Source organism: Phascolarctos cinereus, unplaced genomic scaffold (assembly GCF_003287225.1).
Source record: "Phascolarctos cinereus isolate Bilbo 61053 unplaced genomic scaffold, phaCin_HiC Scaffold_9;HRSCAF=440, whole genome shotgun sequence".
Classification (NCBI taxonomy): Eukaryota; Metazoa; Chordata; class Mammalia; order Diprotodontia; family Phascolarctidae; genus Phascolarctos; species Phascolarctos cinereus.
Window position 1 is genome coordinate 46,949,536 of NW_027556402.1, and position 72,089 is coordinate 47,021,624.

The following is a 72,089-nucleotide window of genomic DNA, read 5'->3' on the forward strand; positions in this document are numbered from 1 at the left end:
CAAGGTGGGACCTCAAAGCAAGACCTCAGAACGTAACAGTAAAAAGGAACTGAGACTTGGGGTATCACTCCCCATACCTAGGAATACAACTGAGGACACTAATAGCTGCCAAAACCAAAATAAAACATGAAATAAATAAATAAAAATGAATAAGCAAAGGAGAAAACATACAGCCACAGATGGTTACTATGGGGATAGAGAAGATCTGAATTCATAGTCAGAAGAAGATAATGAAGCTTAAAACGCCATTCCTTTTTCAATAAGAAACATCAAATGGTCCCAAGCACAAAAAGAGTTCTCAGAAGAACTTGAAAAGGACTTTAAAAATCAAAAAGGAGGGGCAGCTAGGTGGCGCAGTGGATAGAGCACCAGCCCTGAAGTCAGGAGTACCTGAGTTCAAATCCCGCCTCAGATCAAACACTTGACACTTACTAGCTGTGTGACCCTGGGCAAGTCACTTAACCCCAACTGCCTAAAAAAAAATCAAATAAGAGAGATTGAGGAAAAAATAGAAAAAAAAATAAGAGCAATACAAGAAAATCAAGAAGATTATGAAAAGAAAGTTAACCAACTTGAAATAGAGAATCCATTGGGCCTAATGACATAAAGACACCCAGAAATGATCAAACAAATCAAAAGAACGAAAAAATAGAAGAGAAAGAGAAATATCAGAAAAACAATCAATCTATAGAACAGATCAAGGAGAAACAACGTAAGTACAGCGGGGCTATCTAAACAATAGAATGCTCTTGAATGGAACTGGAAGAAATGCCTACTGGATCCAGTGAGATTACTGGTCTAACCTCAACTGAACTCTGGCTGAAATAAAATAATCTTTCTACTGCTACTTAATTTATCTCCTATATCACTTCCAACAGAGGCCTTTCCAAAGAGGTTCTTCCCTCTTTAAGTTTCCACACCTTCCTCCACTCTCTCCCCACTCTTTTTTTTTTCTTTCTTTTCAATTTTTTTTAATTTATGGAGTAAAACAAGTATGTCCATAACAGTATAATTTTTAAAAAAGATGATTGCCCATGAAATTGCAAATCTATTGTGTACAACTTGCTATTCCTTTTAAATATGTAATAACACTTTCATATAAATCCCCACACACTCCAGAGATGGCTATAATTAGATACAATTATGTGTATATACACATACAAATATATGTGTGTATATATATGTAAAATCTTTCTATATTTTTATTTATCAGATCTTTCTCTGGATGCAGATAGCATATTCATATGTTCTTTTGTAGTTAATTTAGGTATTTATAACAGTCAAAATTAGTTATTTTCTCAAAGCTGTTTTTTTAAAATGTTGCTTCTTTATGCAAAATTCTCTTAATTCTGCTTCTTTTGCTCTTATTATTTCATGCAAGTCTATCCACGTTTTTCCAAGATCATTGAGCTCATTGTTTCTTATAGTATAATAATATTCCATCACAATCATATACCACAACTTGTTAAGCCAGTCCCCAATTGTTGGGCATCTCAACAATTTCTAGTTTTTTGCCACCACAAAGAGAGCTGCTATAAATATTTTATAACATATAGGTTCTTTTCCTTTTTCTCTAACAATCTTTGGAAATAAACCTAGTAGTGGTATTGCTGGTCTAAGGGTATATGGGCAGTTTAATAACTCTTTGGGCATAATTCCATACTGCTCTCCAAAATGATTAGGTCAGTTCACAATTTCACCAACAATTTGCCACTCTTTCAATTGAGTTCCTCAACTTTTATTTTACTGAGATGATTTAGGCTATTCATTATGAGCTCCCTCATAATGAAAGAGAACCCTTTCTCTTCAAGTCAAAATCCCCAACATCATCCTTCTGCTTTCTTCACCTTTCATCTGTCTTCTGATAATGAAATGGAACCTCCCATTCACCTTGCTGAAGCCAACCCCATTATATGTGGCCTTAATGCCATCTCCTCCCATCACTAGATTGCCCCTACTATTACCCACTTTTTTCTTTAATCTTCAATCTCTTCCTATTTATTGGCTCCTTCCCTTTGTTCCTTTAAACATGTCCAAGTCTCCCCATCCTTAAAAATAAAATCACTAAAGCCTATATTACCTCAAGCTATCACCTTATATCTCTACTCTCATCTCACCCAGTTTTCAATTAAAGCAGCCTATATTAATTGTCTTCACTACCTTTCTTCTCACTGTTTTCTAAGTCCTTTCCAATCTGGCTTCTGGTGTCATCACTCAACTTTCTCTGAAACTGCTCTTTCTAAAATCTCCAGTGATCTCTTAATTGCCCAGTATAATGGTATTTGGGGGGAAGGAAGCTAGGTGGCACAGTGAATAAAACACTAGGCCTAAAGTCAGGAAAATCTGAGTTCAAATCTAGCTGCAGACACTTACTAACTGTGTATCCCTTGACAAGTCATTTAACTCTTATTTGTCCCAGGTCCTCATCTGCAAAATGGGGACACACTGGAGAAAGAAATGGCAGATTATTCCATTATCTTTGTCAAGAAAGGCCATGGGATTACACAGGAAAGCTGAGCACCACAGAATTAACACTTCTGAATTATGGGGCTAGACAAGACTTTTGAGAGATCAAATCAGTCAATACACAATGAATTAATTCAGACTATTCCTTGGAAAGACAAATACTGAAGGAGAAGTTTAAGTACTTTGTCCACATAATGAGAAGACAGGACTAATTGGAAAAGACCCTGATGTTGGGAAAAATTGAAGGCAAAAGGAGAAAGGGATGACAGAGGATGAGATGGATGAATAGTGTCATGGAAGCAACAAACACGAGCTTGCATAGGCTCTGGGAGATAGCAGAGGTCAGAAGAGCTTGGCATGCTACATGAGGTCTATGACGGAATGACCGAACAACACAAAAATGGTCTTATCTTAGCTCTCATTATTTGACGCTGTTGAGCACCCTGTGCTTCTAAATCCCTCTCTTCCTTGGGTTTCATAATATTACTCTCTCCTGTTTGTCCTCCTACATGTCTGATCACTGCTTCTCAGTCTTCTTTGTTGGCTCATCTTCTATATCACATCCCCCTAAACTATGGGTATAAGCAGTGATGGGATGGCAAATGGTCAACAACCAGCTTTCTGTGGAGAGAGGGGCAGTACACAGGGCACATTTTTCAATGTAATCTGCATTATTAACTTTCTCCATCACTTTAATAAGTCTAGACAATCAACAAAACAATCCAGCCATGGTTTGTAGCATTTAATGATTTGAGGTATAAATACTCACAGTGAAAAATTGATCTTTTCAGTGCATCAGTTTAACAATCATCTTTATGCATATGATTCACAGGTCTATATATCCAGCACTAATTCCCTCTCCTAAGTTCCAGTTTCAAACTGGACAATCTATAGACCTTTCAAATACAGCATGTGCAAAGCAGAACTCATTAACTTCCTATCCCCTCCCCAAGCCACTATTCTACCAAAATTCCTCATTTCTGTCAAAGTCAGTACTATTCTTCCAATCTCTCAAGGTCATAACCATGACATTATTCTGATCTGATGTTGTTTGCCCTTCATACACACAGCACCAATGTTGGCATCAAGGTACAGTGTGTTTGACTGTGGCTGATCAGTCCAATATGAGCCTGGATGGCTCTACTACGAATCAAGCACAGATAGTCCATATGAACATTTTGAGTGGCGATGTCTAAATTTGCACATATCACGTTTGTTTTGTGCTACTGTGCTTCTGTTTTACTCATAGCACACAGTGCTTTCTTAGATGTGGGCATGCTATGCTGGATGGTCCTGTACCAGTGTCTTCCATACCTCGCAATCAATTCCAAAGCTCTTCAGAGAGACCTTGAGAGTGTCCTTGTGTTGCTTCTTCTAATCTCCAAGTGAACTTTTGTGTGAATTCTCCATATAAAAGTCTTTTAGGTATGTTTGGAATTCAAACAGCATGGCCAGTCCATTTGGAGTTGTACACTCTGCAATAGAGTTTGAATGCCTAGCAACTCAGCTTGAGAGAGGACCTCGGTGTCTGATAACTTATCTTGCCAGGCGATCTTCAGACTCTTCCCAGCATACAAGATACCTCAGACGATGGTTGTCCAGACCTGTGATTTCATTCATCTTGGGTACTCCTAGTGTGGAAACTGCTTCTATCAACACAGATCAACAACTCATGTTCAACTTACAGTCTTACAGAGTTGTCTGGGTCCGTTGAAGGGTTAAGTGATTTTCCCAAAGTCACACAGCCAATATGTTAGAGTCAAAATTTGAACTAATATATCCTTTCTTAACTTGTTTGGATGGTAGATATTTCTATTCTTTTTCAATGATCAATTTTGCTAGTTTATGCCTATGCACAGACAGTTTTGATAAAAATGGTTTTGTAATACTTTGTTAAATGTTTGAGTGTGCAAATCCACCTTCATTACCAAGTATTAAATAATATATTATTTGGCTTTAAAGGTCTTGGCACATTTTTTCATAGAATGTCTCTATTTCATTTTCAGCAAGAGATGCTGGTACAGCTAGAATTCTCATCATGGCAATGCATTAGCCTGTTTCTATCATGAACACTGCAAAACGAAACTACCAAACAAGGTCCATGAGTATGAGTTTCCTTGACCACGTGCTCCCTTTATGCAAGCTTTAGTGCCATAGTACTTTATTTGGTCCCATTCTCTCCTCAAACTCTCCACAAATTTATAGGAGAATCTACCTCTATTTTTTGGGGAGAGGGGAATGTTTTATAGCTACTGTTCTTACCATTTAAAATTAGTTAATACCATTGCTTTGAGCTAACTGTGTCTAGCGAATGACTGTTAAGGGGAAGAACACCAGTGGAGCTTGTGACCCAGTAGGGGCATTAGGAGTAGACAGCCACAGGGTTCTCCTTGACCTGCAGAGTAGCCAAGAGGAGATGACACACTTACAAATCACAGTCTCTAAAGTGATGGCAAATAGTACACAAATACTAAGTCAGAGTGGCTTGTTTGCTATTCCCACCTAAATTTCAAAGTTATAAAAAAGGTCAATTTTCTAAACAGGAATAGTGGAAAGCATGGAGAAGAGTAAAGTGAAGGGAAAGAGAGAGGGGAAACAGAAAGATAGAGAAAGGAGAGAAAGGAGAGAAAGGGAAGAAAGCATAAAGTATGGAATGACTAGAGAAGAAGGAAGGCAGCAATAAAATAAATGAGTAAAATTGATTGAACATGAACAATGATATAGATGAACAGCACAGAGGGAGCAGACTCAGGAAGTGAGAAATGGGAGAGAATGTCTTTCTGGAGAAAGATTAATTGATGAACATGTTTTCACTTGGGCTGTTTCTTTATGGAATGGCTCAGAACTTTTACCAGGCTGTGCTGACCACAGATTTTGGTTGTATCGATCATCAAGGACTGTCTACACTGGGGACTACATGGGAATTGTGCAAAAAATGTAGCAGCCAGGCTACATCATGTCACAATATTCATCAAATGATGTAACTAAAAATTGCAGTCAGGATAATACTTGAACCATCATGACAAAGAACCTACAAAGACAACATTTCTTTTTGCTTCTTTCAAAGCCATGATGAGGCATTAAGACATAATGAAACTAGCACTGTACTTGTCAGAAGTCCTAGGTTGAAGTCCTAAATAGTTCTGATACTTTCTAGCCCAATGACCCTGAAAAACCACCTAAACTCTAAACTCCGAATGAGGAATGAAGGTAAGAAATGAAATGTATACAGGACATAGAAAGTAATCCACTTTTCCTAGAACCTAACACAGTGTCTGGTATATAGCAAGTGCTTCATAAACTGCTTGTTGATTGATTGATTAATTTGTTTAAAGCCAGATTTTGAAGGCTTTTAGGTGTCAAAGAAGCATTTATATTTTATCCTAGCGGCAATAGGAAGACTGAAACTACTATAGGAGGGGAAGGTGATGATCATACTCATAATCAGACACTCTCTGCATGTCTGTGGTCAGACTTATGCTTTAGGAAGATTGTTTTAGCAGCTGTGTGAAGGATGTATTGAAGAGGGAGGGCAGGAAGACATAATAGAAATAGAATATTTCTTATCACATAATCAAGAAGTAGGGTGGTAGCTGGGTGAGTAGAGAGAAAGAAGATTCTGTGGAAGTGTAATGTACCAGACTTGGTAATGAATCAGATATCTGGAGACAGGGTGAAGACAAGTGAAGAGTCACGGAAGTTGTGAACTTGAATGACTGGAATGGTGGTACTACCAACTGAAATCAGAAAATGTGGAAGAGGGAAGGTTGTGGGAGAAAAAGATTTGGGTAGAATAATGAGTTGGGTTTCCAGCATGTTGAATTTGAGATGGTTCATCCAGGTGGCTCTATTGACCTAGCAGTGGGTAAGATGGGAATGGAGATCAAAAAAGAGATAGGTTTGGGAGCCATTAGGATACAGCTGACCATGGGTTCATGGAAGCTGATATACTCTCTAAGAGAGAGAAGGTGTAGAGAGAAAAGAAAAGAGTAAGATGAAACTTGGTGACAGTGACACTTACGATTGGGACATGGATAATGGCTGAGCAAAGGAGACAGTCATCAGATAGTTAATGAGATAGAACCAGGAGAGAGTAGAGCCCTGAAAGCCAAGAAATGAGAGGATCTGGGAAAAGGAGATAGAAAACAGTGTCAGAAGCTGTAGAGAGGTCAAGAAAGATGAAGGCTGAGGAAAAAAAAGCATTAGCAATTAAGAGATCGTTGGTAATCTGAGATTGACCTGATGCCCAGTATGTTCACTACAAGCCTCAACAAAAAAAATTTTTAGGAAATTGATTTGTAGCCAAATTTAATATTGATTTGTAATTTATATAGCTATTTAAACTATATGTAACTATATAAAGTGCTTTATAAACTTTTATTTTTAAAATTAATTCATTGAATATACCCCTCCTCTCAGAATTTTCTAAAATGTGAAAATTGAAGAATGAAACTGAGTTAGAGGACATAGTGCTAGGAGAAAATAGCTAGCAAGCTAGCTAGCTACATATATGTGTATATGTGTGTGTGTGTGTGTGTATGTGTGTATATATATATATTTGTGTGTATGTATGTATGTATATATATGTGTGTGTGTGTGTGTGTATGTGTGTATATGTGTGTATAAAATGAAGACCACATTAGCCACCTCATTGTTCTCAATTCTTTTCTCTGCACTCTCCAAATGAGTCAACTTTGTACTCCTTTTTTTTTTCGTGTTCAGCTATTTTTCAGTCATGTCTGACTGTGATTCTATTTGGGATTTTCTTGAAAGAGATACTGGAATGGTTTGCCATTTCCTTCTCCAGCTCATTTTACAGATGAGGAAACTGAGGCAAATGGGTTAAGTGATTTGTCCAGGGTCACACATCTAGTCAGTGTCTGAAGCCAGTTTTGAACTCAGGAAGATGAGTATGGCACTCTATCCACTGTATCCTAGCTGCCATGCTAGGTGTCCTGCAGACATGCTACTCTATCCAGTTGGTAAGTGAAAGAGTGATTGAGAAGGAAAAGATACCAGGAAAAAATCTTTGTGTATGGACAAGATACATAGTTTGGTTTCTATGAGTGAATGAGTGTTAACAGGAATAGAAGGGGGGAAAAATCCAGGAAGATACGGCATTAGGGAAATATCATCTTTGTATTTTTTCCCTCCAAAGAATGAGACATGGGTCTGTTCCTGGTACCTAGTTATCCTGTTTCATCTACCTTCTGTGTCTTTGCGTGGATTGTTTCCCGTGTCTGCAATGGATTCTTTCCTTGCCTCCTTCTTCTGAAATCCCTGCCTTCCTTCAAAGCTCAGGTCGAGCACTAGCTCCTGTGGGAAGCTTCTCTAGATCTCTCCATTTCCTAGTGCACCTCTCCAGCAATTCTTTGTATATTAGTTTTCTGTGCATGGTGTTCCCTTCCTTTTGCTTCTTTCTCATAGAATGCAAGCTTCTTGAGGCTAAGGACTCTTGGTCTTTGCCTAGCCCCAGAGCTAAGCACAGAATAGCCCCTAAGAGTTTGTAAAATGAATGACTTCATAATAGTCACTTTTCATATTTTTCTTCTACATTCTGGCATCTACTCTTTGTGCTTTTTATGGGTTGTTTGCATTTAAAAAAAACACAAGAGTTGTTTATTCTGAAAAGAGACAGAAGAAAAAGCCCAAACTGGGAGAAACCGCTACTGTGTAAGAAATCCCAGGCTTGAGACATTCTCATCTTGTTAGCCTTATTCCGATAGAGTTTTCCTTACCACAGGTCCTAAGCTACTTTTCAAGCTCCAAGCAGGGATGTAATCAAGTCAGCCCTGAGGTGAGACTTTGCAGCTGTTAAAACAGCACGCCCCCTCCAATCACACAGCAACTTAGGGAGGGAAGCAGAAAAGATTCTATTTCCAAAAGGTCTTCCAGGAGGAATTGAAAGAGGCGGTATTTAATTACTCAAGTTGAAAATATTCTGGAATGTAGATCAAATGCCTACCAGGTTTTCAACAGGACTTGCTTCCACCTCCAATATCCTGCACTACTTAATGCCATCTCCACTCCAAATCCCAAAATCTCTGAATTTAAGAACTAGATGAACTCTCCACAGCCATCTAGTCTAATGCATATCCTTCTCTCTAACCTCTAGGCAGCTAACTCCTCTTTTGAACAGATCTCATTACTAGGAAGTTTTTCCTAACATTGGTGTAAAGTCACCTTTTTGCAACCTCCAAGGGCTCCTGGCTTTGCCCTCTGGAGCCTAACTCACTAAGTCTAATCTTACCTCTTCTCCATAACAGTCCTTTAAATACTTCATGACAGCTATCATGTCCCACCTTGAATCTTCTCAAGATCCACCCGCTATTCAATTTCATATGCTATCATCTCAAGCTACTTGCCATACTGATCATTTACCTCTGGGCACTCTGCAGCTTATTATGTCCTTCTTAATCTGGTGCCCAGAACTGAACACAACCATTCTTATGTTTGCTTACATGAATTAGAGATAATTTGGTCCAGCCACCTCATTTTGCCTGCTATGGTAGCCAAGATGTTAACTAACCTGTGAGAGAAATAACTGAATCCAGAGATAGGGAAAATATGGTGGATAATGCATGGAGGGAGAGCTGGTCATGTATCGAATGATGGCCTTTATAGTATTAAAACTTTAACTTGGTGGTTTTAACGTCTCTTTATGGCTGGCTAATCTTACTTTTTTTCCCAGAAAATATAGGTGCAGATTAAAAGAATCCTTGTAGTTAAATGCAGACAGGATGGAGTGTGCATTGGCAAATGGGGGGGGTGAGGCATGCCCCAAAAGGCCACAGGAATTCCAAATATAAAGGCTGATTGACTCAGATTAACTCCTCTGTGAAATGAGAAATTCCATACTCAAGCACAGTGAGACCATTGCCAGGGCAACAGTCAGGACTCTGTTGCTCCAAGCTTCACCAACTGGCTTAGGACTATGCCGATATATGTCAATTATATTTTAGTGTGGTAAGTAACAATATAAGTGGGGCATCCTGGGCCCTTGTTTGAATGGCCTCTTTGAGGAGGAGTGATGGAGAAGAGAGGCCAAAGTATTATGAATACGAAAGGAATGAGGAATCCACCACAGTTAGTGTGAAACCTCAGGTTTTTAGGAGAAGTTGGAATTTTTGCTATTCCAGTGAAGCTTGTTTCCCACGATGACGCAGCATAATAAAACATTTAAATAAATCCAGGTTTTCTCTTCATTGCCTTTGACTCAGCAATGGGGAGAAGGAGCAGCAACAGCAGCAATGAAACAGGGGGATTTAATTTTTCATGATTGAATCAGTTTCATGATTGAATCAGCATAAGGCTAGGGATTAGACCTGTGAGTATACTGGTGGTGGAAACTCCTATCAATGCAGGTCAGCACCCTTTTTACAATTTACAATCTTAAAGACATGCCCAGAGCACTGAGAAGTGGTGACTTGCACAGGATAGCATAGTCAGTATAGATAGAAGGTGGAACTTGAACTCAAGTCTTGCTGTTTTCAAGAGCAGCTCTATCCACTATCCATATTAATCATTATTGTATAAGCATGGAAAGGAGAAAGAAAAGGAAGGGAGGAAGGAAGGAAGGAAGGAAGGAAGGAGGAAGGAAGGAGGAAGGAAGGAAGGAAGGAAGGAAGGAAGGAAGAAGGAGAAGGAAGGAAGGAGGGAGGAAGGAGGGAGGGAGGGAAGAAGAAAAAGAAAGTTAGAAATAAAGGAAAGTGAGGGATGGAAAGAAAGAGAGAAGGAAGGAGGAAAGGAAGGAAGAAAAAGAAAGTTAGAAATGAGAGAGAAGGCAGGAAGGAAGGAAGGAAGGAAGGAAGGAAGGAAGAAAGGAAGGAAGGAAGGAAGGAAGGAAGAAAAAGAAAGAAAGAGGGAGGGAAGGAAGAAAGAAAGAGAAAAGAAGAAAGAAAGAGGGACGGAGGGAGGGAATGAAGGAAAGGAAGGAAGGGAGGAAGCTATTAAGTACTTAATATGTATATGTCAGGCACTGCAATGGGCATGCCTTAACTGCCTTAAAAGAAGTTTACATTCTGATGTGATAATTACACTTTCAGTCTTACACCTAGAATTGTCTGTTAACTATTGCACACTTTTTCTAATTTTATTCTCACCCCTACTATCCTTTTTATCTCACTGACCAGTAAAGACAAATAAAAGAGAAACTTCGACAGTAATACCCCATTCAAAGTTATAACTTCCATGCAGTTCAATTCAGCTCCACACTGTTCCCTCAAGTGTCCTCTCTCTGCAAAGTACTGCACTGGTCACTGAAGAGACAAAGATAAAATAAGACAGAGATCCTCCATGCATCTAATAAGTTGGGTGTAAAGGTTCAGAAAGATACCAAGTAGGTCAAAGAGCAAAAGAGCTGGGGTTGTGTCCAAGAATAAATTACCCAACAAAGTTGAGTATAATCCTGAAAAAAAAAAAGGATATTTGATGACCTGAAAGACTTTCAGGTATTTGTAACAAAAAACCCAAAACCAAATGGAAAATTCAGAAGAAATATAAGGAAAACATTAAAGATGAATTATAAGGCACTCATTAAGGTCAAACTGTTTTATATATATATATATATATATATTATATATATATATATATATGTATATATGTATGTATGTATGTATGTGTATAAATATGTATACACACACATACATATATGCCTGTATACATGCATAAAAATGTTATCAATATTCTTAAAACTGCCATCATTACCAAGGTAGTTTGAAAGAAAGGTTGGGCTGAGTTGTATATGATGTGATTCTAGAAAACAAAATTGGGTAGGAAAAGGTAAAGAGGAGCAATTACATTATAGAAACATGGTGTGAAAGGAAGAACTAATACAGAGGAAGCAGGTAATGTTGAAACTTTACTTTCATTTGGGTTGAAAAGGAAATAATGTGTACATCTGGAAAGGTGTAGAAGTCTTCTGAACATGTAGAGAGATGAGAAAACTGGGGGACGAGGTTGGGGAGAGACTTTTAGAAAGGTGTACAGATTAAGATTTAGGAGGGTGGGGGAGAAAATAAAGGAGGGACTCTTGGAGAGGTGGGTGAAGTGTGGAGTGGGAGGGTGAGGATAGAAGATAAGGTAACAGGCATAGGGTAAAAAGAGAGTCTGAGAAATAAAAGTGAGTGAAAATAAGATGGAAAGAATTCACAAATAGTATTTATAACTTTGAATGCCAATGGGATGTTTATAGCAGCTTTATAGTAAAGAAGTGGAAATCGTAGGGTTCCCCATCAATCAGAGAACAGCTGAACAAGTTGTAGTACATGGTTGTGATGGAATACTACTGTGATATAAGAAATGATGAGCTCAGTGATCTTAGAAAGGCATGAAAAGATTTGTACAAAATGATGAAAAGTGAAGTGGATGAAACAAAGAGAACACTGTATACAATATTGTTTTAAGAATGACTTTGAGAGGGGCACCTAGGTGGTGCAGTGGATAGAGCACCGACCCTGAAGTCAGGAGGACCTGCGTTCAAATCTGGTCTCAGACCTAACACTTGACATTTACTAGCTGTGTGACTTAATGCTTAACTCCAAATGCCTAAAGAAAAAAAAAAAGAATGACTTTGAGAGATTAAGTAATTTTGACTATTATAAATATACAAATTAAAAATAAAAGACATATGAAGAAAGATGCTATCTGCATCCAGAGAAAGAGCTGATAAATATAAGTATGGGTAGAATAATTTTACATCTATATATCTGTGTCCAACAGCAGCCGTCTCTAGGGCTGGGGGGGAGGGAGAGAAGAAAAAAAATTTACAAAATAACTTTGTTGTGTATTTGGAGGGAACAGCAAGTTGTACATGGTAGATTTGCAGTTTCATGTGCAATCATCTTTTTTTATTGTACTGTGTTATGGAAATGCTCATTTTGTTCCATGAATTAAAAATAAAATAATTTTAAAAAAGAAGGAAGATTTCAAGCAGAATGTGATAGGGGAAGCAGAGAAGTGCAAAGTAATGTAAGAAATTTGAGGAGAGAAGATCTCTTTCAGGTTGGGGATCAGGGAAGGCTTAATGAAGTGGATGGCATCAAAAGAAGGGAGGGAACAAAGTTTGTGGGGATGGATCATGGAATCAGAAGATCATAGATCTGGAGCCAAAGAGATCTCGGAAGTCACCCAATCCAACCACCTCCTTTTTCAGCTCAGGAAAGCAAATCCCAAGGCGCATAAGCGATTTGCCCAAGGTTGTATATGAGAAATGTTTCTAAAAGAACTGTTTAAAAATCATTATCAACAGAAAAGATCATCGATTTCAAGCTGAAAGGGACCTTAGAGTTTAGTAAGCCCCACCTACTCATTGAAAGCTTGAGAGATTAAATGATTTGCCTCTAGTCACAGAGGTAGTAAGAGGAAGAGCTAGACTATATATTCCGCACCATGTCCGAAGGTACAAAGATAGAGAATACATATGCCTTAGGAAACAGGAAACTGGTGAGTAAGTTCACAGAATGGGAAGCTGCTTGAGAGTTGGGATTGTTTCATTGTTTTTACTTATATCCCCAGTACCTGGCACTTAGCAAGTGCTTAACAAATTCATATAGATGGATGGATGGAGGGATGGATGGATGGATGGATGGATATTCAGCAAAATTTGTCACCCAACCAGAAATAAAGCACATGTTGAATGAAGCAGCCAGTATTTGCCTTGGTGATCATTTTGTCAATTTGTGTTGCAAGTGTCCAGCATAGTGGCCAGTATGTGGTGGTTACTTAATAATTAAGTATTGATCTATTTTCCCAGAATATTAACTGCCGTTTCAATTATTCACATGCAGCTTTCTTTAAACTGATCACCTATATGGTATTTGATTTGGCTTTATCTTTAAAAAAAATCACTAATACATTTCTAAATCCTTATTAAAGTTCCACAGGGTCATCAGAAAGATGTATTGGGCTATGGCTAGAAACAGATGATCTAACATTCTCCACTGATGCCACTGGCATCTCTGTGAAGAATCTCAGCATGAAAGAGGAGTAGAAACTGAATTCCATCCCTCTCTCCTGCTGAGAACAGAGATTCCATCACCCCATTACCTCCTCTCTTTTCATCTTTCCTGAATTTGAAAAATCCATTTCAATTGCACATCCCCGAGAGCTAGGAAAAATATATTAATAAATTCTTAACGTGGCATTTTGGGGGAAAGAAGGCAATAAGGGACATATAGGCTTGTTTCTCATAAACTCAAATGGGATGACCACCCCAAGAGAAGAAAAAGAGGTTGTTGAATTCACAGTACTGACTAGCCATAGCCAGTTGTGCTGGCAACATTTAAAACCAAAGCACTTTACCTTGTTAATAATTGCAGGTATTGACACTTTGTAAAAATAGAGCTTAAAGCTTTCGCTTCAGTGTAATTATGGAGCAATAGGTTATCAGTGTAGATGTATACAGTAAAGGTGGTAAAATGAAAGAGAAAAAAATACTAAAGGAAATTCAAGCAATGTAATAAAATACTTAAATATACATTATTTTTCTTTTGTTCCAATTTGTGATTTCATTGGTATGAGGAAACTCCAAGTGAGAAAATTGTCTCTGTTAACTGACCTATAACTTAACAATTGTAAAATGTTACCTGGGGCCAAAGAGAGTCTAAGTAACTTCCCTAGGTTACACAACCAGGATGCACCATAGGCAGGATTTGAACTCAGGTCTGCCTGACAATAAGGCTGGCTATCTATCATACTTCAGATGCATTTACTAATTTCCAATCTATCATCTTCTAAGTAATTCTCTGTCCATAAATTGGGTGTTTCAGTATACACATGAGTCAAATGACCTTTTGTCAAGGCTCTAAGGCATTGCCCTCACAACTCTTCCTTCAGTTTTCTCATTTTCCTTACCAATTTTTGTCCACAGGGCTGGTATAGTTCATTGATATTGAGAACACACATGTATGTGTGCACACACATGATTGGGAAGGGATATGTGAATGATGAGAACAGTGGCTGGTGGGATGGTGGACAGGGATAAACACTTTGTAATGTTTCCTAGTATGTACAAGAAAATATGCCTCAAGAATGAAAAAAAGGCTGTGTTAACAAACAACAGCTAAATTGCGCATTGATTAATCAAACTGAACAATAATGTAGTGTGTCCACTCCAAAAAAGTTAATTCTCCAATGGGTCTATGATCTCATCTGTGTAGGTACCCCCTCCAGTGTTGTAGACTGCAACCCATCCATATCTACTCACTCTGTGAAACTCCTACCCATATTTTCCAGGGAGAGTAGAAGAGGGCTCCACTCTGAATATTGTGAGCCCTCCTCACAGCAAAAAACAAAACTGTTGCACATTGCAACAAAATTAGAATAGCTTTTGATTTTCTGATAACTATCCACTTGTACAGAAGAACTTATGTTGATAGGTTAGTCATACAACCTTCCTGGGCTTCAGTTCATTCATCTTAAAAAGACGTTTGGCACACATCAGGTGCTTAAAACATACTTATTGACTTGATTAAATGGCCTCTAAGTTCCTTTCCAGTTCTAAATCTTGGATCTCACAATTGAGTAACTGATATTTAGACAACTTGTCAAGTCAACAAACACTTATTAAAGGTATTTACTGTGTTCCAAGCACTGTGCTAAGTGATGAAGAATCAAAGAAAAGCAAAGGATAGTCCCTGCCCTCAAGGAGCTCACAGTCTAAACGGGGAGACAACATGCAAACCTCCATAAACAAACAAGATTCTTAGAGGATGCATTGGAGATAACCATAGAGGGGAGGCACATAAAGAGATACAGGAACATATGGACTATAAAGGAACAAAGGTCCCATTTTCATTAGAATACTTTAAATAACAAGGAAGGAAGTAAAACATACAAGAGAATCTTTCTTGTGTGTTTTCTGTCACCATTCACTAAGAGGTATTTTTCTACAGTGGGAGGGAGGATAACTACTTGAAGAAGCAATTACTGGTTATTGAGAAGATAATTAGTAAGCTAATGTTGGTCACCCATTCCCTGTCCACCTAAAATCATTATCTCTGAATTTCATGTGTACGTGTGGTGGTCAAAGTGAAAAACTGCAATCTTATTTGACACAAACCTCAGCTTGTTTTCCAGGACAAGGGCAAAAAAAAAAAAATGACTGAAGCAGGCGAAGAAACTTTTTTCTGAGCCTAGCTGTGAGGATAGGTTGTAAGGAAAAATGCATGTCATTTGACAAATTTAAGAAAGTTCAAATCAAGGGAATTTATGCTTGTAAAAAAAATTGCTCTCAGATTTTTAAGTTTGCTTCTTTGCAAAAAAATATGTGTTTTTAAGGTGGTTAAACAAACTGATTAAGCAAAGCTAATTTTAGAAATTAATTATGTGATGGGAAGAAACAATAATAAATGCATTGACTTCATTTTTACTGCCTGCTAAAAATCCTATTGCACTAATCATGCAGATCATTTTTTTTTCAATTTTTTTTTCTTTTTTAATTCATTCAGCCTAAATCCACTAAAACATTCATGTCTTTGAAGTGGAGCACACTAACAGATGCACTGATTGAGGGGTCTAGTATGTGTGTGAGTTTTAACAAAGTCCTGATAGCAGGAGGAATCTTGCTATTCAGCCTCTGAATGTATGAATTGCAATGCAAGCATTTGAATTGTACCTTGAACTGACTTTGGAACACACATACAAAAAGCAAACAGACCAACAAATACAACTGGGTGTCTTGAGTGCCTGTTAAATTCTTCATGAGACGTACCACGTGCATTAAACTTATTTTTAATGTGTTGATTATTTATATTCAAATGTATTTATTTGAATAGCATGAAAGAGGAATAGTAAAAGCTTCTTAGAGAAGCAGAGACTTTAGCTGAAGCTTGAAGGAAGCTGGGGAAACCAGGAGGTGGTGATGAGGAGGAAGAGAAGCCTGAAAGAGTGAATTCTCTTTCCTATGTACCCAACTTACTACCAGGTTGTAATTGACAGAGTGGAAGGATTGGGTTCAATAAACAAGAGAGATAGAACTTAAACAATACTTAAAAAGAAAGAGGAAAGTAAACTCTTAAAGTTAAAGGTGGCATCAGGTTTATGGGTCCTCAGATGCCTGATCAGTAAAAGAAAAAGAAAAATACTCTGGAACTCTAATTTGTCTTGAGAGCCACAGGTGAACAGCTAAATACAAAAAAAAAAAAAAAGCCCAGCATCCCTGAAAAGTATTTCTTCAGTCCCTTGAGAAGCTGTATTTTCTGAGCAAGAAGTTTATAGTTTGACAAGAATTCTTAAAGATGGTTTCTATAGAGTTGGGCAAATGGCCAAGAGAACAAGCCCATCTTCTTCACTCACCAAATAAGAAAGAGAACTAATAAAAGGGCAAACTGCTGGATCACTTGGCAGCTTTCAGATGGGTGAGACATTTTTTTTTCCACAGAGCTATACTGAGTGAATGACCGGGTCATAACCAGCTGGTGTGCCTGTATGATGGGGAGAAAATATGTTGCCTCGAAAACATATTTCAACATTAAGGTTCCCTCAGGATTTATTACAAATTGAGAAAGTGGGAAACAAAAAAGGAAAACACTGTGGAGTGATTTTTTATTTTTCTTTAGGAATGAAAAACATTTTGGAAATACCCTCAAACTTCTGGCATACTTGAAAGTAAAGCTGCTCTCAGCGGACTTCAATCTATCCAGTGAACCATAGCCCCCACAGTTAGCCAATTATGTGCATGCCGCATGAAGATTTAAAGAGAGCTTAGAGTCCAAAGGTATACGTGTAGCAGTCCAACAGTTCAACCTAACAAATACAGTTCGTCTTGAACCCAGAAGCACTTTTTTAAAGGAATCGTCACATTCTTAAAATTCAGAAAAGCTAGAAGATAAGTTAGATTATTGGTCTACACAGTACAACTTCATGAGAGAATCATGGTATCTTAAAGTTAGCAAAGTTCTTGGAATATATCAAGTACAACTTCCCTCTCAGTACATCTAGCCCAAGGATTCTTAAGTTTTTTGGTATCATGAACCTCCTTGGTAATCCTATAGACCACTCCTCAAATCAAAAAGTCAACAAGCATATGTTAAGTGCTTACAACATGCCAAGCACTTTGCTAAACACTATAAATACTAATAAAAACAAAAAAAGAAATACAGTCTCTGCCCTCATTATAAAGCACTTAGCACAGTGCCTGACACATAGTAGGTACTATGTAAATATCAGCTATTATTGCTTATTCTTATTATTTTTGTTATTACTGAGGCAATACATGAAAGGTAGCTTGAGTTGGGGGAGAAAAGAAGGAGAAAGTACCAGAGCAGAATGGAGTGAAATGACCTTCCTGTATGAGAGGCATGGGAAAGAAAAAAGCTTGGAGAGTAATGAAGAAGTGAACAATGCTGGTTTGGGCATCTTTCTTAAAAGGAAGATTCCTCTGGCCACTTAGAGGATGAGGGGTGGCATGATCATTTTCAGGATGATGTTATTAAATGCATTAAATAAAATACATAGGATTATAAATTAAACCAATTATATGGAAATGCAGTATTCAAGTATTAAAATACTTGAGAAAAAAATTCAGGGACCTCACATTAAGAAGCTGATCTATCCTAAGCTTGAATACCTCCATATGTATTAAAAGAAAACCATTATCTGATAGATGTATTTGCATTTCTGGTGTAGGTCTGAAATCTGACTTCTCATCATTTGTACTTATTGGTCTTCATTCTGCCTTTGGGAGAAACAGAAAACAAGCTTACTCCTTTTCCATGACATCCATCAAATATCTGAACACAGTTATCATATTTCCTTTTTGTTATTCCTTTCCAGGCTAAACATTTCCAATTCCTTTGAACATTTTTTTGTGTGTTATGGTCAACAGAAATACAACTGGGATTAGAGTCAGAAGGCTAAGGCTTGGCTTCATCACTAAGTAGCTCTGTGACTTTGGGCAAGTCACTTAACCTCTCTTAGTCTCTTTTTCATGTGTAGCAAAGTGATCAACTTCATGGGCTACCTCAGAAGGTGAATGTTAGTGTTAAATGGTATAATGTATATAAACCTTATATAATTATTTTTCAAATATTTAAAATTTAAATAAAATAACAATATTAAATAATATGCAATTTAACAATAATAAATAAAATTTAAAATACCTAAAATTTAAATAAAATGAAATCTCTGGAACAGTGATTTCATGGTGCAAGAGTTCTCAATGAACAACTCTGCCTCATAGATTCATTTACAGCAATCACTTTAATTAGTATCCAAGGTTGGTGTCTGATTATTTGAAGCAAAGCAGTGGGAAATAATTGGTTCTTGAGTATTTGGGCAGCTAGACAGTACAGTGGATAGAGTACTGAGCCTACAGTCAGGAAGACTAATCATTCTGAGCTCAAATGTGACCTCAGAAGCTTACTAGCTGTATCATCCTGGGCAAATCATTTTTACCCTGTTTGTCTCAGTTTCCTCGTCTGTAAAATAAGCTGGAGGAGGAAATGGCAAACCGTTCTAGTATCTGTGCCAAGAAAACCCCAAAAGGGGTCACAAAGAGTTGGACACAACTGAAAAATGACTTAACAACAACAAGAGTGTTTGTAAACATTCTCTGAATAATCTCATCCAAGCCCTTAGAATGTTAAACAAAGACACTTTCTCTCTCCTGCCCCACCAAGGATCATGCAGAGGTATACTTTAGCCAGATACTTTTCAAAATGGTCATAAATTCTCAGAAAGTCCCCCTATTCATGAGATTTTGCTGTGAGTACCTCTTCTGAAATTACATATGAGGATTGTACCTGTGATCATATCCATATAGGAAACCCCAGGTGAAGAAGCACTCTCTACCAGCTCTGGTCAGCACCTTCTCTGCAACTTATAGCCTGGGAGAGTTGTCTACAGCACTAAGAAGCTTGCCCGGGATAAAACAGTCAATACATTTGAACCCCAGGAGTCCTGGCTAAAAGGCCAGGTCTCTATCTACTACATCACACTTGCCTTTCTGCTCTGAGGTTGCTATACAATACCATTACATTTTTGGAAAAACTCGAGGAAACTGCATTATCTTGTGTCTCTGAAATTGCAATAAGAGAAAGCAGCTTCCTAGGGAATTACAGGATAATAGCTAGTTTTAATAATAACAATCAATAGCAGCATCAGCACCATAACTAGTATTTATCTAGTGCCTCAAGGTTTGCAAAGCATTTTACAAATATCTCATTTGATCCTCACAACTCAAATTCCACTGAGTCTCATTTTCCTCATGTATAAAATTAAAGGGTTGGACTGGATATCAAAGCCCCAGACTTAGAGCTGGAAGAGCTGCTAAAGGTTATCACATCCAAAGCTATCATTTAATTTTACTTTTCTAGGTATTTGATGCTATATTTATCCATTGATGTTATATGACATGACATGATATCCATTGATACTATATTTATCCATTGATAAATATTTATCCATTTTATTTAAATTGTTGGTTTCACTTGTATGTATTTGGATAAAATAGTTTTTAATAATTTCCTTTATTTCTTTTTCATTTGCTGTGAATTCTTTTTTTTTCATTTTATAGTCACAATTAAATTAATAAATATAATGTTATTGCACTGTGGCCAGCAAAGGATGTTTAATATTTCTGCATTCTTTTCCAACTGTTTGTGAAATTTTTTATGCCCAAATATATGATCTATATTTGTAAAGCTGATCAAATTTTGTACAGCTGAAATATATGTATACTTCTTCTATTCCCATTCAATAATAAGCAGAAAACTATCACACCTAACTTTTCTAAATTTCTTCCTTGTTTATTTTTTGCTAGGTTTGTAAAGTTACATTGGGTACTATTGTGGTATAATGAATATTATTATAGTTTACTACCTGCTTCTCCTTGTAAGGTTGTTAGCTTTTTCTTTAAGTATTGGCAAATTATACCATTCAGTGTGAATAGGCAAGTATTTAAATTATATCATTGTCTATAGTACCTTTCCATGTTTATTTCTTTTAATTAAATTTAATTTTGCTGTTGTCTTGTCTGAGATTGTGACTGCTAGTTCTACTTTCCTTAGTTTAGCTAAAGTAAGATAGATTTTGCTTCAGCATCTTATTTTAACTTGGTATGAGTCTATGTTTCAACTGCGTTTCTTGTAAGCAGCATCTATATTGGCTTCTGCTTTCTAACACATTCTACTATCCTCTTACATTTTATGGGTGAATTCATCTCATTTACATACACAGTTACAATAATTAATTTTACTTTTCCAACCATCCTGTTCTCTCATACTTTTCTATCTTTGTTCCACATCTCCTCTTTACAAAGAAGTAGATTGTTGGACAGGACTGTACTCAGCCCTGATGCTTTATGCTTGGTGCTATCAGGTTTTACCTTCCTGCCCTTCTCTTCCCCTACCCAGACTTTGATCACATTACTGTTTCTTTCTTTGCTTTTAAGCCCTTCTTCATCAACGTCTCTTGTGAGTTTAGGATTCATTTTGATTATGATTAGTCCCTCCCTGTTTCCTCCTGTTTATCTATTAAGTTGAATGTGTTTCAAATTCAGCGTATATGTTCCACCCTCCTTTGACCAGTTCAAATGAAGGTGAGATTCAAGTTATGCCCACTCTCCTGACCCTTTCTTCACACAGATTTCTACTTATGTACCCCAATTATGTGAGACAATCTCCTTTTATTATATAGTATACCAATTTCTCTGTCCCTTTCCTTTTCTTTTCTTTTAAGATTAAAAAAGAAAAACATGAATCCACTCTCAAGCCCTCTATGTGACTCCTATGTCCCTTGACAACATTACCATTCTGAGGGCATATTTGTTATCATCCCCTTTCCATTAGATTGTGTTATCAAGTGCATGCTCTCATCATTGCCCTCCTAGATTTTTCAGGTTCCAGACTCTGGTTTAGATTGAGGCAACAAGTCTATAGCCTCGCCCCAGGGTAGAACTCTAATGGAAATTTCTGGCCACAACTATGACCAACAAAGAAAGCTCTGCAGGCTCAGAGAGACAGTGTTGCCCAATTATTCTTGTTCTGAGCTCAGGAAATGTGACTTTAGCCTTGCTTTGGGATCAGATAAACAGTGTAGCTACTTCTGGCCAAGCCAGGTGAGTCTGGGATCCTCTCTCTGGAGCAAACGCAAACAGCCCCATCATTTTACATTGAGAAAAGTGAAACCCAAAAGTGACTTACCCCAGGTCACACAGGCAGTCAGCCATTGACATTGGATTTGAACTTAGTCCTCTGACTCCAAATCCTCCAAATTTCAGCATACCAGATAACACCCAATTTTTTTTTCAGCACTAAATCTTATGGTGTTTGATCCTGTAACTTCCTAGCTATTAAAAATGATGTCACAAGGGAGAATGTTCAGTTTCATTTAACAAATATTTGTGAAGCATCTATTATGCTAGATGTTGAATATACCAAGGTTAAAAATAAAACTAGTCATCCTCCAGGAGTTTATAATCTGCTTTATAACCTACATATATACATACACACACACCTACATATGTACATATATGTGTGTGTGTGTGTGTGTGTGTGTGTGTGTGTGTGTGTGTGTGTATATGCATGTATATGTATCAAACCTGTGACTTCATGATGTAGGAAGCTCCCAGTGAGGAACCTGTTTTGCACCTGTTTTGCAACGTATAGTATGATAGCTTTGTCTAGAGAAGTGAGAGGTGACCAGACTCTCCCAGGAATACATAACCAGTATGGGTTAGAGCTGAAACTTGAACTTCCTCACTCCAAGACTGGCTTTCTATCCACTCTGCCATGCTATAATTTTTTTTTTACTCTCATCACCATCATTATTGTTACTGTAGTCATTATCTCAACTTTCAGGAGAAATAGTGTGATGATTGAAGGAGGGTTCCTTGGAAGTGGGAGAGGGAGACATAACAATTGTCCACAGGTAAGTTAAATACAAGGTAAAAGATGACATGGGAAAAGGAGAAATCAAACAAAATTGAAAACAATATAGCCCTAAAACACACTTCTGATCATGCTACCCTCTGCCCTATTATTTTAAGGATAAAATATAATTTCTTCAGCTTAACATTTAGAATTTGTCACTATTTGGAATCAACCTACCTTTCAAGACTTATTTAGCTTTACTCTTCTTTATATACTCTATATTCCAGCCATCGGACCTGCTTGTTATTCAGCAAATATTACATGGAATAGATTGACTGTGTCCTATTTCCTACACTCTTCTGACCTCTACATTTTGGAATCCTTAACCCCACTCACTTCTTTCCAGAATCTTTGTCTCCCTTCAGGAACCTGAAGAGAATCTGGAACTACAAGTCTTCTCTCTCAAAGCTAGTAGCCAGAAGACCAGGATCCCTCTTTTTCTAAGTTTCACCAACTCCCCCCCCCCCTATGCAAGTGTGGCACATTGAGTAATCAGTCCCCACCACAGAGTGCACAAGACATATACAAATGAATACAGGGTAATTAGTGTGTATAAATGTTTATTAATATTATTACAATTACTAATAGTAAAAGCTTAGAAGAGTAAGTGATTATCATCTAATGACACTTTCAGGCCATATTGTGAATGAACAAGAAGGCTAATACAGACACTGACAAAATATTTTAACTTACAGATAGTCATAGACACTACAACGAACATCTTAAAGTAGGGAAAAGGTAAAATGGGGGGAAATTAAACAGGAAAGAGTCATTTTCTTTTTTAAAATTAACAATAGCCAATAGGTCAGGCAGGCAGTAAAGCCTCTGGGAATTTGCATAAACATTCCATGCAAAGGATCACAATAGAACATTATTTCCACAAGTTTACCGTGTTAACTCAAAGCATAAAAAGAGGCCATTTGAAATAGTTAAAAACTTGACAATCAATATTAGTCTGAATCATGCCCAAAAGAAAGATTCTCCTATTTAGATTCTATTTACAGTCCTCCTGATCTATATTTTTCCACTAGACTCAGATGGCTCCAGATGAGAAAGTGAGGCTAGTGACTTTGCACAGTTCTCCCTGACTTAAACCCGATTCACTTGCATGTCATGGCATCACCTCCCTGATGTCATGGTCCTCTTTGAGAATGAAGGACAAACAACAATAATACTTTTTAAAAATATTCTGCAGCGGGAATGGGTGTTTGGGAGCTTCCTCTATGTCCTACGATGGATTCAACCACTTGAGACTAGTTATTGCCTTTGTCTATTATTCTAAATTTACCAAAGTGACCATTTGACAATTTCCTCTCTGGGTTTCAATTTCCTCATGTATAAAATGAAGGTCTTGAACTGGTTGATCTCCAGCTCCAAAAATTCCATGTCTGAGAGCTTCGTTTCCTGAGGAAAACTATCTACCAATGAGATGATGTATGTGAAAATGTTTTGAAAGGTCAAAGCACTGTATAAATAAAATAACAATAGTATTAAGTGCATTCTCTGGGCTTGAAGAGCCCAGCAGACTTTGGGGAGTTAACTAAGTTTCTCTCTAATGATCCCACGATGACTCAAGTGACATTTCCATAAAGGTGACTTCCAGATCTCCCTATCTACCTCATCCCTCTCCTGAACTCTAGTCTTATACTGTCAAACTGCTAAAGGTGCATTCATTTTGGGTATGGGATGGGTACAAGGTCCCAAAGGGGAGAGACTTTTGGACAGTGTGAAAGAGCTACGGTGGGAAGTCAAGATAGGGAGGAGCTTATAAGGAATGGGGATGCTGGCTAAGGGAAACTCAGTATCCAGTTAACTTTTTAAGAGCCTTGCTTCTTGTTCAGTCATGTTTAACTTGTTGTGACCCCATTTGGGGTTTTCTTGGCAAAGATGCTGGGGTTGTTTGCCATTTCCTTATTCAGCTCATTTTACAGATGAGGAAACTGAGGCAAACAGGGTTATAAGTGACTTGCACAGGGTCGCCCAGCTAGTATCTGAGGCCAGATTTGAGCTTAGGAAGGTAAGTCTTCTTGACTCCAGACCTGGTAGTCTATCTGCTGTGCCACCTAATTTCCCTGTTCTTAAGAGCTAATGAGAGGTTGAAATAAGACTATGCATGTAAGGCATGTTGTAAGTAATTATAGAAATGCCAATTATTACTGTCATCATCATTATCATTGGAATTTTGTGATATTGAACACTGTGTAGGAATTATAGGCTATTGAATATGGCCTTGGAAAATCTTGTTAAACAGAGATTTTCATTGCCCTCATTTTTGTTGTTAATCTTGCAACATGTCGTATACCAAAAGAAACTTGCTTAGGAAAAACTTTGACAGAGCATCTAAAACTATTACGTCAGGGTCTCCAGTGATCGATTATTTTAAAAATCAACACTTCGGTCAAATACATGAGATTTCACTACTTTTCAGAAAAGAATGAGACCCTCATTGACATCTTGCAAACATATCTCATTCATGTCATTTGGTTCATTGTTTTCTTCCCCAGTGAATGGGCGAGCAATCTCTCCTGGCTAAATTTATCGGTATGATAATCTCCCTGCTGCATGTGCGCCTATAAAGCAGCTGAGAAAAGAGAATCTGGAGATGATAACTTCAGTATTTCACACCTACATTTTATCTCCCAGAAAAAGCTGAACTGAAACTTCCTGTCTTGGAGAACAAAGTGTCTCAGTGGAAAATCTTGTAGGAAAAGATAGGGTGGATTATTAAAGAAAAATATGGTTTTAATTTGGTAAAATAAAGTCTTCTCCTTTATTTTCTTCACATAATACTCTCACACCCAGTGTCTTTGTATTGTCTCATATATATAAAGGGTACAAAAACTTAATAGGGCAATGCCCAACTTATCTCTTTCTAAATGATTCAATCTTTTTCAGTCATGTCTGACTCTTCGTGACCCTGTTTGGGGTTTTCTTGGCAACGATACTGGAGTGATTTACCATTTCCTTCTCTGGATCATTTTATAGATGAAGAAACTGAGGCAAACAGGGTCTCGCAGCTAGTAAGTGTCTGAGGCCAGATTTGCACTCAGGAAGATGAGTCTTCCTTAAGCTCAGCACTCTATCCACTGTGCAACATAACTACCCCTCTCTTTCTAAATATCTTAACCTTAGGTCTGTGAAATGTGTGTGTGTGTGTGTGTGTGTGTATATACACACACATATACATATACACATATATGTGTATGTATGTATTTATATATTTTTGTAATGATAATAGATTTTCTTTGTAATCCTATATATTTTATTTCATGCAGTCAAAAACATTATTTTGAGAAGAAGTCCATAGGCATCACCAGACTGCCAAAAGGGTTTATGACAAAACAAAATGGTTAAGAACCCCAATTTTAAATATCCGTAGTGTTTTGGTCATCATACAGACCATACAAAGGAATAGACCTTCTTATCACAGAGCATATGGTGACCATATGCTAGTTTTGTACATGACAATGGTTTACTATGAAGATTCAATATATACTTTAATCTAATAGACTTTAAGTAATATCTAATAATTATGAAATAGGGTACTGAGATGTTGATACCTATTATCTCTACCAACGACCAAATTGTCATGTGTCAATAGTTAAGTATCAATAAAAATGTGGACAAAAATCTTGCCACCAAAATTTATTCTTCCCCTTTGTTTTGTCAAACTAAAATAATAACTATTTTCAGAATTCTTCCTTCCATACATACATACCAAAAATCTTTCAGACGTAAATGTAATTCAGAGGGGGAAAGTGTCCAACAGTTGGAAAACTGTTATTATCATTATGCTATGATCATTAGAATATTTAATTACTTACTTACAGTGCTTAAAAATTCTATTCTTTAAGTGAACTCCATTTTATTTAAGCTCTCAGCTTCCTTTAAGATTTGCAGAAAAGCCAGATTTGATAGATCACTCCTGCAGTACCTGCACTGGGCAGGCAGAAGCTGGCGAAATGTTTTGTTTAGGGAATTCTGAGCTGCAATAGGACTAAAGCTCATGGAGTGTCTGTGCTAAGTGAAGAGCCAATATGACCAACCCCTGTGGACTCAGGAAAGAGTCACAAGGCTATGTGAAGAAGGGCTAACTAGTCTAGGTCAGGTATAGTACAAGTCAAAGCTTTCTTGCACATCAGTGGAGGGATTGGGCCCATAAGTGGCCACTGCACTTCCCGCCTGTGTGAGATAGGGAGAGTCACAGCAAAAAGAAAAGATGTATACCCATGTGTGTGTGTGTGTGTGTGTGTGTGTGTGTATAATATACATATATATGTATATATATATAAACATTTATACATGCATATCTATATCTATCTGTGTATCATCTATCTATCTACCTATCTACGCATATAGTCAAACAAAACAAATTCCCGCATTGGCCATAACTACATTGTCCACAACTGAGTCCCAAATTGCTTGAGTAGAGGTGGTATAGTGGATAGGAGAAATAAAGAAATACAGAGTTTTTTTTTAATTGCACAAATATTGGAAAGCTATTTTTGTTTAAAAATCACCCTTGAATTGCCTCCCTCCCTTGAACTCTGATGTTTAAAGTTCAAAAGAAATAGGAAGTTTTGTTAGTTTTGGATTCTTTCTTTTAAAAAATTAGAGGAGATTTTGGCTTGAGATTAATTTACAAAAAAATGGTGGGTATTTAAAAAGGTTAAAAATTGAGAAAATTGAGAAAAGAAATGACTGTACAAGAGAGGCATTTTGAAAGAGTTCAACAATTTCAATGAATAATAATTTCACTGTAGGGTCATAAGGACTTTACATCCTCACACAAGGCAGGTAACAGAAATAAATTGAGGCTGCTAGAGGTGATGTGACTTGTCCAAAGTTATCTATGATTAGTAAGTGGCAGATATGGGACTTAACCCAGGTCTTCAGTTTAAACATCAAGTGTTCTTTTCACATTACACCATTCAGACTCTCAAATAAATTAGATTAGTTTGAAAATCAGATCTTTTCCCCAAATCTCAGCAGAAGCTAATAAGAAGAGCACTTGGAGCCCTTGGGGAACCACACCAATTCAGTAACTGTGGCAGCAGCAGCAAATGTCCCAAGGCTATATGTGAGCACATTATAGTGTGGTATATAAAAATATCCGTCAAAGAGAAATTATCATCCTTGGAAGGAAAACTTGTTAAAAGGAATCCAGAATGAGCAATGCTTCAATGTCATCGTGAAATTAGACTCTTTATCATCTCAAATGCTTGAGGAAAGCCCAGGAGGACCAATTATTTGCAAATAACTTGTAGGGTTTGGTTGGATTGAATGTAATCAGGAAAATCTTTCCTTGTGACTGATAAAAAAAAAAACAACAAAGTTCTTCTGTCACTGGTTAAATAGCACCAGCTCTGTATACAGAAGGCAGTACATTTTAATGTTTAGTTTCATTAGCATCTAGAAGATTCAGAACATAGAAAAAAACTTAAAGCCCCCTCAAAGTGTTGGGGTATGTGAGGGGAGGGGAAAGCAATGTGAAAACACGATTTAAGGGGGGGGGGAATCTAGACAATTCATTTAGAACTTAATCATTGAAAAGGACCACTGAAATCAGGAGGGTGATTTTATTTATTTACTTTTATTTATTTATTTTTAGTGACGCAATTGGGGTTAAGTGACTTGCCCAGGGTCACACAGCTAGTAAGTGTCAAGTGTTTGGTCTGAGATCAGATTTGAACTCAGGCCCATCCTGACTTCAGGGCTGGTGCTCTATTCACTGCACCACCTAGCTGCCCCGTAAGGAGGGTGATATCTTGACTTGCAAGTGAATTGGATTTAAGCGGGGCAGAGCTGCGCAAAGCCATCAGCCTCACTGGCTCTTCCAGAGTCATCAGCGTCCAGCGGCAAGACACAGGTCAGGATGACTGCAGATGGCCCAGCAGCCTGGGTTCAAATCATACCTCTTCCACCTACTCTCTGCGTAACCCTGGGCAGATCACGTAGACCTCCATGCCTCACCTCTAAGACCATAAACACCACCAACACGGCTACATGATCATTAGTGTTTCTGCTTCTAGGATTTCCATTGTGATATTTTCTTGTCTAAGATTTACGTTCCAGACACTCCTGTATCCTGTCTCTTAAAAGGGGGAATAGGCTGCAGTTGTCTTACACTACCACCACCACCACCACCATCCCGCCCCCACCTCCCTACCTCCCCCTGCCGCCCGGGGATCGAGATCGTGGACCATCCTGGAACCGAGAAGCAGTTGAGGATCTAAATGAGACTACAGATGTCTTTGATTCACAAACCTCAGAGAAACCACGGCAGAAATCATTGTGCCCAGAAAAGGCTCCCTGATTTCTATGAATTGTTAATTTGTTCTTCTTATTGATTCCTCCTCTCTGGGATCCTCATTCCTACCTAGAGTACTGCACACACAAAGGATATGTTTAGCAGCTATATTTTCTCCACTTCTTTACTAACATCATCTAATTGTAGAAAATTAGAGCCAGAAGATTCCCCAACTAGAGTTCATTTTATCCAAGCCCTTAATTTTACAGCTGAGGAAACTGAGGTCCCAAGAGGGATCTGTGACTTCCCCACTGTTATACAGGCACTACTGAGGGGGAGTCCAATACTAGAGCACAAGCCTTCTCATCCCAAGTTCAGTGTTCTCACTCTCCTCATTATGAAATTCAGGTACATAGCATGTTTAAAATTACTTCATTCTACCTGCTTCTTCCTCTTTCACTGTTGTTCAGCTGTTTTTCAGTCATATCCAACTCTTTATGACCCCATTTGGGGTTTTCTTGGCAAAGATGGCTTGCCATTTCCTTCTCCAGATCATTTTACAGATTAGGAAACTGAGGCAAACAAGGTAAGTGACTTACCCAGGGTCACACAGCTAGTAAGTGTCTGAGGCTGGCTTCAAACTCAGGAAGATGAGTCTTTCTAACTCCAGGCCTGGCGCTCCATCTACTGCACCACCTACCTGCTTTCTCCTTTCATACCGTGCTTCTTATTTAATATTTTCATTTTATAAAGAGAACTAGTGAAATCAACTATTACTTATACTTTAAATTCTTTTATACATTGCAGCTTCCACTAATAAAAATCCCGTCAGATTTTGAACAGCGAAGACTTTACATCTCATTATATTTGGAAGCCTTATTCTATTTTTTTAAAGTTCCTGGAGCAAAGCCCTCCAAGATTTTGAGAGCAAATACACCTCCTTTTGAGAAAGTAAGAAGTGATGAAACATCCAGAAATATATATGCAATGGGAGAAAGAATTAAGACCTTAAAAAGTCGATTTAAGGTATTTTGGCAATTGACAGTCCAAGTTTTCAATCCTCTTGTAATTTTCCCTTGTGTTTTGGAAACTTAGTAACAATTTTCAGTCAAGGAGATGCCTTACCTAAGTGGTCAGGAAATTAGGTATTTATTTTTTCTTCTAATTTCCTTTCTGTTACTGACTAAATCACTACTTCTTATTAGAGCTTATCACAGCCGTCTAGAGCTGCCATGCCAGCTGAGACTTGCTTTTCCTAGTTCTGGAGAGATTTCTCCCTGTGCTCATAGAAAAGGTAAAAAAAAAAAAGAAAGAAAGAAAAAAAGAAAAAAGAAACAAAGAAAGGGGAAAAGAAGAAATCCAGGGAAATTGAAGATTTTGTGATCTGCTGGTACTTTAAGCCCTGGCATCCTTCACCTCATGCTGCATGTCCCCCAAAGCTAAGCCATAACATAATTAAGGTTCTCCACAGTACAGTGGTAGCTAAAAGAAAAATCTAGAACTCTTCTGTAAGTGGGTAAGAAAGATGTTAGTAAGAAAGAGGTTATCAAAACAATCCTGTTGTGATAGTGATTTTCCAAGCTCTCTGGGCAAGTATGAAAAGGCCAGATGACTGTCTGTGCATGAAAGGGAGAAGGAATTTATTTGGAAATAAAGATCATATTAAAACAAAGGAGATCAATAATTTTTTAAGAGTAAGGATTGTTTCAGTTTTATCTTTCTATCCCTGCCCTAAAACAGTGCCTGGTATATATTAAGTGCTTAATACATTTTTAAATGTATTCATTCGTCTTCCAACATATCAAAGACAATTAGAATTTATTTACCAGCTCTTAATAAGAAAATATGGGAAATGGTTTGAATTGCTTTGGGACAATTTAAGAATTTCCATATGTGGAAATCTCTAAATGTAGTTTAGATAATGAATTTGAAGTTAACACGGGCAGCTAGGTTGCACCACAGTGCAAAGAGCACAGAATCTGGAGTCAGGAAGACCCGACTTCAAATTTCATCTCAGACACTTACCAGCTGTATGACCCTGGGCAAGTCACTCACCTCTTCCTGCCTCAGTTTTTCTTATCTGTAAAATGAAGATATTAATAACACCTACCTATCATGGTTGATGTAAGGATAAAATAAGATAATAAAAAATGAAGCAAAAACCTCTGACTATGTAACAATCAAAGTCAACAGGAAAGAATAAATACCTGAGTTGGAGAGATGAGACAATATGAATGATGATTGCTTAATTGACATTTATTTCAATAGGGACTATGAATGCAGAAGAGAGCATATACTGTTAGACAGGGAATGTGATGATTAATTTTGCTAAATTAATCAATTCTCTCTCTCTGTCTCTCCATCCCTGTCTCCTCCTCCTCCTCCTCCTTCTTCTCTGTCTCTCTGTCTCTCTGTCTCTCTGTCTCTCTCTCTCTCTCTCTCTCTCTCTCTCTCTCTCTCTCTCTCTCTCTGTCTCTGTCTTTCTCTTTGTCTCTATCGGTCTGTGTCTCACTCTTTTGTTGTTAAAAGGAGTGGTTCTCTGGTCATGGGATGGAGGAGGATTTTTTGGAAATGAAGGTGATATAAAAAAGGTATCAATGATTTTTTTAATAGTAAAAAATTTACATTTTTTGGCTCCGTAACACTTTTGCTGTGCAAAGTGCTTAGCACACAGTAGCAGGGAAGTGTAGGAAAGACAGAACAATAACTAGGTGGGATGGTCAGAGGGAGCCAAGGCTTTTATGAGGATGGGAGAGACATGGGCATGTCTGTAGACAGCAGGGAAGTAACCAGGAGATAAGGAGATATTAAAGATAACAAAAAGAGAGTGTGGCTGATAATTGGGTGGGGGGGACCAATTTGCTTGAGAAATTGGGAGGGAATTAACTCTGAACAGGAACTCACTCTCCCTAGAAGCTAGTGAGGAAAAAAGATAAGAATGGTAGTGGTAAAGTGTGAAGGGGATGATGCAGATAGAGGAGAGAAAGCCAAGCGTCATTATCTCCCTTAATTTAGCTGAGGGGTGGGCGTGGGTGGAGGGATAATGACATAGTTTAGTCCCTAATCATGATAGCAGCAGCACCCTGAGCAGCAGTGATTAACTGCTGCATTTCAAGAGGTCCTTATTGAAGTTGTGTGCCTGCCTGTCCTTCCAATCTTGTTTCCAGGTATACACATGCCTCTTCTAAAGGCTCTGTCTCTTTCAGGAAAAGAAGTGATACTGTGCCTTTAAGACCCCCCCACAAACACACAGCCCCTGCCCCCCACACACTTTAATCCATACATCACAGCAAGGCCAGAGATTTCTGCCATCAGAATTTCAGTCTCCAGTATGCATTTCTTTTGTTGTTGTAATATGAATGCTATTTTTTTCTTTTTTATTCTTTTTAATTTAATTTTCAATTTATGGAATAAAGCAAGCATTTCCATAACATAGTACAATAAAAAAGATGATTGTACATGAAACTACAAATTTGCTATACACAACTTACTATTCCTTCCAAATATACAATAAAATTATCATGTAATCTTTTTCCTTCCCTCCCCCCATGGCTACCATTAGACACAAATAGGTACATATATGCAAAATTGTTCTATACATATTTCTGTTTATCCGTTCTTTCTCTGGATGCAGATAGTGTCTTTCTTCATATGTCCTTCATAGTTAATTTGGGTATTTATAATAGACAAAATAACTTATTTCCTCAAAGTCACTCTTGTGTGCATTTCTCAGTGCCAGAGACATACCAAGGTTTGCTTTCACAACAAAGGAGGAAAGTAGGACAATATTATTTTTGTCCATATTGTACAAATGAGAAAAACACTACTCACAGAAGTTAAATGAATTTCCCAAATCACATAACCAGTAAGCTGCAGAGTCAGGTCATAGATCTAGTTTTTTCTACTTTTGAAGCCCATCAGTTAGTAGTGATGTTGGAATTATACTTTTTACCATTTTGCTCCCTTTTCTTCATCCCAAGCAGTTGGTAAGAATGGTGGTAGTGACTGAAGGTCAGTACCCTCAGCAGAAGCAGGTGGATGGCTCAAGGAAGGGAAGAATAGCCAAGTATAGAGGAGACAGCAGTCACCAACCATGCCAACTCTTTGTCCTTCACCCACCCCCAACCTTTACCCCCCACCCAGCTACTGCTACTGGAAAGCAACAAATCTAGAAGAGGCTGAAGGAAATGAAGCCCCTTTCTTCCCTGCCCTGGGCTTTTGGTGATTCCTTGTTCATTTCCATCTCCTTTTATTCTGGGTTTTCCTCTATTAAAACATTTTCACTTTGCAATAGCATTCCACAAAATCAACAGCCGATTACCATCCCTGTTGCGTCTGGCACTATGCTTGGAGTTGATTATACAATTCATTCCCAGCCCTCATGGAGCTTATGTTTTCTGGAACTGTTTTAAAGCAAAACACTTCAAATTACTTAGTACTCAAATGCAAAATGTAGGCTCCTGATACAGTAAGACATATTATCACTATATTTCATTTTCACCTCCAACATCTAAAAAGCCCTATTATTATTATTATAATACCTTCCTGACTACTCTTCCTGCTTCCAGTCTCTTCCAATATACATCTTGGCCAGATTAATCTTCCTAAAACAACACCTTCAGCAGGTTACTCCCCCATTAAAAACAACAATGTAATGTAATGTAATGATTCCCCATTGCCTAAAGGAAAAAGTCCATCCTAGAATTATTCCTTCACAATCTGGCCCCAAACTACCCATCATTTTCCAACATGAATCATTGGTTCCCACAAAGGTGGTTTACTTACTATCCCTCCAATATGCTGTGAATATCCTTGCCTCTGCATTTGCTCACTCTGGCCTCTTAAGGTTACTGCTTTCCGTCATGGCTCAGAGTACATAAGACCTTTCCTGATCCCCTCAGAACCAGCTACTGCCTCCCCACCAAAATCACTCCATATTTACTTTGTAAATATGTATACATAAACATTATCTCTGAGATAGAATGTAAGCTCAGGGAAGGCAGACAATATTTGCTTTTTGTCATTGTATTCCCGCCACCTGACCTGGTACATTGTAAGCTCTTAATAAAATTTTGTTGATTGATGGTGAGGAGAGCACTTACCCTCCATCTGAATTCTTTCTTACATGTCCACAAATCCTATCTTAACTACCTATGCCAAAATGTTTTCATCCGCCTTTGAGTATATGTTAGAGTTATTGTTTAGACCGCTTATCTGGTTCCTCGCCATAATTCTACCTTGTGTTGCTACTTAAATTTCCATGTATATAGAGATTATATATAATACATATCAATTTCCATGAATATAGAGAGTATAGCCTGCGAATTTCTCGAGGAAGGGACTGTGCATAACACCTCTCTGGATTCCTTCTGATGCCTAGGACATATGTTGCATATTGTAGATAGCCCATAAATATTTGGTAAATACAGATGAAAATAAGCTTTTGGAGGAAATGGCTGCCATAAATTTACTACCTTCTGTCTTAAAGTAGTGCTTTCATTTGTTTTTCAACCTCCTTCCAACTTCAAGGGGAACTCTCAAGATCTCGTATTCTGGTATTTGATGATCACGCCCACATTCAACCTACCCTCTATGATATTTTAGACTTTGATCATATTCTCTCTCAGCCTTCGTCTTCCCGACCGAAGAGTTCTAATTCCCTTAGTCTCCCCTTATATAGAGACCCCTTGATCATTTTTGTTGCCTTTCCCTGGGTCTTTTCCAGTTTTATTATGTCTGTCTTGAGGTGTGGTGAGCAGAACTGCACAAAGCATTCCAGGTTTTACACAACGGTAAAATGAGGTTTTCTGTTTTGTTTCTAGTACAATTATTGATGAGGCCTGGCCCCTTGGTCTACAGGTTCACATAGGGCTAGCTGCATCCTTAGGAAACAATCTTCAATATCTCCTTGTTCATTTTCCCAAGTCATAACGGGTCAGTCAGAGCCCATCAACATATAAGTTTTGTTTCATTCATTTTTCTTTAAGTGTACTGCTTTCATTTGTTCTTTTATGCTCTTCATTCAACACTTTTCTTCTCATTCACAAGTCATGTGAGATTTTCCTGTGACTTATTTCCAATGGCTTCTAATTTTATTGCCCAAAAGAGCTTGCTGTCCTCCAGAAAGCTGGTTATTTCTCTAGTCTTACCATCTCACCCTCTTCTAAATCACGAAAATGCTGATTAACACTAGCCCCAAAGAACCTTACTATAATATTTCTCTGTTTTTTTTCCCTTCCTATGTTTTGTCACCTGTTTTTGGAATAATTCCTAACTTATAAAAAGTTCCCTCCTTGCCAATCCCGTTAACTCACTTTCTTAATTTATATTTCCCCTTACTTTTTCTCAAGGAAGTTATTTTTACTCTGTGCCCTTTATTGGAAATTCTAACAGTTTAATTTGATGGAGGTAAATGGAGCTTTGGAAGTTCTTCTTGGATAATGTGTATCTTATACAGACATCAAAATCACATAATTCCACGACATATAAACAGAGATAATTGTTTCACCATCTAATGCATTGAAGAAGGGAAAATATAGACTAGGGTTTAAGCTTCGAGGGATGTTGAAAACTACCTAATCCTACCTTCTCACTTAACAGATGAGGAAACTGAGGTTGAGAAAGGTTAAATGAGTTTTCCCAAAATATGTTTTCCAAAGGCATGTGCCAGTATTACGGAAGTTGTCTTGTTTAGGGCTAATGTGAAATGATATGAAAATATTAAATAAAACAAGCCCCAGAAAATTCCCTGTAATATTTCTCCATTTAAAGAAGTAATAGTTTTTTTCTCCCTTCTCCCCTTTCTTACCTGTCTTTAGAATAATTCCCGATACATGACAAAACAAGATCATTGAATAATTTTTTACTGGAAATATTTTTTTTGGTTGACAACAATGTTCTTTGCATGCTTCTATGTCCCGGTATCTTACTCATTATATTGCTCCCTAGGATATTTCAAAAGCTTAGAAAAAAACATACAATGAAATAAGATGAGCATATGAAAGAGATGTCTAATGAATGTCTAAAGAGATGTCTAATGTGAAATAGATGTCTAATCATCTATTCGAAAATTCAAAAACCAAGTACATGAAAAGTATCTGTTGAAAAAATTACCTGTTTATGTGTCATATTCATCCACTAAATATAAGTTCCTTGAGGGCAAGGACTATTTGGGCTTTTGCTTTTATAATGTTTTTATTTTTTCATTTTGTTTTTTATCTCTAATGACCACATCATGACTTGCTTATGGTTGGCACTTTTTAGATACTTGCTGTATTTATTAGAAAAATGAACATTGAAGAGATTATAGCCTGCCTCTAGAAAGGGAGGCTATTATATTGTGTACTTCGGGTAAGCACTGCAAATGGATAATGAGATAGAGTCACATTTTAACATAGTAGGAGAATGGGCTGGATTACTTTTGGGAAATGGTTAATTTCTTTTACTAATCTTAATCTGACCACCGGAAAAGACCCAATTCTTTAACAACAAACTTCCCTGGGGAGGATATATTAATCAGCCAATCAGTTAATTAGCAATCATTTGTTAAAGGCCTACTTTGCGCCAGCCACTGTTCTAAGATGCTAGGGATATGAAAAACAAAATGAATTAGCCCCTGACCTCAAGGAACTTATATTCTATCGGCTATGAAATGGGTTCATATCCTATCTCTATGATTTATTACCTGAGCAACCTTGAGCAAGTCACTTCAAATCACTGAGTCTCAGTTTCCTCATCTGTAAAATGAGCGTGTTGAACTAGATGTTCTCTGAGCTCCCAGCCAGCTCTGCAGACATGATTCTAAAGCAGACTAAGTAAGTAGCACATTGGTGCTCTCCTGATACTAAAGGGAAGGAAGGATTTATTAGGTTCCAACTATGTGCCAGGAGTATCTCATTTAGTTTTCACAACAACTCTGGGAGGTAGGTGCTATTATTATCCTAATTTTTCAGATAAGGAAACTGTGGGAAGCAGAGATTAAGTGATCTGCCCAGGGTCACACAGCTAGCAATGGTTTGTGTAGGATTTGAACTCAGTTCTTCCTGACTCCAGGCCTGGTGCTCTATCCAATGTTGCACTTAGATATCTCAAAAACACAAAGTCCAGGGGGCAGCTAGGTGGCACAGTGGATAGAGCACTGGCCCTGGAATCAGAAGGACCTGAGTTCAAATCTAGCCTCAGACCGACTGCTTGACACTTATTAGCTGTGTGACCCTGGGCAAGTCACTTAACCCCAATCGCCTAAAAATTAAAAAAAAAATTAAAAAAAGGAAAGATCTGTATTAAAAAAAAAAAGTCCGGCAACCACTTGAACAGATCCTTTATGAGAGAGTTGCATGAAAACATTGATAGACTTGCAAAAAATAACGAAGAGTAAAATGAGCAGAACCAAGAGAATGTTGTCTACAATAACAGCAGTATTGTTTTAAGAACAACTTTGAGCGAAGAAGTCATTTTGACTATTATAAATACCCAAACTAACCATAAGGGACATATGAAGAAAGATACTATCTGCATCCAGAGAAAGAACTAATAAATGGAAGTAGGTATGGAATAATTTTATATGTATGTGTGTTTATGTGTGTGTGGGTGTCGGTGTGTGTGTTTGTACGAATACATATACACATACATGCATATACATACACACACACACACACACATATATATTATACATGTCTATTTGTGTCTAATGGTAGCCATCTCTAGGGCACATGGGGGGAAGGGAAGAAAAAAAAAGAAATCTACATGATAATTTTGTTGTATATTTGAAAGAAATAGCAAGTCGTACATAGCAGAGTTGCAGTTTCATGTACAATCATCTTTTTTTTTATCATACTGTGTTATGGAAATGTTTATTTTATTCCATAAATTAGAAATAAAATAATTTTTTAAAAATGGGGAAAAAATTAAAATATATAAATGAATATCCCTGGAAATGAGGGCACATATAATTCAAATGTACAACAGTGAAAGAAGCTCCCACACTAATGAAATTGTGTATCCATCCAGATATCAGTGCGCCAAGGTGATGTACAGAGGAGTGACACACCCCTGCTTACAGTCTCCAAGACTTCTTAAACAACACATGAAAGAATCACAGCATCACAGAACTTGAGAGTTTAAGGGATATTAGCTGTCAGTGAGTCCAATCCATGCATGAAAGCAATCCCCACATAAACATACCAGAAAAGTATGTGTCAACCCTCTGCTTAAAGCTCTCCACATGGGGACTTCCCCTCCCCCAGGAGGCAGCTGCCCGCTCTGCTTTGGAACAGCTCTAATTGGAGGAGGGTTTTCCTGACATGAAGTCTAAATTGTCCTCTTTGTGACTTCCAGATGGAATTTCTTTAGGACCAGATGGCATATATTCATGTGCATACACATGCACATACATATACACATATGTCTATGTATACATAAAGAGAGATTGATGATATATAGATACATACTATACAATACACATATCTGTGTATACACATATACACACATACATCTATGGATATGTGCATATATGCTTGAAAATTTAGATGTGTATATATACATGAACAGGTATGCTTACAAGCATATATGCACATATACATAGTGCATGGTGCCATGAATATATGTATATATGCTTATATAATTTGTAACTTTAAAATAAATATAAAATAAATAAGATTCACACATATGCTATTGTTGCATTATATCCGACTCTTTGTGACCCCATTTGGGGTTTTTTTGGCAGTGGTTTGGCATTTCCTTCTCCAGCTCATTTTATAGATGACGATAACAGGGTTAAGTGACTTACCCAAGGTAACACAACTAAAGCTGAGTTTGAATTCAGGAAGATGAATCTGTCTGAACTCCAGATCTGGTGCTCTATCCACCGTGTCACCTAGTTGCACCTAGTAAAGCAAGAGGCATACTACCTATGTGTTACTGGGCAGATCTTGGTACTATTAAGGAAGCCATTGTAAAACAACCTACTGCCTGTTGTACTAAGTGAGAGTATAAATTATCAGTACAAAGCGGTCCATGGGGAAATATGTATAGCTGATATAGTATTGAGACTACTGCTCATGCATGCATTGTAAGGTGGATGTTTTCACACTCAGATTGATGAGCTCTCTCTCCATGTCTCTGTTTCTCTTTGTCTCTGTCTGTCTGTCTGCTTCTGTATTTCCCTCTTTCTGTCTCTTTCTGTGTGTCTCTCTCTCTCTGACAGGCCTTAGCTAAATAGTTTATGTCTAGACATACGTATTGAGATGCAGTCATAGGTTGGGATTCAAGGTCAGGCATCTCTCAGACCAAGGAGCTGGGTATTATAACCCTCCTAGAAATTGTCTCACTACTCATTTGATTCATTTGATCTGTTTGGTCCTTTCAGACTTTTTGGTTTACCCAAATTTAGGGGATAGTTCATCCTGGTGGAAGAGCCTCACTGAGTCCTCCTACTGTCATATATGTTGGCCAATCAATTATAAGCAAAGCAGAGCACACACCTATCTGGAATTTCTCCACTGGCCAAATTGAGTATGTGATACTACAAACAGGGCAACAATGGAAAGTCCTAGTCAGTTTACCTACACAACTCAAAAGGGTAGCCAGTGAGCAAAGTCATAAAGGAAGCAAAGTCTCTTTCTGGTTCCTTTAAGTAATACTGTAGCATAAAAATGAAAACTCTGAACTTTCCCCCAAAGACCGCCACTCTATCCCTTCTTTGACCATATACCGACTAAATAACTTAGTACATATTATTAACTATTCTGAGGACTTGTTCTCTCATATGCAAAATGAAGGGATTGCACTAGAAACCTTCAGCGCTTTTTCCAACTCTGTTTCTAGGTGCCTAGGAGGTTTCTCTTCCTTATCTGAGAAGGGAGCTAAGAATGCCTATACTACCTATCTTGTTTGTTTTCATGTTTTTATCATAGATCTACCTAACCATATTAAAAAGCTCAGATCTGAATGACAGATTTTATTTCAATTTTAAACTCTTTGACTGGGTACATTTTTTTTCCCCCCATCAGATTGAAGCTTTGGGAATCACTCACTTTTACAAGTAGTAAACACTGACACCTAGTGGTAAATTAGGATTATCACAGCCATATACTTCCACAGATCCCCCCCGGGAAGCACTCCACGCCAGGATCTTTCTGTCTAAGTCAAGGAGCTTTTACATCTAATTTCAATTTCAATGCTAAGCCTACAACCTAACCACCCTCAGTGTCAAATGGGACGATGCACATCTTTTTCACCAAGTGCATACTCTGGTGATGAAGTATGCCTCCCACCTCTTATTGGAGAAACTATGCAAGAGAGACCTTTGGAGGTCCAGCTCTAAAGGAGAATCTGACGGAAACGATTTGATTGAACTCCAATGGAAACTCTTTGCTATAGATAATAAAGATGAAATTGACCTATCTAGGCTGGAAAACTTCATGTTGGAATCCAGATGATAAGCAATGAGCATGTCCCTAAACTACAAAACAAAATAATCACATGTCTTTTTTCTTTCTTTCTCCCTCCACCCCCACTTTGCTTTCCAGACCTTCAGCGAATTTCATGAACCTGTTTCCACCCAACCTATTGCTCGTGAATAGATTCTTAGCCAAGTGTCACAGGGCACTTGATGATACCTCGATTGTCTTACTGATTCTAAGGGCACATGCCCCGGGAGTGTGATGCACCAGAAAGTGTTGCCAGGCTTTGAATCAGGAGAAACTTCAGTTCAAATATTACCCCTGATGCTCACTAGCTGGATGTATCTGTGTTGGCACAGAGATGGGACCTATTGTAACAGAGAGGATAGTTTAGCTAGATCACAGAAAGAAGTAGGACTCTCTAGAGCCTCAGTTTCCTCATCCGTAAAATAGGGATTATAATACACACAGGATAGTTATAAGAATCAAAGGGTCTTAAACCTAGATCCTTCTGTCCTCTCAGAAGTTAACAATGAAGTCTTAATTGCCACTAAAAGAAATTAGTTTTTACACAGAAATATTTATTTCAAAAGGCTTAATCACAAATATACAAAACTTCCCCCGCAATATGTGGGAAACATAATCCCTCTTCCACCTTTGCACCAACCCAGTCTCTAAGGAAGGGAAGGGGATTAGGTTCATAACTTAATTCCTATGGAGCTCAGTTCCTATGCAGTTCCAGTTCCAAGTCCAAAAACCTCCTTAGGCTTGAGTCCCAGATACCCTGACTTCTCAGGGTTTCTGTGCTGGGCTGGCTTTCTGCACCATCTCACCTGCAATCCTGGCTCCAACGTCACCATGACTTGAACTCCTGGGTCCTGTGAGAATCACCCCTGGCACCAGAAACTGTAGAGGACAAATAACCCAGAACAGAAACAAACACCACCAGGCACATTTAGTGGGCTAAAAAAGAGGGAGCAGGGAAAAGAAAGTCATTCTGTTCTCATTAGTTTACTCTGTAAATGAATTGCTATCTGATATTTATTCCCTGGATGCAGCAGATGAGAACTGCCAAAGAAAGGGCAGAAGAAAGCAGCCATCAGCTCACCCACATGGTGGTGGTGGTGTTGAGGTATTTCAGCCGTATCTGACTCTTGGTGACCCCATTTGGGGTTTTCTTGGCAGAGATACTGGAGTGGTTTGCCTTCTCCAGCTCATTTTTCAGATGAGAAACTGAAGCAAACAGGGTTAAGTGACTTGCCCAAGGTCACACAGCTTAGTAAGTGTCTGAGGCCAGATTTGAACTCAGGAGAGAATCTTCCTGATTCCAAACCCAGTGCTCTATTCACTGGGCCACCTAGCTGCCCCACCCACATGGGAAGGGAGGGAAAAAAGTCCCCATGGTAGGCAATCTGGATGTTCTGCAATGGCATCTCCATGTTAAGTGAAAAGACATGAAGGAGTTACATACACTTAACTACTTTGTATTTATTCTGTTTATAATAGCTAGCATTTTATGTAGCATTTTAGGTTTGCAAAGTGATTTACATAATTGATCCTTTCAAAGGCCCTGTGAGGTAGATACTACTACTATAACCATTTTAGAGGTGATGAAACTGAGGCTGACAGAGGTTAAGTGACTTGTCCGGGGTCACACAGCTGCTGAATTTCTGAGGCATAATCTTAACTCAGATCTTCCTGACTTTAAGTCCCTTGTTCTGTCCGCTGTGCCATGTATATACTGTACTTATACATGTTTTTGTTGTCTCCCTCATTAAAAAGTAAGCTTCTTGAAAACAGGAATTGTTTCATTTCGGTCCTTGTATCCACAGTGCCTAGCACAGTGCCTGACTCACTCTAGTCACTTAAGAAAAAGTTGTTGCTTGAGTTCTGACTTCATGTTCAGCTATTTATCCACTATGTCTCTCTGTCACACACACACACACACACAGAGACACATACACACACAGACACACACACACTTTCATATCCCCTAAGTAGAATGCCTTTATTTCAATAATTTTAAGTGAGATAGTAATAGCGATATTGTACAATGATCAGCTGTGAATGACTTAGCTATTCTCAACAATATGATGATCCAAGACAATTCTGAAGAGCTTTCCATGAAAACTCTCTCCATCTCCAGAGAAAGGGGTCTGAATCCAGATCAAAGCATACTGTTTATTACTTTATTTTTCTTGGGCATTTCTTTGGTCTGCATTTTCTTTCACAACGTGACTAATATGGAAATAAGTTTTTCATGACTGCACATGTATAACCCATGTCAAATTGCTTGCCTTCTCAATGAGGGGTGAGGGGAAGAAGAAAGGGAGAAAATTTATAACTAAACGTTTAAGAAATGAATGTTAAAAATTTGTTTTTACATGTAATCAAGAGAAAAGTTAAATAAATAAATAATTTAAGTGAGAAAAGCAGAGAATAAAAAAAAATGACAGTGAATAAACACTTATTAAGTACTTCGTATGTGCCAGGCACTATGCTAAATGCTTGGTTTCTGACTTGTAAGGAAGTCTAAAAGCAAAGCTTATGTTCAACTGAGACTCAACAAGAAATTTGAAGTTTCAGGTAGAATATTACAAAAGATTACAAAAATAGCCATAAATTGTGGTAGATTAAGGATAAATGGGACCTCTATTAATTTATCTTTGTTTACATTTCTTTGTAAAGATTTGAAGCACAATTTTTACATGAATGAGAGTTCTGATTTCTCCCTGAGCTCCAAATAAGCTTCATTTAAACAGTATGAAGTATGTACACCTGATGCCTCTCTAACTCAGTCCCTCTTTTCCCCTCTCCCTCATTAACACTGTTTGTGTGTCTGCTTCCGTTCAGGGAAAGCTAGCACCAGATGGGCTATTCACACCACGTTCCTAGGTCATTTCAGAGTGGAAAGCAAGGGAGGGATATGAAAAAGACCATTTCTTTAAGATTTCCATCCAGGGGTCTCAGCTCATTTGGATGAGTTTCAAATAAACATATCTCCTCTTAATGCATTTGATTCATGTTTTCAGACCCCGTGGGGGGGATGCTGACCTGCTCAAGATGGTGCCATTCTTCAGCTAAATCATAATATTCTAATCCCTTGTGGCCATCCTGACAGACCCTCAAAAGCCAAAGGCCTTTTTTTTTTTTAAAGATCATTGAGAAAAACCTGTTATTTCCTCAGTAGAAACAGAGTTGAACTCTGAGATGTTAGCATTCCTTTGTTCAGGTAAACTATACTCTGTTCAGTATATGCAGCTGCCCATGTAGATAAAATCTGTTACCTGTATCGTCATCAATTCCATTTGGAAAGATGAGAACATGTTAAAAGGGGCAAAATACAACGACTATTTTAGTCCTACTGGTTTACCTGATTAAGTAGAAATTTTATGCCTATGTCCTTTGTATAATGCAGGTGCCTATGAAATGCAGCATGGCATATAGTACAATGAAGTGGGCACCGGCTTTGCAATCAGAGGACCTTGATCCAGATGTTGATTGTGTCATTTTCTGCCCATAATGATTGTCACTCCAATTCCTGCTCCAAAAGTGATTCTCCTGAAGCTCTGATCATGCCTTTTCATGGAAGCCTTTTCCTCCCCTACCACATGTAGCCTCCTTTTGCTGACTGCCTGTTCCTAAAATTTTGATCACGCCACCCTGCTCAATAAACTCTGGGGACTCCCTAGGCCTTAAAAACCAAGCATAAACTGCTCTATTTAGCACTTTCACAACCTGGACATTCCCTATCTTGCCGGGTTTTTTTAATACATTATTTAATTCCATACACCCTATGTTCCAGCTATATTGGATTATTTGTGATTCTTTAAACACAATGCTTCATCACCTGTCTTTTCACTAGATGTCCCTCATTCATAGAATGTTCTCTCTCCCTACCCTGCCTCTTAGAATCCCTGGACTCCTTCAAAAATCAAGCCAAAATCCACCTTCTACAAGAGACATTTCTAGGACCCTCTGGTTGCTACCCTCTATCTATCCTGTATGAATCTCATAGGTACCAACTTATGTATCCCATTAGAACATACGTTCCTTGAGATCAGAGACTGTTTTCACTTTTTCTTTGTTTTTCCAACATCTAACAAATTAAGCACTTGATAAATGAAGGGAAAAGAATAAGCATTTATTAAGCACCTGCTAGTGCTAGACACTATACTAAGCGCTTTACAAATTCTACCTCATTTGACCCTCACCACTTTGGGAAGCAGGTATTATTATTATCTCCATTTGACACTTGAGGAAACTGAGGCAGGAAAAGGTTAAGTAACTTACCCAGGATCATACAACTAGTAGGTATGCTTGTTAATTTTCTGATTTCATTTATCACCAGTCTGTGGGATGCTGAGCAAGTCATTTAACCTCCTGAAACCTCAATTGCCTCAACTTTAAAATGAGGAGATTGGACAACATAGCCTTTAAGGCCCCTTCTGTCTCTAACTCTATAATCTTATAATCCCATAAACTGAATTAACCATCACAATCAATTCTGTATTATTCAGTGTGTCTGGGAACTGTGGTACTTGCTTCAATTTAATATTCTGGCGAAACACTACAATGCATACTATGCGTGGATAACTAATTTTAAAAGACTTAGAATGCAATAAAACACACAACATGAAAACCATACAGAATATAATTAAATCTCTCTTTGATGAGTCAGAAAACACTCTGAGGTCTTACACTGTCTTGGGGTCACTGTTATGGACACCTGTTATCACTGCACATTGTAGATGGGCTAAAGTGTTGAGGATTCTGATTGCTAGAACTCTGGCTCATCTATCTATGATTACACTATTGGACGAGCTAGCCTAGTTCAAGCTGTAAACTCCTACAGGCTCACACCTGTTTTGATTAACTCTAGCACTGAAGTGGGGCAGGATAAGGCAAACTGCCAAACCACTTCTTTGCAGGAAAAGGCCTGAAATGATCCAGCTACCCTTTAATAACTACCCAGCTTATTTTTTTTTCTCATTGAGATAAACCACCTCATTTTTCCAATTGAAATAATCCATAAGTACCACCCTTCTTCTTTCTTACTAATCTCACATCATGCACTGTGTGGCATGTTACACAATGCCACAGAATAGGGGCATCTAACATTTTGGAGTGTGTGAACTGAGAAGCAGAGGACTTGCGTTTGAATCCCATTCCTGTCACCTATTATCCATGTGCCTTGGGCAAATTACTTATCCCTTCCAGTCTTCAGTTTCCTTATCTGTAAAATAGGATGGAGAGGGTGGGAAGGTGGACTAGATGGTGTTAAAGCCTCTCTCACTTTTAGATCTATGAGCCTATCAGCTCTGTTTTCAGTGTGTCTGGGGGGCACTAACTTGAATTTAAAGTGCAAATTGAAAATTGTAAACTGATATATGTGTGTGTGTGTGTGTGTAAACTGATATGTGTGTGTGTATACACATATATATACATCAGTTTACAATTTTCAATTTGCGCTTAAATGTTTCTTCATTTAATACTTACAATAACCAAATGAAGATGGCAGACTGCATGTTGAATTTCTAATTCATAATGTTTATTAAAGCCAAAACTAACATGAGGCAAATGGAAATTTGCCTCAAGGTGCCCATATCCAGGAAGAGAAGGTCAAGCTTCTTTCCCATGGCGACAGATGTCTCCAAGGCTGACGTCTTGGTTCTCCTTTTGCCTACAAAATGCCACTTGCCATAACTATCTCCTCCTCAGCCCATCTCCAGTCCCATTATCATGGTATCCTCTCTCAAAGTCTGCTTCCTCTTTGGTTCCCAAGGGAGCAAGGGCTTAACTCTCCGAGAAAGAATCTACCCTCTCTTTTGGCGAGATGGTACCTGCACTCAGAATGTCTTCTAAATGACTGCTACCATTCCCCCTCTACCCTGACTCAGTTGATTTGCCCCAGTAGAAAATTACTAGTTAATCTCTGATGTTTTTAAATTGCTTTGATGATTTTTTTTGGGGGGGGGAGGTAAAAGTGATTGGTTTAGTGTATATATATTGATGCTTAACTAGGTATATCCTGTATGTACATAATTGTTTGCATGTTGTCTCTCTCATTATAATGTGAATTCCTTGAGGGCAAGACTGTATTTGATACATTCTTTCTATCCCCAGTGGCTGGCATAAGACCTGACACATGGAAAGCACTTAAATTTTTGTAGACTGACAATTATTAAATTTTTCAATTATTAGCAATTTGGGGGCACAGCCAAAGCATTGATAGCAAAATATGATCTTTGAAAAGAAGCATAAACAGGAAGAGACTGTAATATCCAAAAGTATCGAACTATTAGTGAACACCTATTATGTACAAAGCATTGTCGGGGCCTGAAGTAATTATTGAAACTGTTTCATTAACTGAAGCAATTTGACCTCAAATAAAAAAAGCTAGGTCCAAAGGATTTTTAAAAACCCATTGACATTAAATGTCTGTGAGAGCCGAGATTAACAAGTAATAGACTTTCAGGGTGTTAGGGCCAGAAGGAACCTTAGATATCGGGGCCAAGCCCCTCATTTAAGCCATGAAGAAAATGAGGCCCAAAGGGGAAAAGTGATTTGCCCAATGTCATATAACCAGATGTAGAGACATATTCAATTTAATTCAATTTATCCTACTGGCACTGAGTACCAAAGGGTACTTGGCATTGAACTAGACCACAATAGTTTTGTACTCAGCAAGGCAGCTGTGGTCAAGTCAAAAGCAGATTGAGTTGAGAGTCAGAGAACTTGGGTTTGAATCTCTTTTCTGATGCCCATTATCCATGTGCCCTGGGCAAATTACTTATCCCCTCTGGTTTTAAGTTTCCTTATCTGTAAAATAGAATGGAAAGGGCAAGGGCAAGAAGGTGGACTAGATAGTGTGAAGGCCCCTTTCATTTTTAGATCTGTGAGCCTATCAACTCTGTTTTTCAGTGAGGCTGAGGCCTCTGGCATTCACTTGAATTTAATATACTGGTTATACATTGCTATGCATACTATATTTGGATAATTAATTTTCAAAGACTTAGAATGAAATAAAACACAAGATTTTTAACAGCATAATAAGGAGCTGGTCCATGGCATTAAAAAAAATCCTCCCTCCCCTCCAACTTGAAAATAAGCATAACAATGGTAACCAAACACGTGCCCGTACTTGGGAATCAAAGAGCCTCCTTAAAAGTTATTCACTCTTGACATTTCAGCTGTATTAATTACCAGGAAGGCAGGTAATGTGTCTTGCCTAAATGTTGCACGTCCACCTGGCTAACATAGTGGTCTGCACTCACTGATGTTAATAAATGCTTATAAAATTATTGCTGAATTAAATACAACTCCTACTTTTTGCTTCCAATCGTCCAGAAGAGTTAAAGTGAAATAAATATGTCCCAATCTGATATTTCAGTAAAAAGAGAGAGCTATTTTGTTGACATGGCTTTGTTGTAAGACTAACCCCTCCAGGCTGTATTGCTGGAAATCACTTTCCTTTGGCCTAAGTTTTAAGCCGGATATGTGTAATATGGCTTGACTTTATACTCAATTATTTTTTTTTGTTCTGACCACCTTTATTCTTCTATGTTGGACCATTTTAATGCTAAATGAAACCTAAAAACCCGTACCTGGCATTAGTTGTATGTGTTAGTAGAATGTATGACCACATGGTAACAGACAAACTGGAAAAGCATATGAAATGCTTGTTACACATCTGGAGAAAATAAATTCTTTCCAATACCACAAAGGACATGCTACACAATATGTTAACTTTCCATATTGACAATTAAAGACCATGTGCTACTATGTAAAACAGTAAAATAAAAGTGAAAGACTCAGCTTTGTGTGTAATTTGATTTCTGCATGTACTTGTGAAACATCATAGATAATAGTTATCTACAGGAAACTCCTGTTTATTGGAAATCCAAACATCCACAAAGCTCAGATGGAATTTTTTAATGACTGTTCTCTATAATGATAACTAATATTTGTGATGATAACTTTTTGATCCTACAAGTTCCTGAAATATCTAATGAATCAATAACTTTGTTTTAATGTTAAGTTAAAATATCTAGCATTATATTCGAATAACTATCTGAAATTTATTGTATTCTAATTCTTCTAAAATCAGTGATTTACACCTGAATTGCAAAATCAGTAACTCTTAGCCACAGTATTTCATTAATTAGAATATTGCACTTTTAAATCATACTGAATAAATAGGAACTGAATAAAGTTTTGGAACAAATAAAACATCATTCAGTGAATGGTCAGTTTGTTAAAGTGTTGAAGATGAAACAAAGAAATCAGTTGGTGAATAACATTTAGAAAAACCCTTTCTGTGCAAAACTCTGAACTAAATCGTCCAGCATTCGTAGGAAACTCAACTACAATTCTTTTTTACTTAACTCTTGGAGAAAACTCATCCTTAGAATTCCTAGAGGATGAAAATTTTAGAAACTTCATTTGAATCAACTCAAATTGCAAACTAAAGTGATGGGTTCCTTAGCAAATCCTTTAGAGGAGGTTCAAAATGCAGTATTCATTCCTGAATTATTGACACAGGGGATGGCTCCTTTCCAGATGAATAACAAGTGAAAGGCTGAAACTTCTTATATAGAGACCTTCAGAAAGTGAGACCACTATATGTATATATATGTATATGCATATATATATATATATATATATATATATAACTATATAACTATTACACATAAATATTACATATTCATAGATATACTGACATAACATATTTTGCCCACATTCTATGCACACCCTTGTATACACTCACTTTATTCTGATGAAAGAAATTAATTATATATAACACAGAACATTTTTCTACAGTAAGATGTTTTATTCCTACTAAAATTTATCAGGAATTTTGTAGTGACAATTCAAGGTTCACAGAGGGAACAGATTAGATGGATGAATAAATGAATTTTTTTTCAGTCATGTCCGACTTTTCATCACCCTGTTTGGGCTTTTCTTGCAAAGGTACTGGAATCATTTGCCACTTCCAGCTCATTTTACAGATGAGGAAATTGAGGCAAATGGGGTTAAGTTAGTTGCCCAGGGTCACACAGCTGGTGTTTGAGGCCAGATTTGAACTCAGGAAGATCAGTCTTCCTTGACTCCAGGTTCAGCACTCTATCCACTTCGCCACCTAGCTACTCAAGTGAATGAATAATAATGAATAATAGAATATAAATTCCCTGAAGTCAGGGGCTATTTCATTTTTACCCTTGTATACCTAGTACCTAGAACAATGTGCTAACTACTTAGTAGGTGTTAAATACTTATTGATTACTGGAATGTAAAAGCATTTATTAAGTGCTTAGCTAAGAATCTGTCATTCTGTAAGTACAGAAATTATTTAAATGAGATTCCCAAAGTAAGCTGTTACCATTCTCACAGTTTCTTCCACAAGAATGTCTGTTATCTCTTTTTCTGTGTCTGAGAGTTTACTTCTGTCTCACAGATAGCATCCTTTTGGCTCCAATCAAAAAAAAAACACAGTTCCAGGTGGCAAACAGCTCAGTTGAATCCATACTTCCTCTCCTCAGAAATAAAGTAGTTCAACCCTACTTACAGGGGGAGGGGAGGGATGGTCGTCAATTATGTGAAAGGATCCTGTGGGAGTGATGGTGAGCAGCTGTCCTCTGCTTCTGTTAAGAACGGAACACGAATGAGTAGACTTAAGTCTAAATAAGAATTATTCAGCTAGAAATTAGCAAAGCCTTCTTGACTTCAAGGGTTATAGAATATGCTTTTCTGGAAATAACTTTTATTCTGTGCTCATGCAGTTTTGTTCTGGGACAAAAGGGTAGCCCAGCCCAAGATAACCTCTTAAGATACCCTTGATCCTTAAGATTCTACAAGTCTTGAAGCATTTCACAGAATCAAAAAGAATCAGAAGGAAGCTCAGAGGTCATCTAGATTAGGGGAGTTTAATCTTTTTTTTTTTTAAGTATCATGGACCCCTTTGGCAGTCTAGGAAAGCTTTTGGGCTCCTTCTCAGAATATTTTTAAATGCATTAAACAACATACATAGGAAACCAATTATATTGAAATACAGTTATTGAATTATTTTTAAAAAGCCAATTCCTGGACCCCAGGTTATAAATCCCCAATCTAGAACAAGCCTATCTGAATAATAATCACCTCTAAAACATAGCTAAAACTCAGGTGCTCATTGAGTACAGATGACTGAATAACTTTGGGAAAATAAATGTATGGCAATGTTACTATGCTGTAAGAAGTTACAAATATTAGCAATACAGAGAAGTACAGAAAGACTTAATCATAATGATGCAAATCAAAGTAAACAGAGCCAAGAAGTAATATACACAATGACTGTAACAACATAAATGGAAAGAACAACTACAAAACAATAAAAAATAAATATCACAAAATTTACAAAGAGCAAACTTAGCCCCCCAAAAATGATATGAGAAGACACCACACTCCTTTGCAGAGGTGATGGCTTCATGGGGTGGATCACTGCATTTAATATCAGGAGGGGGGAGGTTGGGAGTTTTTATACACTAATGTTTGTTCATTTCTTTCTTCCAGCTTTTTTTTTCTTTTAAAAAAATTCTTTGTTATAAGCAATAGCTCTCTGGAAGGAGGGAGTTAGAGAGTGTAAAGGAAAATTAAAACAAAAGCTGTTTTAAAAATTGATTTTTAAAAACACAGTTGACAAATATAGTCTTTGTGAGAAGACCTCAAGACAAGGAAAATTCATCAGCTTCCACCAATTGCTGCTACTTCTGCCCTCTGGAGTCAAAGGCAAACTACAACTCTATTCTACATTTTAGCCTTTCAAACACTTTAACACAGCTGTCACATCTCACTGCTGTTACTGAGGGCATTTCTCCTCCTGACTAAATAGCTAAAGCTCTTTCAACTCATCCCCATGTGACATGAACTAAAGACCTTTGGCCATGCTCATTAGCCTCCCCTGGATATTCTCCAACTTATCAGTCATTATTATCATTATCATTATTGTCAACAATAAGCATTATTAAGTGCCTACCATGGGCCAGGCATGTGCTAAGTACTGGGGACACAAAATGAGGGAAAGCACATTTCCTGCCCTCAAAGAGCTCACAGCCTAACTGGGAAAGACATGAAAACTACATACATTTTATACACACACACACAGATAGGTGTGTATATGTTGTTGTTAATTCACTTTTCGATAGTATCCAACTCTTTGTGACTCTATTTGGGGTTTTCTTGATAAAGACACTGGAGTTGTTTGCCATTTCCTTCTCCAGTTCATTTTATAGATGAGGAAACTGAGGCAAACAGGGTTAAGTGATTTGTCAGGGTCACATAGCTAATAATGTCTGAGAACAAATTTGAACTCAGGTCTTCCTGACTCCAGGCCTGGCACATCACCTAGCTGTCCTTATGTACACACACACACACACACACACACACACACACACACATACACACACACACATACACACATACATGCATGCATACATACATAGTGTAAATGGAAGGTAATGTTAAAGTAGAACTAGGAAAAACTTCTTACATGAGAAAGAATTTGAGACATCTCTAAGGAAGTCAGGGAAGTCAGAGGCAGAGGTGGGAAGAGAAAGCATTCCAGACATGAAGGAGAGCCAGTGAAAAGGCATGGAGTTGGAAGATGAATCATCATGTGAGAGGAATAGAAAGATGGTAGATATTGTTGGATCATAGAGTACCCAGAGGGGAATAAAGTGTAAGATTGGCAAGATCTTTCCCAAATGTCTTTCCCAAAATGTTGCGCTCAAAACTAAACCCAATACTTCTGATGTGGTAAGAAGAGGACTGAGCACAGAGCAACTGTCACCTCCCTAATCCAAGATGCAATAGCATTAGCTTATTCAAGTGCCATCTCACACTAATTATATTCAACTTTTAGGCTGCTAAAAAAACTGGAAAACAGCTATCTAGTATTACCTCCCCCCATTTTTAAAGTTATTTCTTTTTAAGGCTAATCTATTCAGAACCAGTTTCATAGGATATGCAAAGAAGAAGCAAAGCCTGTCAGAAACATCTGAATTTCCACCAGAAACTGTTTAATAATAATGACTCCTGTTGATGTAGCACATTTACAATGTACTTCAATGTGACATGTACAATGAATTTTTCTCATAATTCTATCAGGAAAGTAGTATAGGTAAAATTATACACACTCTACAGTAGTATAAACTGAGGTTAGAAACATGAGCCATTTGGCCATGGTCACACAGCTAATAAGTGCAGGAATCAGTTATTGGAACCAAGGTCTCCTAACTTGTGTTCCAGTCCTCTTTCCACTGAACACCACTATTTCTAGAAAGAATAAAGTTAAGAATGATTAGGTTAAGTTCCAATTTCATGATTTCTTCATTTTCAGCTCTTTGCTCTGATAACATTCTTGAAGCATGTGTGATTTCACCAATGTTGGTGCTCTCTCCAACAATCAGTACACAGCTTCTCATTCTGTGTATTTCTTGTCCTTGCTCTATCACAGATTTTCTGATCATTCTCCAGTCACTTATTCTGAGTTGCTAGTGTTGGTTTTTACATTTTGTGTACGCCATTAAAAAAAATCTCAGGCTATTCATCTGTAAGTCTGTCCTGTACTACATGACTGGACCACATCTTTTTAGGATTATATACTTCCTAGATGATATATGTTGTAAATCACCATTGGTGATGTGCTTCAGGGTACTTGTGCCTACTTACTCCCATATGTCCACTGTCCATTGGATAATCTGCAATTTTGACTCTGCAGTTTGTGAGACTCCGTGATTCACAGCCACATAACATGATCTGGAGAACATAACACTTAAAAATAAGGCTTTGTTGTTAGAGAACAGCTGGTGATCACTAAAAGTACAGCACAATTTTCTAAATGCAATCCACCCCACTATCTTCTTCCTTTTCAATTCTGGGTCTAGCATAACGTAGAGTGCTTTTCCAAAAAACACTGACTCAGCAGGCTTCCCTTCCAAGTGCATATGATCAAATGGACAATTGGTGTTCTTCATCCACTTTGTTTTTCTTGTATTTGTTGTTAAATCCATCTCTTCTGAAGGGTTGTGGATCTCACTATGCAGGGAGGCACAGAGGCATTCTGAGATCTGCTGCAATAATCACAATGCTATCCATAAATAAGAACATTTGGAGCAGTCCCTCCCTATCCAAAGGAATATCCTTACCATTTGGACCCTATGCAGAGCATCGTCTATGACAATTGCAAACATCCTTCATTTCCTTAGCATGGTGCTTGGCACAGTAGGTGCTTAATAAATGTTTATTGATTGGTGGATGATACTCACGGTACTGTTGTTGATCAAATATGATCTTAATACGTACGTCAGTCATCTTGTTTAGAAGTAAGCTTTCGAGTCTACTACGTCAAAAGTATGTGTGTGTTTTTTAAGAATAATCAATAAACTCTTTCTTTTTTAAAATAAAACACTGAAAAAGTTTAAGAATAATCAGCAAACAACAAATTCATTATGGTCTTGCATTTTCTACACCTTTCAAATGATTAAATGATAGTAAAGATGGGGTCTGTTGAAAATTACTTGTGGAATCTTGCCTGCTCCTTTTTCATATTTTCCTTAACATATATGTGGGCCATTTATGTAAAGATTTTCTAAAGGTGAGAAAATGGGTGTGTGGGTGGGGAGTTCTTGCTCATCTTTATGATTTCTTTTTCTAATCATTTCATATCTTTCCTTTTTAAGGTTCCTTGAAAAGCATTCCCTCAAAAGATTTCCAAATTCCGGAGTTTCTCCCAGTATTTACTTGGACTGGTTCAGCTATCCTTATTAATTTAATCTTCCTTGGAATCATTTCACTTCCATCAGTTCCTTAATAGAAACTAGTATCTCAACATGGTAGATTCTATGGTCATTAAAATTAAAATATTTTAACAAAAATGCTAATAGATTTGTTCCATTTTTAATCTATTCGTTGTCCTCCTTTGAGTTTTACCTATTTATGCATCTGGCATGCTTTGGCTTAGTTGTCATATTAAAACTTCTGAAGATTCATTTTCTATGCCCCAACTCTTGGCTTTTTTGGGAAGCAATGTGTCTAATAATCAGGTCACATTGACTTCCATGACATTTTGTAACTGAATCTATATAATAAGACAATGTCATCTAAACCTTGGCTGTCATGTCTTTACTTGGTAAGGAGGTAGAATGTTGGCTGGCTAAGGCAATCCTAGGCTCTTTTGGCCTTCTTATTGAAATGATTATGTCATTAATTTTAAGTTTAACTTATGATGAACTTCTATAAGAAATAGTAATTGTCTATGTATCTTTGTTTCCTGTGATATTTTAGGCATCAATAACTTCTTTATATAGATAAAGTTAAAATTATAATAGCACATAGTACTATCTTCTGGTCTTTATCTTTTTTTTTTCAAATTTGGAATTGGTTCAACCTTTTCGTGAAAACATTTAAAGTTTTATTGTACACGTTTGGCTGATTCAGATATCACTCCCTTATTGGTAACCAGAAATTTACCATCTTTTAAAATATAATTTATTTCATGTTTTGTCATATTGTTTAGTGCATAACATGTTTAATGCCCTCTCACTCCCTTCTGGAAGAAAATATTCAATGCAGATAGAAGCATACTATTTGCTATTTTTTTTCCTTCTGTTTTGTTTTGTTTCCTCTTTCTGGTGGTTCCTTCTATTGGTTCTAATTCTTCATGACTAATGTGAAAATATGTTTAATAGGAATGTATATGTATAGCCTATATCAGATTTAGTACAGTACTGGGGGGGGGAGACAAAAATTTAAAACTCAAAACCTTATGAAAGTGATTGTTGATAAATCAAAATAAATTAATAAAAAAAGAAAATATTCAAGAAAAATAATCACAAGATTTTTGAGTGGAACACTAGTCTCTTAGACATTTCTTAGTACTTGACCACATGCATATTTTTCACCATTCTCCATTATGCGTACTTTTGCATTGAAATCAACAATTTTGCTTAGGAGCTACTATTCAGTTCTTCATAGATTTCTTCTCTCTATTCTCCTCAACATATTTTGGTGTATAATCTCTGATTATTTAATGGTGGTCTTTTCTTTAAATTTATGAACACAAGAAGGTGAAACAACCATGCAGTATGAAATTATATTTCTTATTGCCTATATGTGTACAATGAAAACAATTCCACTAATACCTTTATTTGCCTCTCCAAGGAGAGTCTATGGACCATCCTTTCATTTAGCTGAGACTTTATTTTCTCTTCTGGTTTATCAGCATAATGTCAACTTCATTATTTCCCCATTGGTCATTAGTTAATGATCTGTATTTAGAATATCTAGAATGCAAATAATTCAATTAAAATGTATAGGTGGCTTTAAAACAATGTGATTATTAGCCTCCTCTGCAATCCCTGAATAATTACTGACCCATATAGTATTTGAAGTTTTACAAAGCATCATAATACATCAATTAGCAAATATTTATAAAGTATCTACTACTTGCCAGGCACTGTGATAGGTATTAAGGATTTTTAAAAAACAGTAAAATAGCATCTCCCCTCAAGGAACTTAGAATCTAGCTGAGAGAGAAAACATGAACATATATATTTATATAATCATGCATACATATATATGCACTTATGCATACGTGTTAAAGATGCTTTACATAAATACCCATGTTATAATTATGCATGAAATACAATCATATACAATTATGCATATAAATACAATCATCATGCTGTTATGTATCAACATACATACCCATATAATTTACAGATAAAATTTCATTTTTATATATGCAAATACATAGATAGATATGTGTGTTTATATATGCGTGTGTGAATTTGAGAGAGGCAGAGACTGACAGAAACAGAGACAAAGACAGAAACAGAAACAGAGACAGATAAACGTATAAACAGACAGAGACAGAGAGATTTTTAAAAAATGGTACTTGGGACTTAACCGTTTGGGGCATTTTAAACATTGTAAAATAACTGTAGAAATGCAATACTTAAAAGGAATGCTCAGTTGGTGAATAAACATAGCAGTACCTCTGAAATGCAAATACAGATTAGAAAGAAGATTTAAAAGTTTCTGCCTCTTTGCTCCCCCACTATGCTGCCCCTGGATCTGGAGCAAATGCCCTAAAAGGTGACTGGGAAGTTCAGTCTCCAGGATCATTTAGTCTCTGGCTTCTCCCCTGAATCCATGCCAGCTGTGGTGGTGGCTTTAGAGATGTGCACAGCTTTCCAATGAGATCATTACTGATGGAAACTATCAACACCTCTTCCCCTCAGGGAGGGTAAGAAGTTAACTCCATTCAAATAAGCATTCTTTGGTTCCCTGCTTAAGAAACAATCTCCTGCTTTTACCAACAGATGTTTGGGGGACAGGATAAAGGATGACACCGAGCATAAGAATCAGACTGAACCCAATATAGCTAGACTAAGAAAACAAATAATCCCTGAATTTTCCTCTTCCTCTCTTATTTCAACCAAGAAATCAACCACCAGCCCAAGGCAACCAGCAGAGCTTTTAGTTGGTAAATAGTAAAGAATCAGCCTCCCTTTGATACCATTTTCTGTGACACCTGGAGAGCTAGCTTGGAAAGTAGTGGCCTGGTCATTTTTTGGTACTTATTGGCAAGACAAATATGTTCTTTTTAGATCCTTGCTAATTTACAGAGGCAGCTTGGTGGCCCCCTGGATAGAGTACTGAACTTGGAGTCCGTTGATCTGAGATTGAATATTGCCTCAGACACTTATTTGCTATGTGGCCACAAGTTACCTCATCTCTCCCGGACTTAGTTTCCTCATCTGTAAAATGGGGGAAATGATAGCACCTACTTCGCAACACTGTTTTAAGAATCAAATGAGACATATGCAAACACTTTGTAAACTTCAAAAACTTATATAAATGCCAACTATCTTTTTTTTAACATTAAGAATGATAATGCATTCTGGGTATCATCCAAAGTAGACACTGGCCTCTACTTACCATCTACTCTCACTAGTCAGATCCAGAAAGTGGGAGATGGAGAGTCCATTTAGGAAAAAACATAGGAGATTAGATTTAGAACTCTTCGCACAGGGCAAGTCATTTGTCTTCTAGGAAAAATGGAGGTCATCTCTAACCTTCCTCCTCACTGTGCAAATAAGAAAACTGAAACTGAGGGAGAAATAGAGGCTTTTGCTCACTTGTTTCTGAGGCTCCTCACTGGAACGTTAGGTGTGGAACAGGAAAGGCTTTCCGTAAGTGAGCTGAAATGAACGTTAGGAAGGAAGGAAGGAAGGAAGGAAGGAAGGAAGGAAGGAAGGAAGGAAGGAAGGAAGGAAGGAAGGTAGGAAGGAAGATTGTTTGCCAGATGGTGAGTCAGACATGGTTGTCCTCATGATATAATATCATGAAAGAAGGCAAAGAAAGGTAAGCCTAGAAGAAGGGGGAATGGAGTGCTTTGTGACCAAAGGAACTACCCAGATATGAAAAGGATAGCATTGTTGGTTTTCATGATGTACAGGACCTTTGGAGGAAGGTTTCAGACTATCTATGAGCAGAGTTCTGATGAAGATTTCTTTAGCAAATCTTTGTGTTGTATGGGACAAAGGGAATAAGTCATTCTAAGACAGACAACAAATCAAGCAATCCTCTGACTCAGTGACTTGATTAGCATTAATGACTCATGGAGGTGGGTGGCTGCTAATGGAAATAGTTCTATCTCCACACCCTGGAAAGCAGAAGAACCTCCATGTAGAACTAGAAGGACCTAGAGTTCAACTCTACCACCACCACTCCCCTCATTTTATGGTTGAGAAAACTGATGCCTAGAGAAGTCAAGTGACATATCTGAAGTCATAGGCAATAAGTAACATAACTAGGATTTGAACTTTGATCCTTTCACTGAGCTTATCCACTACTCTAGATCACCTCCAGATGTGCAGCACATGAAGCAAACATAATTTTATGCTTATGAAAACCCAGTGTTATTTCTTTTGGGCAGAAGGGAGGGAAAGGACAGCTAGGTGGCCCAGTGAATAGAGTACCCAGCATAAAGTCAGGAAGACATGAATTCAAATCCGGCCTCAGACACTTACTAGCTGTGTGACTCTAGCAAGTCACTTAAGTCTGTTTGCCCCAGTTTCCTCATATGTAAAATGAGCTGGAGAAGAAATGGCAAACTACTCCAATATCTTTGCAAGAAAACCCCAAACGGGGTCATGGAGTATAGGACATGACTGAAACAACAGAACAACAACAACAAAAGTAGGGTGTGAAGGGAAGAGGAGGAAGGAGAAGAGACAGATAGATAGACAGAGAGAGAGCTGATTCCTATAAAAGAGAAGAACTCCACTGCCATATCACAGGAACGTGGTACAATGACAAGACCTGCTGTGCACAGCCTCATTTGGCAAGAGCAGACCAGACCTCAGTTTCAAGTTTTATCAGAAGCCACTGGTCCCTAAGTATCCCTGGCGCCTACCGAATTTTCACTAGGGACCTAATAGAAAACATCTGCTCTGTTACTTAAAAGTGAATCGATAGATTAAATCAACATTGGCTTCCTCCTTTCTTCTTTTAGGAACATAGCAATTTCTCATTTTTCTTGCAGCTCTGTTAATAACTTACTTCTGCTCATGAGTCAAGTCCTGGGATGAAGGTGTGCCTTTTCCTGAGATTACATAGAGAAGACATTGCACAGTATAATAAATTAAGCAAGCTGGGATTCAGGGACACAAGCGAGTTGGTAAGACAGCAATGTTTGATATGTTGATTAAAGGCAGGAAACTTTGAGAAGCCAGGGAGATTGAAACTTCTACAGAAAATAAAGGTAGATGTGCACATCCTCTAACCTAGAAATATCATTTCTAGGTCTGTATCTTAAAGAGATCTTAAAAATGGGAAAAGGACCCACATGTACAAAAATATTTATAGCAGCTCTTTTAGTGGTGGCAAAGAATTGGAAATTGAGAGGATGCCCATCAACTGGAGAAGGGCTGAACAAGTTGTAGTATATGAATGGAATGGAATACTATTGTTCCATAAGAAATGATGAGCAGGTAGACTTCAGAAAAACCTGAAAACATTTACATGAATTGATGCTGAATGAAGCGAGTAGAACCAGGAGAACACTGTAACAGCAACATTTGTGCGATGACTAACTTTGATAGACTTACCTCTTCTTAGCAATGCAAGGATCTAAGATGACTCCAAAAGTCTCATGATGGAAAATGCTATCGACATCCAGAAAAAGAACTATGGAGTCTGAGTGCAAATAGAAGCATACTATCTATTCTCTCTCTCTCTTTTTGTTTCTTCTTTTTCACGTTTCCTCCCATTGGTTCTAATTCTTCCTTACAACATGACTAATGTGAAAATATGTTTAATATGAATGTGTATGTATAGCCTATATCAGATTGCATGCTGTCTTAGGGTGGGAGAAGGGAGGGAGGCAGAGGAAATTTGGAACTCAAAATCTTATGAAAGTGAATGTTGAAAACTAAAAATAAATTAGTTAATTAAAAAACAAAAGAAACTAAAGGTAGATCCTAGATGTGGAGAAACTTCAGAAAGCCATGGCCCATCAGCAGGAGCTGGGGGCCTTTTTTCCTTCCCTGGCCTTGATCCACTGATCTACCACCACAGTCTACCACCCCTCTTCCCAGAAACTAGGCTAAACTCCTTGGCCTGGGAAAGCGCTAACACCTCCCTGAGATAGGGGAAGCTGCTTTCAGGGTCCTCTCTCTACTGACTAGATTACCCCTCACACTTCTTCCACTTCACAGTCATCTTCTCCCCATAATGTTTTCACTCTGGCCATCATCTTCTCAACCCCTAGTCCCCATGTCAGCAACCCTTTAAATTTGGTACAATACCCTCTGACACTTACCCTGGCTATAGTTGTGCTTCAGGGCTGGTGATCAGAATATTAACCCTTTCCTTCAAGGACTGCAAATGGAATGCTGAAAAAAGCTTTGTCACATGTTTACACCAGAGATGTCCAAGTTGCCCTGTCTCTAGGAGGCCATGGCTGTAGGAGGCCATGGCTATAGCGGATAGGGATTGGGGTCAAAGCAGTAAAGATAATTAAAAGTGAAAGAGGCAGTGTGAGTGAGTCAGAGAAGTGTTCTCTTAATTCACTTATTACAGGTATATTAACCAGAAGAAGACTTTCAATGGATATGACTAGTACTTGGAAGTGATACAAGGAAACTCTCAAGGTCTCCCTGAAGAACTTTGGAATTGATTGTGAGACATGGAAGACTTTGGCATAGGACCATCTAGCCTGGCATGCCTGCATCAAGAAGGGTCTACGAGCAAAGCAGAATTGCAGTAGCAAAAAAAAAAAAAAAGTGAGATGCACAAATCTAAAGCTTCCAAGTCAGTGATCAAGCGATGCAGTCTAGCAACAGTAATGAGAAGCAACAGCAGCAGTCAGGCAAGATTGTCTAGCGACAAAAAGTCTGTTCATAGCGGAGCTTCATGTCTGAGCCTGTTGGTGCTTGCCCAAGCTCAGAGACCTTCAGTGCCAGAAGGTGAGTGCAAAGGATTGTTGTTATGCCAAGCTTAGGTCACAGTTTGCTTGCTGAGCCTTAACTCTGGAAAACAGGGTATCTCCTATTATCTTGACAATGTACTCTGCACATAAATTTAATAAATAAGGTGACAATATGCCGCTTTCTAGTGCTCCTTTTCTAATCTTGAAACAATCAGTTGTTCTATGTTGGGTTCTGTCGCTTCCTCAGAAGACAAGTAAGATGATCTGGTGCTCCCATCTCTTGGAGGACTTGCCCCAATTTGTTGTAATTCACACAGTTAAAGGCGTTACTGTACTCCAGGATTAGATAATCTCAAAGATAGCTTTCAGTTTTAGGTATTTATGTATGTGTATATAAATATATATAATATATACACATAAAATATATTTAACACACACATATATACATATATACATACACACACATGCACACACACACATACACACACACACACACACACACACACACACACACATATATATATATATATATATATATTTCCCTTAGCATAAAGCTAAGGGAAGTGCAAAATGGCCAATGAAGCGCCTATAAGAAACTCTCAGCCCTGTGGGTAGGAGTGTGATATGCTTTCTAAAATATTTTGGTGTTTTGTTGATTGAAGGATGATACTGGACTGCTAGGCTTTGAAAGATTCCAGCAAATTTTCAAGCGAATATTGATTTGATGTAAAGCTAACAGGCAACAATGTATCTAAAAATCTGGTTAGTTTACATGAAATCAGTTCAGTAACTGGATTGAGATATTTCAAGGCATCAGGCAACATCATTCCCTTGAATGATCCCCTCAGTCCCACTGAAAAACTTTGCCCTAAGAGCACAAAGTACCATTCCATTGGAAAACCATAATCCTTTTTTTTCTTTTTTTTTTCCTTTGAGAAGCAATCGGGTGAAGTGACTTGCCAAGGTACAGCTAGTAAGTGGGAAGTGTCTGAGGCCAGATTTGAACTTAGGTCCTCCTGAATCCTGGGCTGGTGCTCTATTCACTGCGCCATCTAGCTAGCCTAGGAAAACCATAATCCTAAGAAAAATAGTGCCTGCAAACATTATTTGAATGAAAAAAAAAATCAAGAGCAGTGCATTTATTATGAAATTCAGAGGATGACTTTCTGACTGTTCCCCCTTTCATGCATTGTATGGTCCAGCCAAATAGGCTATCTTTCCATTCCTCATATACCACACTCCATCATGATACTTTTGTACTGTCTCCCATGCCTGTAACATACTCCATCCTCACCTCCATCTTCAGAATATTTAGTTTCCTTTAATACTCAGCTCAAATACTACCTTCTATATGAGGCTTCACCTCATCCCTCACCTTAGCTAATACTAAAAACTACCTTGATTAAAAAGAAGTTGTTAAATACCTACAGATGTATATGTTTTCATATCATGACAGAATAGAAGCTCCTCTAGAGTAGTGTCTGTTTTCATTCTTGTCCTTGTATCCCAAGAACTTACTACACAATGACTAGCAAATAATAGGTGCTTAATGAATGCCTCATTGATTGATAATTGATTGATTGATTGATTCTCTAAGCCTCCTTTGCTCTATTTATTTTGAGGGAAAATACATGCTTTAAACTAGATTCCAAAGCTATCAGTTCACTGGATTTTAGACAAAAGATGAAGAACATCTCCCAAAAAAATAAAAGCACAAGATCATTTTTCTTCCTCCCCTTATGCAAGTTCAGCAGTTCAGCCGAAGGCAAGTGCATAAGTGGTGAGTAGAAGTTGTCCCTAGAAAGGCTGGGCAAGTGACAGACTTGCTAGAACCAATCTCGGGGAGAACCAGTTGATTACCATTTTCAGTGACCTGTCTGGAAGGGTGGTGCAAAATACTGAAGAACAAATTCTAAGAAAAATAATAGGGACAGACAGATTGATGAAAGTCCAGATCCCTTCCCAGGCAGAAAGTGTGGGAAAGTAGGAAACAGAGAAATATGTCGACACTACTAAGGAAAAAGGCAAACTCCAGGCAAGTGAACTCTTGGGTTGGAAGGAAAACAACATACTTTAGAGAATTACATGCAGTGCCAAGAGTTGAAAATGGAGAAAAAGACTTGCAAACACTTTTGGCCCAGTGGAGGACTTGATGACTGCCTCTGAAAGATTCAGATCTTCCAAATAGGGCAGTATTCCCAAATTTTACACCCCATTGTGAAGGTGGTAGCACTCATTGCAGAGAAAGTCCTTCAAATACAAGAGCTAAAAAAGAATCCCAGATTCATCAAGGCAAAATGAGTTAATGGTAATAAAAAAGGTGAATGTTGCTTTTTAACTCCTTGAAGAGGAGTGGAGAGATGACCAGCTTCCAAGTCAATACAACCTGGGTTCAAGTCCTGCTTCTAATGTCTAGCATCTAGGTGACCCTAGGTACCACTGGACACCTCTCAAAGACTCTAAGAAACTCTTTAAGGCTTTAAGTTGCACAGCAGATGCCAGCATGCATTGGCAGAGAGAGTTCACTCATCAGGAATTCCCTGCACCCATGAAATCATAAATGCCTTGCCTCTCCCTCCCCACACAAAAAAAAGTCTCTATGAAGCAGATACGTACTCTTTGCACTAAAAGCATGTCACATTTTATGTAAGTAATTATAAGAATAATTTATAGATCGAGGAATGTTGCTGGACTGCAAAGCTTTGAAAGATTCCAGCAAATTTTCAAGTGAATATTGATTTGATGTAAAGCTAACAGGCAACAATGTATCTAAAAATCTGGTTAGTTTACATGAAATCAAAGAGCACACATTTATTAAGCACCTGCTGTGTAGTAGATGTAGTGTTAAGTACTGGAGATATAGCCAAAAGCTAAACAGTCCCTGTCCTTAATGAGCCTATTTTCTATCAGAAGAAATAACATACATCTAAGTATACACAAAATAAAGACAAGTTAATTTCTAGGGGAGGCACTAGCAGCTGTGTGAATTAATAATACTAATCACAACACATATCTATCATATGTGTTGTATCATATGTATCACATTATATCATATGTGTTGATACCTACCATATCATATCTACCATATCTATGTCCACGTGCCCCTCCCAGGCACATGGACATAGATACAGACAAGCTGGAAAAACTGATGCTGTTTCTTATCCTACCCAGCCATTTTCTGAATTAGTAAGGTATTTGTGGGATTTAAAATTTCAATCTAGGAATGTCAATTACTCTATACTGGGGGTAATTAACTTTGGGAGAGGGAGAGAGGGAGAGAGAGAGAAAGAGACAGAGAGAGAGAGAGAGAGAGAGAGAGACAGAGAGAGAGAGAGAGAGAGCGCCCCCTTTGGCAATCTCTCATAAAATGTTTTTAAAGCCTACAATAACATACAATGACAAAGGGAATCAATTATACTGAAATTCAATTATCAAAATATTTTTTTAAAAAGTTCACAGACCATAGATTAAGATCCCCTGCTCTACACTGTGATTCTTCAGTCCAAGTCCATGAATTTCTTTCTGGATGGCCTATGGAAAATAGATCCAGGAGAGGAGGATGCCTAGGGTTGATTGAAAAAACTGGTCATGTTTACCCTAGACAAGAGAAGACTTTAGGGAAACAAGATGAAATAGACCTACTGCTTTGCCCTTAGATAGAGGAATTCGGGGTGATGGGTTGGAGAGGAGAATAATCTTTATGTGAGGAAAACTTCCTCCCAATTAGACCTGTTCATTAAGTGGAATAGGCACCTTCCCGTGATTGTGGGCTCTCCATCACTAGAAATTTTCAAATGATGGATGATGAGCATCTGTCAGAGATGTTGAAGAAGAAGATGTTGAAGATGTCGTTCTTATTCAGGTCCAGGTTGGACATGATGACTTTGAAGGTTTCTTCTTATTCTAGGATACTCTTTTTCTGTCAGGTGCAGTCACAATTAATTGACTTTGCTTAACTGTTTTCATTTTTACAAGGAGGTTTGATGGGGATGGTGGAAAGCACATTGGGAAATGGCATAAAAATGTGTTAATAAAACTTTTAAGACAGACAAATATAGATGGATGGATGGATTGGATGGATAGATAGGTGAATGAATATATTTTTTAAAGCTCTGAAATGTTTTTGATGAAAAGAAATTGTATGATAATAGAAATCTAGATGATACTTTGTTCCAAATAAATATTGTTCTGTGTCAGACCCAATGCAATAAAGATAAGAAAGATTATTCAATAATAATCTGGCTGATATCTGCATCCAGAAAAAAGAATTGTGGTGTCTGAAAGCAGATTAAAGCATACTATTTGCTCCCTCTCTCTCTCCCTTTCTCTCTGTCTTTTGGTTTCTTCTTTCACATGTTCTTCCCATTGGTTCTAATTCTTCTTTACAACATCACTAACATGAAAATATGTTTAATATGAATGTATATGTAGAGCCTGTATCTGATTGTACACTTTCTTGGGGTGAGGAGAGAAGGAAGGGGCAAAAAATTTGGAACTCAAAATCTTATGGAAGTGAATGTTGAAAGCTAAAAATAAATTAATTAATTAATATTAAAAAAATAAAACAATCTTGAGGTATCATTTTATACCTACCAGATTGGCTAAAATGGTAGAAGGGAAAAGTGACAAATGTTGGAAGGCATGTGGAAAAAATGGGACACTAATTCATTGTTGGTAGAATTGTGAACTGATTCAACCATTTTGGAGGACAATCTAGAATTATGCCCAAAGAGTTATTAAACTGCCTACACCTTTCAACCCAGCAATACTATTACTAGATCTGTTTCCCGTGATGATTAGGGGAAAAGGGAAAGAACCTATATGTTCTAAAATGTTTATTGCAGCTCTGTGGTGTCAAAGAACTGGAAATTGCAGGGATGCCCATCAACTGGGGAATGGATGAACAAGTTATAGTATATGATTGTGATGGAATACTACCGTGCTATAAGAAATGATGAGCTCAGTGATTTTAGAAAAAGCATGGAAAGACTTGAATGAAATAACGCAGAGTGAAATAAGCAGAACTGAAAGAACATTGTATACAGTAACAACAATATTATTTTAAGAATGACTTAGTATGAATAAATTATTTTGACTAGTATAAATACCTAAATTAACTATAAGGGATCTATGAAGAAAGACACTATCTGCATTTGGAGAAAGCAGAAAGAATTGTTAAATAAATTTATTTTGATTAATAGATTATACACATATTTCTGTGTGTATATATAGCTATACACATACACATGTACAGACATATATACAACTATTTGTGTCTAACAGTAGCCATCACTAAGGTGGGGGGGGGAGGAAGAAAAAAAGAAATATACATGTTAATTTTGTGGTATATTTAAAAGCAATAGCAAGTTGTGCATAGTATATTTGCGATTTCATGTACAATCATCTTTTTATCATAGTATGTTATGGAAATGCTTGCTTTATTCCATAAATTAAAAATAAAAATTAATAATAATAAAAGGAATAATCTGGCTGAAAAGTTTAGGAGTGAACCGTGCAGCAGGGTAAATTATGATTTGGACAGGAGAATGGCACAGAAAATTACCAAGAAAGGCGTGATTATTCTGAGCAACAGAAAAAAAACCTAGAAAGGATATTATATCAGAACTCCCTCTACAACTCAATTGACAAAGAAGACTATTGGTTTCAATAGGAGTCAAATGTTAATTTAGTATGTCTGCTGGTGAAGCCAATATACAAATGCCCAGCAAATTCTGTTTATTCTAGCCAAAACAACTACTATGGGTTGAGTTCCATGCTAGGTTCAAAATGAAATCTGACCTACTCTCTGCCCTTATGAAGTACCACTACAATAGAGTGCAGCAGGTCAAAATTGTTTCCAAAAATAGTTGGATCAATTCACAGCTCTAGTAATAACTGCCCTAAGAATGTGTGTTTCCCCATATCTCTTCCAATATGGCATTGTCTCCCTTTTTATTTTATCAGCTTTGCCAAAATGATGGATATGAGGTGGAATTCTAAGTTACTTTAATTTGCATTTCTCTAATTATTAAAGGTTTCAAGTATTGTGTCATATGACTATTAATGGCTTGGATTTCTTCCTTTGAAAATTGCTTGTTCATTTCCTTTAACTATTTATTGGTTAGAGAATGGTTCTTATTCTTGTATATTCAAGTCAGTTCCTTATATACTTTTGAAACAATGCCTTTATCTGGGAAACTAATCATAAAATTTTGTTCCACTTGCCTTCTTCCCTTCTATATGCATAAACATCATAAGATTATATTATCAAAATTTTCCACTTGGGATTTCCAGACAATTCTCCATTTTCTCTTAGCAGTTCTGCTTGTTTTCAAGTCTGCACAGCATTATGCTGCTTGGTCTTCCATCTCCCACTTTTAGCCCTTAGCTCAGTACATGACACATAGTAGGTACCTAATAAATGTTTATTGAATTGAATCGACCTCTGGTGATCTTTCCTATCCTTCCTATCATTATGAAATCCTCCCTTACATTGGAATGAAATGAAACACTTGTAAAACATCTGACTGTTAACAATAAGAGATTGACTTAGCCAAAGCAGAGAAAGCTGATCCAGGTGAATGCAGCTCCCCACAAAGGAAAGCCTGATTGTTTTCATGTTTCTTGCCTCCTGAAATTATTTTGTATTTACTTTGTATGTATTTTCTTTTGACTTATCTGTAGATGAGTTGTGCTGCTCCAATTGTACTCCCATTATGTACTTATTGTATATCCAGTATATGTATGCCTTTGTACTGTGTAAATGGGGGACTCTATAAACTAGGAGGCTGACAGAGTATAGAGAAGACACTTTTCCTACTTACTTACAGGATTATATGGTAGATGAGAGGATCTAATCCTGTCATTTAGAAAACAATGTTCAAGCCAACATGAATAGCTCATTCCTTACTCAGAAGAGAATTCCACTGAGAGCAGTAGAAACTTTGCAATTATGTAAAAAGGTCTGAGGAGTTCTTTATTCCTAATAATAGGGAGTTCCTTGGAAAACTAAATAGGACCTAGCATTATTTGGCTATACATGTGTTTCTATGTACATGTAACTATGTAGCTGTGGTCTTTCCCATTGACCCCATGATTCTGATTTTCCCCCCAGGTTTTCACCCTGGTTGTATACCCTTCATTGTATCAACACAAATATCTTTTCAAAAGCATTTTAAAATTCATAGACTAGACTTGAAACATAGGACAAAAATCACCATTGCACCTAAAACTTCTGCAGGTCTCTAAATATTTAGCATCTTCTCTTATAACCTAGGTCATAACAAAGGTTTATTTGATGTCACTTAACATTTGCAGGCCAAACAAATACTGTGCTACTGCTGGTAAGTGCTATAATTCCATTTTGCCAAAAAATGTCATTTGACACTACTATTAAAAGAAGTACAAATTAAAGGTTTACCTCATGCAACATGCGTATTGATAAATATTACAAAAGATGGGAAAAGGCAACATTGGAGGGGCTGTGGGACAGACAAGCACACTAATGCACTGTTGGTGGAGCTATGAAGTTATCAAGTCATTGTAGATTTCAATTTGGAATGATAATTATTTTCAATACGACTAAAATAGATATGCCCTTTGACCCATTGATCCTACTTCTGAAGGTAGTCAAAGACAAGAACAAAGATCCCACATGTCCATAAGCATTTCAAGGCAATAAGTAAGTATTAAGTGACTACTGTGTGCCAGACGCTTCCATAGGAGACACTTTGGGGCAGCAAAGGATTGGAAGCAGAGTGTGCATCTATCAAGTAGAGAATATTGGGGGGGGGTGATGCAGCATATGAATATAATGGAATTCTATTGTGTAGTAAGAAATGAAGAACATGAATTTAGAGAAATGTTAAAAAAATCAATATGAACTGATGAAAAGTCTAGTAAGTGGACAAGGGAACCACATACATTACTTCATCCAGTAAATTAAAAGATCACTAAAAGAAAGTTGTGACTTCTGTGGGCAGAGCCAAGAAGGTGGAGTAGAGAAAGCACTGGGAGTCAGCTCTCCCAACATTCCCCTCCAAAAAACCTTACATTCTTGAAGATATCTTGAGACATTCTTGAAGCCCAAGACAACTTGAAAGGTCAGAAAGAGACACCTGTGACACAGAGATAGAGGTTGGCCCGGGGCCCACATGGATAAAATACCAGCGGTGGGACTAGGCGATGGAGACAGAAGCAGCAGCAGCTTTGGGAACACTTGAGCCAGAGATAGTAAAGAAACCTGGCAACTGGTCATAAAGGGATTACACAGAATCCCTGTGCTAGCACTAGATGCAGGATAAGATGTTATTTGGCAACTCCATCGCCTATACCCATTTCTGAGTCATAGTTCAAGGTGGAGAGAAGTACTTTCAGTCAAGAAGGAGCAGAAACCTTGAGGGGCAGAATCATTTCTGATAACAAGGGATCAAGGACCTTGAGGAAAAGTATAGATTATAATACCAAGGGATCAGGGGCCCTTCCCAAGTCAGGACTAGAGTGCAGACCAAGACAGTAGTGACCACACCTCTTTCCAGATCATACCACCTTGGAAGCATCAAAAACTTGCAAACTCTCAGAACTAGCTCTGGAAACAGTAGTGCAAAACAACAACAAAAACAACAACCACCATGGCAACAGCCACTCTGGACCTTGACACAGTACCCCTCCCCTTCGCATGCCAAGAACAGAGCACAACTTCAACATTTTAAAAAGGTTTAAAATCAAGAAATGGAGTAGGAAATGAGCAAACAACAACAACAAAAAAAAAAGAACATGACCACAAAAAAATGATGACAGGGAAGATCAAAACATGAACTCAAAAGAAGAGAATGACATAAAACAGCTAGAAACAAAGCCTGAAATTAAAAAAAAAATGAATGGGACACAAGCTCAACAAGAATTCCTGGAAGAGCTTATTTTCAAAATCAAGTAAGAGTGGTAGAGGAAAAAATAGATAAAAGCATTAAAGCAAAGGAAGAAAATTATGAAAAGACAGTTAACAACGTGTTAAAAGAGGCACACTAAAAACACACTGAGGAAAATAAAACCTTAAAAAAACAAAATTAGCCAAATGGAAAAGAGATACAAACACTCACTGAAGAAAATAATTACTTAAAATTAGAATTGGGCAAGTGGAAACTAAGATGTTAAGAAACAATGAGACATTAAGCAATAAGAAAACCAAGTCAAAAGAATGAACAATTTAAGAAAACATGAATCACTTCATTTGAAAACAACTTACCTGGAAAATAGATTGAGGAGAAATAAATTAAGAATTATTTAGATTACCTGATCGAAGAAAGAGCCTGGATATCATATTTCAAGAAATTATCAAGGAAAACTGCTTTGATATCTCAGAACCAGAGGGTAAAATAGAAATTGAAAAACTATCAATCACTATTTGAAAGAGATCCCAAAATGAAGACACTCAGGAATATAATAGCCAAATTCCAGAACTACTAAGTCACAGAGAAAATACTTCAGGCAGCCAGAAGTCAAAGTCAGCATCAGACAAGATTTAGCAGCTACCATGTAAAAGGTGCAAAATGCTTAGAATATAAAATTCCACAGGAATACAGTCAAAGCAGTACTTATGAGAAAATTTATATCTCTAAAAGCATATATCAAAATAGCTGGGATTACAATCAAGAATAATCTACCCTGCAAAACTGAGTATAATCCTTGAGATAAATGACAAACCTCAAAAGACAGAGTTTCTGGGTAATTAATAATCATTTTATTAATTAGGCTATCTAATAATCAATAAATCAGTCAGTAATTTCTCTTGGCAACCAAAAACCTCCAATGGAGACACTGAAAGCTCTAAATATGTTTGAAAAATTGAATGACTCTGACAAGTGAAAATCAATTCTGATTGGTGGACATTTAATGAGCAGGTGGGCACTAGTCTTCAGGTCCTCCTGCTGGGAACACGTCTTTATCATGAGATTGAGCTCCTCTAGCAATCTGAATAGGGAGATTGATTCTGGACGGTTTTCTCCTTCATGGGCTGGATCACCCTAAACTCGTAGGTGCAAGAACTCACCTAGACTGGATTTTGTTTACACTCTAAATAAACATAAGGTCACATACTTGGGTGGGGTCCTGCCCAAGATAGAAGAGTATGTGCTTTCAGGACTAGGACAGTGTCATTAATCAGTCATGTCTTTTCAGAGATTGATTTATTTTTACATGGGCTGGTCCTTAAATGAGAAAAAAGAAAAGAAAAGCCTGAATCCCAGTTCAATATTTCATTATAAACATAAAGTAAAATAATAATTTCTTTTATCCTTCATGGGGGGAAATGGATATTTAATGAAATAAGAGACTTTCTTTTTTTTTAATTTTAAATTTCACAATTTTTTTGTATTTTTTAAATTTTATTAATTTATTTTGATTTATCAACAATCACTTCCATATGCTTTTGAGTTTAAATTTTTTCTCCCCTTCCTCCCCCCAACTCTCCCCAAGACAGCACATACTCTGATATAGGCTTTACATTTACATTCCTATTAAACATATTTTCACATTAATGAAATTGTAAGTAAAACTTAAAACCAATAGGAGGGACCATCAGAAAGATGAAACAAAACTCAACAGAAGGTAAAAATAAGTGATAGTGATTTGACTTCCATAGTTCTTTCTTTGGATGTGGACAGCATTTTCCATCCCGAGGCCTCTGGAGATGTCTTAGATCCTTGTATTGCTGAGAAGGGTTCAGTTTAACAATATTAGTCATTGCATAACATGGCTGTTATTGTGTACAAAGTCCTCTTGGCTCTGCTCACTTCACTCAGCATCAGACCATATAAGTCTTTCCAGGTTTTTCTGAAGTCAGCCTGTTCATCATTTCTTATAGCACAATAGTATTCCATTACATTCATATACCACAACTTGCTCAGCCATTCCCCAATTGATGGGCATCCTCTCAATTTCCAATTCTTTGCCACCACAAAAAGAGCTGCTATGAATATTTTTGTACATGTGGGTCCTTTTCCCATTTGTTTGATCTCTTTGGGATATAGCCCTAGAAGTGCTATTGCTGGATCAAAGGGTATGCACATTTTTGTAGCCCTTTGGGCATAGTTCCAAATTTTCTCCAAAATGGTTGGATCATTTCACAACTCCACCAACAATGTATTAGTGTTCCAATTTTCCCACATCTTCTCCAACATTTATCATTTTCCTGTTTTGTCATGTTGGCCAATCGGATAGGTGTGATGTGGTACCTCAGAGTTGTTTTGATTTGCATTTCTCTAATCAATAACGATTTAGAGCATTTTTTCATATGACTATAGATGGCTTTAATTTCTTCATCTGAGAACTGTCTGTTCATATCCTTTGACCATTTATCAATTGGGGAATGGCTTGTGTTCTTATAAATTTGTCTTAATTCTCTATATATTTTAGAAATGAGGCCTTTATCAGAGAGACTGGTTGTAAAAATTCTTTCCCCATTTTCTACCTTCCTTCTAATTTTAGTTGCATTGGCTTTGTTTGTGCAAAAACTTTTCAATTTAATGTAATCAAAATTATCCATTTTGCTTTTCATAATGTTCTCTATCTCCTGTTTGGTCATGAATTCTTCTGTTCTCCATAGATCTGATAGGTAAACTATTCCT